At 52.6% G+C, this 69,729-nt stretch overlaps 1 protein-coding gene and 1 pseudogene across 1 annotated transcript; both read right to left on the reverse strand.

The window, feature by feature from the left end:
- Nucleotides 1-7,225: 7,225 nt before the first annotated feature.
- Nucleotides 7,226-30,671, reverse strand: KRT80 (keratin 80). The gene is made up of 9 exons (XM_003906411.5): nucleotides 29,775-30,671; nucleotides 23,551-23,759; nucleotides 19,069-19,129; nucleotides 18,679-18,774; nucleotides 11,775-11,939; nucleotides 11,217-11,342; nucleotides 10,398-10,618; nucleotides 9,859-9,914; nucleotides 7,226-9,722 (listed from the first exon to the last, which is right to left on the reverse strand). The coding sequence occupies exons 1-9, from the start codon at nucleotides 30,072-30,074 to the stop codon at nucleotides 9,598-9,600; spliced, it is 1,359 nt and encodes a 452-aa protein (XP_003906460.3). The 5' UTR covers nucleotides 30,075-30,671; the 3' UTR covers nucleotides 7,226-9,597.
- Nucleotides 30,672-38,988: 8,317 nt separating this feature from the next.
- Nucleotides 38,989-69,729, reverse strand: part of LOC110740797 — a 31,108-nt pseudogene continuing 367 nt past the window's right edge.

Genomic DNA, 69,729 nt, shown 5'->3' on the forward strand with positions numbered 1-69,729 from the left:
AATTCCATCTTTGAGTCATTCTCTCTTCTCCCACTTTATTGTAAGTGGACAAAAGAAGCCATGTGGCACCGTCGGCACTTTGCTGCCTTGCTGTTGCTCCTGCCGGATATCCTAGGCCATTACTCTAAAGTTCTGCCTTCCATAAAGTCCTTGGGCATGGACATAATTTTGCCAGGTTCTTTACAACTGCAGAGCAAGGAAGGCCGTTACTCTATTTTCCAATAGGATGGCCTTTACTCTATTTTGCAGTAAGATAGTCTGCTTTTCCCCCAAGACCTCATCAGACTGGCCTTTTCTGTCCAGATTTCTACCAACATTTTGATCTACATTTCCAGGTATTGATTATAACAACAGACCCACTTCTTGGTACCAGTTTCCTGTCTTGGTTTGTTTTGTGGTGTTATAACAGAATACTACAGACGGGGTAATTTATCAGCAATTAGAAGTTTATTTGTCTCACAGCCCTGGAGGCTGGGGAGTCCGAGATCAATGGCCTGTGTCTGGGAAGGCATCACATGGTGAGAGTGTGTGAGACAGCAAGAGAGGGTAAGAACTGCTTTTCTTTTCTTTTCTTTTTTGTGATGGAGTCTCACTCTGTCACCAGGTTGGAGTGCAGTGGCACAGTCTCAGCTCACTGCAACCTTTGCCTCCCTGTTTCAAGTGATTCTCCTGCCTCAGCCTCCCGAGTAGCTGGGACTACAGGTGCGCACCACCATGCTCAGTTGATTTTTGCATTTTTAGTAGAGATGGGGTTTCACCTTGTTGGTCAGGATGGTCTCGATCTCTTGACCTTGCGATCTACCCATCTCAGCCTCCCAAAGTGTTGGGATTACAGGCGTGAACCACCGTGCCCGGCCCAGACCTGCTTTTCTAATAAACCCACTCCCACATCACATCAATCCATGCATGAGGGCAGAGCCCTAATGACCAAATCACCTCTTAGAGGTCCCACCTCTCAACACTGTTGCACTGGGGGTTGTTGTGGGACACATTCAAACCACAGCAGTGGGTAGGGGTATTCTGGTTCTTTTTTGCTCTTGTTAGGACAGAAGTTGAGTGTTTGGGGGACATCTACCAAACTTACATATCTGAGTTGAGACATAGAGGGGTAGTTTCTCCCCTTGAAGAAAATTAAATGCCAGGTGCGGTGGCTCATGCCTGTAATCCAGCACTTTGGGAGGCTGAGGAGGACAGATCACTTGAGGTCAGGAGTTCGAGACCAGCCTGGCCAACATGGTGAAACCCCATCTCTACTAAAAATACAAATTAGCTAGGCCTGGTGGCACGTGCCTGTAATTCCAGCTACTCAGGAGGCTGACACAGGAGAATCGCCTGAACCCGGGAGGCAGAGGTTGTAGTGAGCCAAGATCGTGCCAATGCACTCCAGCCTTGGTGACAGAGCCAGATTTTGTCTCCAAAAAAGAAAGAAAATTCAAACTACAAGAAAGCTAGCACATAACGGAAGGGTGTTTATTGTTTGTGAATAGAGGGGTTCTGGTAGGGGACCTGTGGGTGTTACGCATTACCCACCTGGAGCACACGTGTAGCCCATCTTCTAAAAGCCCACACTGACTTTGGCCGCCTTGTCAGGACAAGTACCCTGTTCTTTAAGTCCCAGCTGCTCCTAATAGAAGGAAAACGTACTCCCTCCAATCTCTTCCTCTAGGCCCAAGAACTAGCCCCCTGGGGCCCTTGCCTGTGCTCCTGAGTTTGGGTAAGGCCACTTATTTTAGCTCTAGGGGAGGTATTGTATGTCATTGACTAACTTCTACAACACTGCAGCTTTCCTGCTTTGCCCTTGAAGCTTTCAATAGCTACTCTGTCATTTCCTCGCATTGAATCCCCTGTGTTTGAGATAGCTAGCTTGGCTTCTCTTTTCCTGACTGGACCCCAGCTGATTCACTAGAGCACACTGGACCCCAGCTGATTCACTAGCATTGACTGAAGAGAAAGTAGATTGTGCTGAGTGTGATGAAGAGCACAGCACAATAATAATAAGTAAAAATGAAGAGTATTGTGGAGGAAGGAGGGGGCTATCTGAGATGGGCATCAGGGAAGGTCTCTGTGAGGAGGAAACTTTTGAGCTGAGACTTGGAAGATGAGGAAGAGCCAGATCTAGGGGTTGGGGTGAGGATTCCAGGTGGGATCAAGGTCCCTGAGGCCTGTGGGCTGTGGCAGCCCGCTCTGTGGAAGGCACTGAGCCTGCGCCTGCTGGGGAAGGGAGGCCAGGGCAGAAGAGATGGCTCAGCCCTGGGGGATTCTGGGTTTAAATCTGAAATTTGAGCCTGAGCGTGTGGGGATCTGAGTTCTGGGTTTACCTCCTGCCCCAGCTGTCTTCTCTCCTCCCCTCCCTAGGGGAGAGCCTGCAGGGCTCACTCAGGCTCCAAAGGAGCACGGTCTAGTCATGGCCAGCAGAGGGCAGTGGTTGCTGTGGTGTGGGCTGGCAGGGCAGGAGCTGACCTTTCCCGAATGGAATGCTGCCTGAGCAGTCAGCTCCAGAAGGGAAGGGGGCATTGGGCCACTTTCCTCACCCTCACCAGTCCTCAGCTCCCCTGAGACAGGTCTTGGAGCCCTGGCCTCTCTTGTGGGGAACGGGGAAGGTGGGGATGGCCGACTGTGTGGACACTTGCCTGATCACTTCAAGTCAAGCCCCCTGGGCCAGGCTGATTCCAACCCGACTCGGGATAACAGGAAAAGGGGAAAGTCTCTCAAAGTTTATTTAGTGTGCTTATTATTTTGTTATTATTAAGCACTTACCATGTGCCAGGCACTGTGCTAAATTCTTTTTTTTTTTTTTTTGAGACAGAGTCTGGCTCTGTCAACCAGGCTGGAGTGCAATGGTGCAGTCTCGGCTCACTGCAACCTCCGCCTCCCGGGTTCAAGCGATTCTCCCCCCTCAGCCTCTCAAGTAGCTGGGACTACATGCGTACGCCACTATGCTCGGCTGATTTTTGTACTTTTAGTAGAGACGGGGTTTCACCATATTGGCCAGGCTGGTCTTGAACTCCTGACCTCAAGTGATCCGCCCGCCTTGGCCTCCTAAAGTGCTGGGATTACAGGTGTGAGCCACCGCACAGGCCGCTAAATTCTTTGATCATGTATCATCGCTTTAAAGCTTCACAACAAACCTAGGAAGCAGACAGATGCTGTTTACCTCCTGGAGGCTGTCCAAGACCACACAGCTGGAACCAGGGTTTGCTCTACAGACCATGGTCTCAGTGATGATCACTGCTACCTCCTGGGCAGGGACCACCTAAGGAATTGAGGTGGGTAGGGAGGCTGAACAGAATTTCATGGTATTGGTGTAGAAGGGATCTACGGGGTCACTCAGTCTAACATCTTTATTTACAGATGAAGGAAACTCCAGAGAGGGACATGCCTTGCCCCAGGTCCCACACAGCACAGGGATGACCAAAACTGGAGGGACTTGGGTACAACAGGGAGCCCTGGGCCAGATCCTGGCTGCCCCACATCAGTTCAGAGGCGCTTGAGGGCAAGGACCCCATTTCACCCTTTATTCCCTCCTTCTGCCCCACTGTGCCGACCACAGGGCGGAGCGCAGAGTAGGTGCTCGAAACATCCTCGCCATGGACCCACCTCTTATCCCTCCGCAGCTGCAGCCCCCGGCCACTTAGGCCTCTGCATGTAGCCAGCATTTAGTAAGTGCCAACTGCATGCTTAGTGCATTACCAGACATTGGGGGGCACGGCTGAGTAAGATGCAGTCCCTGCACCAGTTGACTTACACCTTGTGGGGGCTTCAGGGGTCACCCCACATTACAACGTGTGCTCCCAAGTTTTCCTCATTCTCAACTCAGGTCTCCCCTGCTCCTGTCTGGTAACTCACAGCCCCAGACTGAAGACTGAGCAAATCCCTTCCACTTCCCTCCCTTGGGTCGTTTCCATTCCCTTCTTCTTTGCTAGCCCCATCACCCCTCCTTCCCAGCAGCCTCCTCCCCTCCTCCAGGAAGCCCTCTTTGACTAACTTCCCCAGCTGTTCTGCAGGCCCCAGTTTTGAGGTCTGGAGCTCTGCCCAGGCGGCTCTGGTTGTGTCTGTCTCTTTGCTTCTGTGTGGGTCTCCCTCATCAGCTCTGGAGGACGAGGACAACTTTCCCTGCCCCCATCCCAGCCCCCAGCTATTTTCCCTCAGGCCTGAAGAGAGGAGGAGAAGGTGCCGGAGGGGCGTGTGCAGTCAGTCTGCCGCACACAGGGCCTGCCTTGGGCTCTGGTCCTGGGTCTTTCTCGGAGGTTTCTCTAGAGCCACCAGGGCACTGACTTGCCAGTCCTGGCACAAGGCCTCTGAGTTCTGATCTAGGCTGAGCCTGGGGAGTTGGGCTGGGCGCCACCTCTTGGGCGCCTGCTTGAACCCGCCTACATGTTGTGTTTCAGTCTCTGCCTCACCAACTCTTAGGTTAGATCATTTTTTCTGCCCCTATGGGAGGCAGTCTGCAGGTAAGAAACCGTTCCAGGCAACCACAGGGCTTCCTTTCGCCTGCCTGGTGACCAGAGTTACGGTGCTTGGCCACTCTGAGCCTCACTGATGGCAGGAGAAAGAGCCAGACCTGTGAGGGAATTGTTGCAGCCAGAGGAAGGCTGGCGCTGTTGGCCAGGGGTTCACTGAACAACAGAGGAGGGCAGGAGTGGGAAGGAGGAGAGAGGAGGTAGTTTTGTATGCGAAGGGGATCAGACTCTGTGCCTGTCGGAAATGGTTTAGGTTTTGCTAGCCTGAAAGGGGCAGGAGCGTTTCCTTGTTTGGGTAGGGAAGCCCTTGTTTTCTCCCGTCTATTCATTCATCCTGCACACTCTCACTCTGTTCCTTCAATGTCCAGGCATTGCACCAGCACCTGGGATCCAAAGGTCAAGAAGATGTGTCCTCACCTTCGTAGGACTTTTAGGCTGGAGGTCTTGGCTGGGGAGGGACATTGCTCATTCATCCCTTCATTCATTTTGCATTTATTGAACACCTACTACGTGGCAGGCACTGTGTAAAGCCTTGGGAAGGCAGTAGGACATGATCTTTGCCCTCAAGGAGTTTAGAGTCTTCTGGGGATAAAAGTCACAAAAGCAGGTGACTGAAGCTCTGCTTAAGTAGAGGAGTGGGGAGTCAAGGACACAGAGAGAAATGTTGGATGAATTTAATGTCCCCCTGTGTGTCCAGAGCAGGGCCAGTCACAGGCTAAGTATGTGTTCAGTAAATGTTTGTGAAATGCAGGACCCATGTGTGGGTCGTAAGTTTCTTAAAATTTATGAGTCAAAGAATCAAGTCGTTTTAACTCTACAATAAAAATTCTACAAATGAAAATGACTGGAAGCAGTCAAATGATACTTAGAGGAAAATATATGGTCTTCAAAGCATCTTATATTTAAAAAGACGATAGAAAATTAAAGTATTTAACTCAAGAAGCTGAAAAGCAATAAAAATAATAAACTCAAAATAGGAAGGAAATAACAAATATGTCATCTAATTCTTTTATTTCTTTCTTTTAAAAAAATTTTTTGAGATGGGGTCTCACTCTGTTGCCCAGGCTGGAGTGCAATGGGCGCAATCATAGCTCACTGCAGCCTCCAATCCCTGGGCTCAAGTGATCCTTTTGCCTCAGCCTCCCAGGTAGCTAGGACTACAGGCGCTTGCCACCTGGGATTGCTGGGATTTTAGGCATAGCCATCACCTCCTGGCCTCATGAAATTCTTGACTATGAAATTCATATTCATATTCAGAAATTCAAACTCCAATTCAGAAATTAATAAAATAGAAAACAAAGATAAAATGAGAGAGCTGGTCTCAGCTCTAGGCCTCTCTTGGACGGTTATGTGGCTTATCAGTCTCTTCTGAGTTTTGAGAGTGGAGCCTGCCCTTCAGGGTCTTCAGGGGAATGGATAAACTCAAGCCTCTGAACTTTAGCCCAGGGGCCTGGCTGTGCTGTGCACTGAGCCGGCATGAGGTCTATTTGCTTGCATTTGAGTCTCCTGATTAGTTGGTCACCTTTAATCTTTAATGTCTGCTGTAATAATCACACCATCACTAATAAGCCTTTACAATTGTTGAGCTATTATAGTTCAGAGTGCCGGAAGCAAGAGATGTGGCTTTCCTGAAAGGAATAAGCATAGCCACCTCATCAAATGCCCAAGCACCCTGTGAGTTAAGTAGGGAAGGGGTGTGCCCCATTTTACAGATGAGGAAAGCAATGCTCTATTTGCCTGAAGTCTCCTTGCTGGTGAGTGGGTGGGCCAGGACACAAATGCTTCCACGTCCCTTCCCGCTATTCCTTTCCTTTGAGACACCTGTTCCTCCTTTGGTCTGTCTCCTAACTGAGTTCCTTTGTGTTCACTTGAAGTCCCCCTTCCTCTAAGCAGCCTGTTCTGATTCCCTGATTCCCTCCACAAACCCTTCTCTTCCCTGACCTTTGATAGCACCCACTTCTGCATGTGGCGAGGAAGTCCAGGGTGGCTACCTTGGGTGGATATCTCATCTCTCAGCCTGACTGTGAACTTCTTGCGGTGGAGGGGTGGACCCTTGTCTTGGAGGAGTCTTAGCACAAGGCTGGGCTTGGAGGAGGTCCTCAATCCTTATGCGTTGACTTGGGATTTGATTTGGCAGGATTGGGCCCATACCCATCAGAATACAGTCTGGGTTGTGTCAATTCCCAGTAGGGCAGAAGTGCTTAAGAAGAAAACCTGCCACCACTGGGGAATCCCTGGCATGTGTGCTGGCTAAAGCAGCCTATGTGGTGCCTGGATATGTCAGGAGGCACTGGGAACATAGGATAACATTGGTGTAGTCTCGGGGCAGGACAGTGTATTAGTCAGCCTAGGGGCCTGGCTGTGCTTATAGTGTGTTCTTAAACACACTATAAAGAAATCCCTGGCTGAGCGTGGTGGCTCACGCCTGTAATCCCAGTACTTCAGGAGGCTGAGGCGGGCAGATCACTTGAGGTCAGGAGTTTGAGACCAGCCTGACCAACATGGTGAAACGCCATCTCTACTAAAAATACAAAAAATTAGCCAGGCATGGTGGTGGGTGCCTGTAATCCCAGCTACTCGGGAGGCTGAGGCAGGAGAATTGCTTGAACCCGGGAGGCGGAGGTTGTAGTGAGCTGAGATCCAGTCACTGCCCTCCAGCCTGGACGATAGAGCAAGATTCTGTCTCACACACACAGACACACACACACACACAAAAAAAAAAAAAAAGAAAGAAAGAAAGAAAGAAAGAAATCTCTGAGACTCAGTAATTTATAAAGAGAAGACATTTATTTTGGCTCACAGTTCTGCAAGCTGTACTGGCATGGCACCAACATTTGCTCAGCTTCTGGTGAGGGCCTCAGGAAGCTTACAGTAAAGGCAGAAGGTGAAGGGGCAGCAGGCATATCACATGGTGAGAAAGAGGGGAGAGGTCTCAGACTCTTTTAAACAACCACATCTACGTGAATTGAGTGAGAACTCACTCATCACCAAGCGGATGGTGCTGAGCCATTCGTGAAGGATCCTCTCTCATGATCCAAGTACTTCCCACCAGGCCCCACTTCCAACACTGGGAATTACATTTCAACATGAGACTTGGAGGGGACGAGCATCCAAACCATACCAGACGGTGAGACAGGAGACCTTTGTGTGTCCAAGCTGCACTGGTCTGAAGATATAACTAGGTCCCTGGACTTTTTCTCTCTTAATTGGAAAATTCCTAATGTTCCATGGTCAGCCTGATTGACCAGTGGCTGACCGGTCCTGAGAGGGGAGATAAAAAATAGACATACAGCTTTCTCCATAGACAAATCTCAACACTTTATTCATCCTGTGGCAGTGAGAAGGGGACATGGCCCCAAGATAGCCAATCAGGTGAGGGGGCTGGAGCGTGTGCCATCTATCCAGATAGTACATACAGACTGATCATGCAGAAACAGGAAGGGAAGCAATAAGTTAAAAGCCACATAAGTTATGAAAAAATAATATATACTTTATATATCTTGTATCCCCACTGAGGATTTGCTCCCTTGGAAACCAGTGAAGAGCCTGAGGAAAAGCACCAATCAGCACCCTCTTTTGGGACTTCGGGGATGAGAATATCTGAGTTCCCATGGCCAGAGAGTCAGTAACCCGCCAGTGCTCCCCACAGGCCTGGGGGCCCAGACCTCTGGCCAGCATGTCCTGGAAAATGAGATGAATGAATCTAATGCAGTTTAGAAGAGGAGGTGAGGCGAGGGGCAGGGAGGGGAGATGAGAGAGAAGGAGGGAAGGAAGCTGTGCAGTGGGAGGCTGGTGCCACTGGGATGCCTCTGCAAGCCTCAGCATTGAGAGCCAAGAGGGGGAGACAGGAGTATGCCTGCCAGCACCCCCGTCTTCTGGTGGAATGTGGAATTTCCCTCTCTGGTAGAGCCCTTGTAAGGCTGTCATTCGGGCCCCACAGCTGGACCTCAAGGGCTTGGAAGCTCCCAGACTTGCCTGGACTGTGCCTTCTTGCTGGCCGGCCAGAGGCAGGGGGAATGGGCATGGAGGGAGGAGGGGGACAGGGTGAGGAGAAAGGAGGAGCTCTAACTCCATAGGTGTGGGGAGTTCCTGGGCTCCTCCATGAATGCCGAGGAGGGGAGGGCAAGGCTATTTGGCCCAATGGAGAGAACAGAGGCCCTGAGAAGTGAGATTCTTGGGAAGTAGACCTGGGGCTTCATGGCAGGGGTGGGACCAGGGGTCTCCAGGGCTAGGTGCACCAAAACCAGGTGTTTGGGCTGGGAACAACCTGGGCTGGGGGTAGAGAGCTCAGATCCCAGGCTGGTAGGACGCCAGTATGGCAGAGAGGTGAAAGGAAGATCTAATGCTCCTGCCTAATCTCAAGCTGCCATCTGGCTTCCACTCCCAGGGAGCTGATTATGGCAAGAATAGCTTCCGGAGAAGGTGCTAGGAGCTGGTTGGGGGCAGCCTGTCCAGTTCTGACTGTGGCCTACTGGGAGGGACCCATAGGAGGAGGGAGGGGTGCAGGTGTTCGGGCTCATCTCTGGGGCCCAGGCTTAGGTCGCCAACACCCAGGGCCCCTCCTCCCTTCACTCTATAATACTGTCGGGTCTCTGGGGAGCCCAAGGAGCATGGGAAAGCCAAGAGGGTCTTCAGCAGCCAGGCTTCCCAGGAACTCCAGATACAGGACAGGGCCCACATCGTCCTCCTCGGCTCCCGCCCATAGGTGGATGGGCCGGTCCCAGTCTCAGTTCCAAGGCAGAGGCAAGGCAAGGCTTGAGATAGGAGTCAAGGTCAAGAGTCAGAAGGGCCTTGGCAGAGCCCAGTGCTGGAGGAGGGGCCTCAGAGGAACAAGGAGGTGGAGACAAAACTGACCCCTAATTCCAGCTCACCCATCAGGAAAACCTCTGGCCAGAAGGTTGGAAGGACGGGACTGTGAGATACTGATACAGAGCGGCGTGGCTCTGAGCAGCTGCTGATGCTCCTCTCCCACCCTGGCAGCCCACAAAACAGCAGTCAGTTTTGAACCCCCCCTCTCAGTTCAGTATCAGATTTTGCCTCTCCTCCCAACCTAGAGGCTCCAAGCTGCTTTCTTGAGTCTAGCTTAAGTCCCTTCTGCTGCAGTGGAGTGTCCTGGGGGTCCTGGGGTCCCGTCGCCTCACTCTGAGACCTCCGACTCCTGTGAGAAGTACTTCTCTGACATTTCGGTGATTTGGATCACGGGGCCTTTGCTGCCCTTCTTCTTTCGGGAGGGGGCCTTGGAGAGGCCCGACCTGGAGGCAGCTACAGGGAACATAAGGGGTAGGGGAGGGAAGGGGCTGGAGGTTTGGGAGCCACTTAAAATGATGCCTTTAGGATCATGATCCCCTACACCCTCACCCCCCCCCCCACCATGGGTTCTCAGGGCAAGAGGACTCACCGGTTTTGCACCTGGACTGCACAGCGCTGACCACAGTGGCTGAGGGCAAGTCCATCCTGGGGGTGAGGGGTGGGGGGTGGGAGAGGGATATGATGGGATGTGAAGGGAGCCTGTGGCTTAGACTGCCCTGGGGGCTGGCAAGTGGAGGGTAGTTCTTGGTGGTCACTCCCAGCCCTGGGGTTGTTCTGTTGTGTGGCCTTGGCTAGCCAGCTTGTCCTCTGTGGACCTCTGGCCCCTCTCCATGGCATAAATGGCTAATAGCACTGAGCACTGAGTTTTGACAGGCATTTGCCTGCATAATCACATGAATCATCCCTGCCACAGGTGAACCATGTTTATGATCAGCCCACTTTCCAGATGGGAAAACAGGATGAAATGAACTGGGCCAAGGTCCCAGTTTGTAAGTGACTGAGCCAGGACTTAAACCCAGGCCTGCCAGGCTCACTGTATCATGTTGGAAAGGAGAAGTGACTTTGTGTAGGCCTGGGCCTCCAGCCCTCCTTCCCCTCCAGCCCTTCCTCACCAGCCCTGGCTCTCACCTGCCCTCCTCGCCCTCCACCAGCTTCCTGTAGGTGGCGATCTCAATGTCCAGGGCCAGCTTGACATTCATCAGCTCCTGGTACTTGCGCAGCTGCCGCGCCATGTCCTGCTTGGCCTGCTGCAGGGCGGCCTCCAGCTGGGCCAGCTTGGTCTTGGCGTCCTGGAAGGCCAGCTCACCCTGCTCCTCAGCTGCCTTGATGTTCTCCTCCAGTTTCAGGCACTGCAGCCAGGAGGACAGAGGGAAAGGGCCTGTGAGCAGGGGAAGGAGGAGCAGGCCAGGGCCAGGAGTCATCTCTGTCCTTGGTGGGGTTGGGTGTGGGGAGGGAGGGCTGAGCAATGGCATTTCTGGGTGTGGTAACTGGTTGCCATGCAGCAAGAGGGAGTTTAGTTCAACCCGAAGAGGCACCTTCCCAAGGCCAGCGGAGAGCACCACAAGCCACTAAAGGAGCCTGTTCTGGCTGTCCTTATGGGGCAGCACCTGCCCTGAAGGTTTGTCCTGAGTGGAAGCTGGGACTTAGGCCTCTACTCCCTCCTCTCTGTGTAGTTGGTGGGGGGCTCCTAGGAGGGAGGCAGTGGGCTCTGGGTGTGCGTGATGTGGGGGGTTTCTAACATTCCAGCAGCAGCCTTGATCAGTTTATAGAGTATTTTTGTATGCGGAGCTCACACGATCCTCATAATTACTTTAGGAGGCTGTACTATTAACCCATTTGACAGATTAGGAAACTGAGGCACAGAGGCGCTAAGCGACTCACCCAGGGTCATTCAGCACACATGACTGTGTCTCCCTGCTCTCCTCCCCACGTCCCCGAGATACTCACATGGCTCTTGACAGAGAGGATCTGGGACCGCAGCTTCTGGATGCGTACATTGAGGTCTGCGATCTCGCTGCGGCTGCTCTGGAGGCTGCTCCCATACTCGGCCGAGCGGGCGACCTGCTCCTCCAGCTGGAGGCACGTGGAGGTCTCAGTGAGGGGCAGCTCAGTGCCATTCCCAGCACCTGTTACCTGCCTCTGCTTTTTCTTGCACCCCCCAATCCCATCTCCAACAACTCTGCAGCCCACCACGCCACGCCAGGCTCCCTCTGCTTCCCCTACCACCTCACTTTCTAGGTGGCCTCCTCCTGGCTGCCCTAGCTGAGCCCCATGCCCACATCTGGCCTGGCATTGCTGATAACAGCACCACCTCGAACTCCTGGAGGGCACAGACCAGCTTCTGTGGTCTCCCCCCGCCCACCCGCCCCTGTGCTTCTCCATTCCTCTCTCATAGACTCTCAGGACAGAGAGCTGCAGGCAACCTCAGCCATCACCAGTCCAGCCCTTCCTGCCACCCGGAGAGCTGTCCAGGCTGCTTCTCCTGCCCTGCATGGTCAGCCCCACCTGGCTCCGAGAGTATGCCTCGGCCTCCTCCAGGCTGCGAGCCGCGACGGCGTCATACTGGGCCTTCACCTCCTCCACGATGCCGCTCAGGTCGATGTGGCAGCGGCTGTCCATGCCAACGGTCACCGACACATCCTTCACCTGTGCTGCCAGATCCTTCAGCTCCTGGCCGGGCACAGGTGTGGGGGCTCAGGGCTGGTGGGGAGGGCACAAGGACCCTCAGTCCCACACAGTCCCTTTGTGCCCGGGGTGAGCAGGGAGTGGAGCTGCTCCCTTCCTGTCCCTCTGGAGAGATGATGGAAGACCGAATGCCTCCTTGCTATGTCTCCCCAGCCAAGACTCTCAGAAGGCAGCTCACTGCCCAGTGCTCACCCACCCACGGTCCTCTTCTCTGAGTGGAGGGCAGGCTGGGACTGTAGGTTCTAAAAGCTACCCCACAAGCTTCCCCACTGCCCGCCTTGCTGCCCTCTCCCCAGGAGGGATAGCCTCCTCCTGGCTGATGGGAAAGGGCCCGAGAAGTCAGGCTCTGGGGCTGTGAGTTGGGCCCCTCTGTTCACTGTTTCATTATTCCTGTGCTGTGGGGTGCAGCTCTGCCTCTCCCACTGGGCAAGGAGCTCCCTGTGAGCCTGGCAGAGCCGTGTTCATCTCTGAGTCCCTGTGTCTGGGAAAGGAGTGCCTCAGTTCATTTGGTAAATGTTGGGAGGGAAGCAAGTGAGTGACCAGGGTTGGGGAGGGCTGGAGGCTGACAAACCTGTACTCCCCTTTCCCGGCCCCACTGAAAGCCAACAGCCTGTGAGGGGCCTGGGCGCAGCCTCCGGTGCTGACTTCAGGGTCGCCCTGGAGACTCACTGCCCGCTCCCTCTCTAGCCAAGGGACATTGCCTGGACGACCACAATATTTTCACCATCTCCTCCCTATCCCTGGAGACTTCTGGAAATGGTAAAACCCACCATTCCCCGAGGAATTCCCTACAGGCTGGACTGTGTGCTGAGCGCTTTCCACACATCCTCACCAGGCTGGCACTGTTGCGGCCCCAGAGGAGGAAACTGAGGTACAAAGATGTTGTGGAGACAGCGGTGAGTGGCAGGGTGGGCCCCAGAGCAACTGCTGCTGTTGCTGCTGTGACGCTCCTTTAGCGTATGGAGACAAGGGGCTGACACCTTCTTCATTGTGTTTCTGGCCCCAGACCAGCTTTCTCTCCTGGCCACAGCCTTGCAGCTTTCTAGCCAGAATGCTCAGGGGTGTGTAGGGAGGCAGGTGGGACCAGGGATCTCTAGAGGCTGCAAAGGGCCCTGGGTTGCTTACCCTGGAGATGCTGAAAAGGGTAGGGCCTCCCTGTGGGAAGGAGGAGCAAGGGGAGTCAACCGAGCATTGTGCCGAGTGAGTTGATGGCGGGGAGGGGGCCAGGCAGGAGGTGGGTGTTGGGCGCAGACACGTCATGCTCCTTCTGGCATTTACAGTCCACCCCGACCCCTATTTCAATCATCAAATTTCAGTCAGCGTTCCCATTTTGCTCACCGCCTCATAATTTTTTAAACGTGTTTGTTTGAATCAAGATCCAAACAAGGCCTGTACACTGCAGTTGGTCCATATGTCTCTAGGTCTCTTGTAATCTCCATTTCTCTCTTTTTTGTTCTTTGCCATTGTTCTTATTGAACACACTGGCTGTCTGCCTTGCGGAGTCCCCACAGCTGGGTTTGATTGTTGTACCCTGTGCCAATGTTCAATGTGCTCTTCCAGCCCCAATATTTCCTGAAAACTGGCTGGTGCACCTAGATGCCTGCTGGGATCCAGGCTCAGCTTTAGCTCCTGACTGTGTTCTGATCCTGGTTCTTAACTCTGGGCTCCCTCCTGATCCTCTGTCCCTGTTTCTGCTCAGAGAGTTTGTGCTGAGGCCTTTGGTTTCTGTCTCAGGCAGAGGCTGGACTTCTGAACTGTAGACAACAGGGATGAGGGGCCAGCTAGGGCTGTGTGGGCAGCCGCAAAGGCCTATCTGGGAACTGACTCTGCCCACCAGCACCTCGTGGTGACAAGGATGGCGTGGAAGTGGCAGGCATTCGGAAGCCCCTCTGGGGGACAGCCTATCTCTGCCCTGGAGTTGGCAGGACCCTGAGCTCAGTGGCCAGCTGCCCTTGCGTGTCTCCTGCTGGGGGTTTTGGTTGATCTTCAGATGAAAATATAAATCTCTGGGAAAAGCAGGCTCAACCCGTGCCAGAATAAGATCAATTGTTACCATAGCCCCACCTCTCCTGCCCCAGTCACTAGCCGACATTTCCCATGTGGCACCAGCACCCTGGCTGGGGCTTGGCTGGGGACAGTTTCAGAGTTGCAGCTTTGAGGCTGTTTTGGTTGACACATTGTGGGCATCAGTGGGGGTGGGGGGCCCCAGATAGAGCCCTCCAGTGTGCGTCTACAGGAGGGCCTAACTTGGCATTCGTTATGGCCCCAGGAAAGGCCAGCGCACTGTGAGGACGCACTATAGTAGGACTTCCCAGTCAGGGTGAAAAGACTGGCCAGACATTTTCTGGAATGAGGCAGGCTAAGCAGGAGCTTGGTAAACAAAAGCAGGAAATGGAGCATTCAGGACATCCACAGACCTGTTCAGACATGCAGGCCCCTGCCGGGCTGCAGAGAGTATAACAATGCTGGCTGTGTGGTGTGGAGGTGCCCCATGGGATGGGCCCCCTGGAGAGCACGTGAGCCTCCAAATGGTTAAGAATTAAGCCAAAGTCCAGTTCAGGGCTTCCCTTAGGAGGCTGCTGTGCGTGTGAGCACCCTCACTGTGTTCCCCACGTCAGGGTAGATCGTGACTCTTATGGAGTAACAGTGTTGGAGAGTAAAATGTAGCGCTAATGGCTCTGGACACTGAATACCATCACTTTTTTTTTTTTTTGAGACGGAGTTTCACTCTTGTTGCCCAGGCTGCAGTGCAATGGTGCAATCTTGGCTCACTGCAACCTCCGCCTCCTGGGTTAAAGCAATTCTCCTGCCTTAGCCTCCCAAGTAGCTGGGATTATAGGCAGGCACCACCATGCCCAGCTAATTTTGTATTTTTAGTAGAGACGGGGTTTTACCATGTTGGTCAGGCTGGTCTTGAACTCCTGACCTCAGGTGATCCACCTGCCTCGGCCTCCCAAAGTGTTGGGATTACAGGCGTGAGCCACTGCGCCCAGCCAATCCCTTCTTATTAGTTGAGTAACCCTGGTCAAGTTTTTAAATGTGTCTAAGCCTTGGTTTTCTCATCTGTAAAATGGATCTAATTATAGAGCTGAAAACAGCTAATGTTTATTGAATGCGTACCATGTGTCAGTTACTGTTCTAAGTATTTTAGGATATGTTAACAAAAAAAATCCTCACAACAGCCCAGTGAGGTAGATGCTATTATTGTCCCCATTTTATAGATGGGGAAATTGAGGCATATAGAGATAAAATAGCCTGCTCCAGTTCCCACAGTTACTGAGCCAGGATTCAAATCCCAGCTGTTCAAAATCTGTGCTGTCTTAATTATTATCCCTACTTCATAGAGTCGTCGTGAGGGTTAACTGAGATTAAGACTGGAAAGTACTTAGCACAGTGTCTGGAATATATTAGGTGCTCACTAAACAGTAGTTAAGGATTCTCTATTATGGTAATTGGTAATAGTGATAAAGCTGGGACGAAGTGTCCAGAGGCAGAGCAGCCTAGTCTTGGGGCAGCCTCCATGCAGAAGTTTAGGCAGCACTGGCTTCTCTCTGCAGGGATGGGCCTCCCTCGAGGTGTGCCTGGCTGCAGGGGGTTGTCAGCAGATTCCACAGCTAATCTCCCTGGAGCCAGAGTGTAGGGGTGGGGTAGGTGGCATTCCAACTGGATGCAGCCAGGCCCAAACACACTTGGGAGCTGTACTGTGTCTCAGAAATTGCGGGGGACCCTTCCAGCCTGTGCCCCCGAGGAGAGAGGCAGAGGGTTTGCAGCAGATGCGGTCTGAGCAGATCATGGCCATGAGCCCCTGCTCAGTTGGCTGGGAAGGGCTTTTCAGAATGTATCCTGGCCGTGTGTGTGTGTGTGTGTGCACGTGTATGTGCGCACACACATGTGTTTTGGAGAGAGGAGAGGGCTGTTTCCTGGGACACAGGTGTGGGCCTATATTTCTGATCTGGTGTCTGCTCCAAAGCTGAAACTAGAGTACCAGGGCCTCCTGGGCCACTCGTATTCTTCCACCTGACGCAGACGTGGCTGGCACAGTCTTTGCTCAGAGCTGCTCTGTCCAATGAGGTAGATGTTGAAATAATTATATTTTGGATATATTGGGCTAAATAAAATATATTATTAAAATTATTTTTTCTGTTATTTTAAAATGTGGCAACTAGAAAACTTAAAATTACATATGCAGTTCACATTTCTATCAGACAACACTGAGTTAGACACCCTCCGGTGTGGGGAATATTTTTGGCAAAGAGTCAGCATTGCCCTCTTAGCCTGCAGCAGTGTATGGAGAGAAAGGCAAACCTCCAATTTCAACCCCATCTTTTTGCTCCCAAAAGTAATAATAACTGCTGTTGTGCCCTGGCCCCTACTGCCTTCACCGCAGGCCCTTCTCCGTGGCAGGCTCAGGATAGCACAACCACACCTGAAACCCGCTGTGTGCCACCCCGCCCCAGTGCCCACTGGAGGCTGCCTGTCACACTCACAATGAGGTCCGAGTCGTGAGCCAAGCCTGTGAGGCGCTCTCTGACCCGAGGCTCCCACCCTGCCCTGTGCTCTGACTGGAGGCTTCTTTCTTTTCCTTTAATCGCCAGGCTCCCTCCTGCCTTAGGGGCTTTGCATAGCAATTCTGTGCCATCTCCAGTCTGCACCGGGCTGGATCTCTGCCACTCTTGGGGAGGGTACCGCCTCTGAGAGGCCCTGCCCATGGGCTCTGAGGCTCTCCACTCCCTCCAGCTCCAGTGCAGCACCCGGTGTCTTTGCATCCCAGAATCTGTCACCCTGCAAAGCCATCTTGTCCAGATATTTGCTGACTTGCTTATGACTTCTCTCAGCTAAGTCATGCCCTCCTTGAGAGCAGGGAGCTTGCCCAGGCTGTGGCATCAGTGCCTGGCACTTAGTAGGCATGCAATAAACATTTGTTAAATGAATGAGTGGGCTGAGTCCTCCTCACAGCCCTATGAGGCTGGTGCTGTTACTCTCTCCATGCTACGGATAAGGACACTAAGGTACAGAGAGGAGAAATGACTTGCCTAAAGTCACAGAAATAGTAAAAAAAAAAAAAGGCCAAGTTGGGATTGGGGCCCAAGGACTGCAAAATCCAAAGGGAACCCACAGGCCTGGCTACTGGGGCGGGGGCCAAGAAGTCTTGTGGGGTACGACTGGGCAATGCTCAGGAATATCACTGGTTATGCCCAGCCTTCTTCCAATTATGTCTCTACAGCTGCAGGGCCTGCATCCTGGCTTACAGCTTGAGCTCTGAGCTTGCCGAGACATCAGTGAGCAGGTGGAGAAACGCTGGGCTCGGGTTTCAGAATCTGCACTCCACCTAGGCTCGGCAGAATCTGCACCCACCCACGGGCTCAGCCTCTCAGAGGCAGTACGAGTGGGTGGAGGCCCAAGGATGGCAGAGATCCAGCCCAGTGGAGATGCGAGATGGCCCTGCTGATGCCTGCCCGGGCTGCACAAGCCCACAGTGAGTCTGGGCAGAGGGGCCCCTAGCCCAGTTCCCACCCAGCTAGTGGGCATGGTGCCCTGGTCAGCCCCACAGCACTTGGCCTGGCTGTGGGGGGGATTTGCTAGGGCCAGGAAGCTTTTCAGGGCTGTGGGGAGAGCAGACTGCCTGGGACGGCTGCCTTCCTGCTGCTCCAAAGGGTTTGCTGTTCTCTCTGCTATGCTACATCTCGTGGCCACAAACAAGACTCAGTTCCACGGAGGCTCCAGCTGGAGGCTGGGACTGCTGGAAAGGCGTGTGACCCATGACAGGGCCACGAGGCCCGGTCTTCCTTTCCACAGGATGCAGCCATGAAGCTGTGGTCAGCAGATCACAGGGCCATTTTAGCAGAATCTGTAAGTTGTGGTGGTGACTTTGATCTCGGCCTTGACCTTAGCTGCACTGCCATAGCCTGGCACCAGCAGTGTGCAGCACTTAGGTGGCCAAGCCCTGTTATCCCCAACAGTGGTGCTGCCTGCTCCTAGCTGAACTGAAGACCTCTGTGGAAGGAACTTTAGCCCAGGAGTGTCACCCCTGAACCTCCCCATCCCTGAAAGAAGCGGTGTGGAGAGGAGGACTCCTATCCTGAAGGGTGCCTGCGAGTCAGCAGTTGGCATGGAGGAGCGGTGTCCCGAAGCCAGCGGCCGTGCCCATCTGATGGCTGTGCTGACACATACTACGCTGTTCTGGGCCCTTGTACACTAGGCCCCACTGAGGACTTAGGAAACAAATGCAAATGTTTCCATTGTCTCCATTTACTAGGTCATTAGCCAAAAATGGGGAAGAGGGAAAGGCAGGCCTATCAGAACTAGCACTGTGAGTGCTGTGGTTTAGGCTGCAGGAATTAGAGAGAGAGATCAGTTCAATCAGAATGCTTGTTCCAGGCCCCTGGGTTCCATGCTCCTGAGGCCAGCCTCCTGACCCTTGTCTGAGGCACCTGGTCCCCCACATGCCCTCAGTACTCTAGCACACAAAGATACAGTTCTTCTGTATTCATCTCATGGAACCGGCCCATGTTCCATGAGATGAATGGCCAGGGGTCAGGCAGGGTTATTGACATAATCACAGGAAGGGGTTTAGGAAATTATTATGCTGGGGCTGGAAATCGTAAGTGACTGTTGGAGTCTCCATGTCTCCATGCCCCACCGAATGGCTGTGCTTCCCCTGAGTCCTTTACCCATGGACCAGCCAGCTCTGGGCTTGGCGGGACACTGGCCCCATCTCACTCACCTGCTCATAGATGGTTTTCATCAGCTCCACGAAGCTCTGCAGGCTTTTTAACTTGGTTTCCAGTTCAGTCCGACGAAGACACTCTGCATCCAGGTCCTGGGGTTGGGAGCAGTGGTGAGTGGTGGGAGAGGGAATGGAGGGTCCCCGGGCAGGAGTGGGCTGGGGGGACTGCCTCATGGGTGAGAGTGGGGGTGATTCCAGAGGAGATCTGGCTCAGAGCCTCGAAAAAAGAGCTGGATGGGGATGGGGGTATCTCCCTGTCTGTCTGTTGGTCCTGGGACTTAAGCCTCTGAGGGCTTTGATTGGGCATAAAGGAGAATAGGATATCTGGAGGGAAAGAAGGCCCAGGGCCCATGGGAAGGAGCCCCTGGGGCAGGCTGGGCAGGCTACCTTCTTCAGCTGGACAAAGGTGAACTCCATGTCTGTGCGCTTGGAGATCTCATCCTCATACCTGGGAGGGAGAGAGGTGTTGCTCAGCTGGATGTGGTAGGGGCTTGGGCCTGGTGAACACCCCTTGGTTGGGGCTCGGGGCCTCTGCTATCCCACCTGGGGTCTCTTTGCCAGTTAGAAAAAAGCAGCCCATCTTTCTCCCTCTCGCGTCTTCTATGACAAGTCCTCTCTCTGTCTCTCCCCCCACAACCTCCTGGCATTGGTTTCCAGTTCCTCACTCCCTCCTGATGACCCCGTCCTCTCCCAGCGGCTTCTGCCCTTTCCTGGCTCTGCTCCACACCCAACCCCCTCCAGGAGGCCTCCCTGATTGTGAAGCCCCTCACCCTGGCACTTTGTCCCCTCATCTTTACCTGACCTCCTTCCCTGACAATCTCAGGTTCAATCAAGTCTGCTGGGAGCATCCTGCTCACCCCTCACCTCTCCCACCTCCATGCCTTCCCTGCAGCCCCAGCCACCTCCCCTCTGCTTTGTGAGCTGGTAGGACACTAACCCATTGTGTTCCCTCCAAAGGGAGGATGGGAAGAGTGTGAACTTTGCTGTCAGCTGGACCCCCAGTGTGTTTTTGGGCAAGTTGCATCACCCCTCCTCCCTTGGCTTCCTGCCTCTAAGGGGTATGCGTGTGCCCACGTGTACAGGGGGCTGACAAAACCCACTCCTGACACAGTGACAGCCAGCTACAGGCTACAGGCCATACTCAACAAAGCACAATAATGCTCTTCTCAGTTTGGACTTCTCCTTACTCACTCCCACCTTGTGTTTGGAACAAGGACATCACTGGATGGGGAGGATGGGACCCCCAGATCCCTGGCCCAACCCTCTTCCTCCAGTCAAGACATTTGTCTTAGTCCCCGGGGTGGATGTCTGCTGGCTCCAGACTTCTTGCTGGCCCCAGTGGTCGTGGGGATTCAGCAGCTTCTGTTTTTTTCCCTCCTATTCGGGGAATGCCTGAATCACAGGCAGCTCTAATTACAGCTGCCTGCCTACCTCAGGCCCTGGCCTCCCAGCAGGGCCACGTCACTCATCACCCATTGAGCTGGCTGTATCTGGCGCCCCTCATGCCTTCTTTCCCACCAGCCCACCCGAGGAGCTGAGGGGTGTGGACCCAACGGCAGGACACATGGGTTTCTGGTCTCAGTGTGCCAGGAGCCCACACCCTCCCTGGCCACTGCCTTGGCTGCTAAGAGTCTGTTTGGGGCTCTGATGGTATAGGTCCTGGGGGTGGGGCAGAGGAGCAGGCTGGGGAGAATGTTTTGCTGTCTAGGCATTCCCAGAGAGAACTAAATGGGACTTGAGTGGGGAATGACAAGTGCTGAGTGCTTCACCTGCACTATCTCCTGTGGCCCTCAAAGCACCCAGTTAGGGAAGTCTCATTAGTTTCATTTTACAGATGAGGAAATGGAGGCTCAAGAGAGGGCTGGGGGCTCCTGGAGTGTGCTGATGAAGCAAGGGGACTAGAGCCAGGCTACTTGGGCTGAAATCCTGGCTTCCTTGCTAACCAGCTGTGTCCTGGGGTGCGTTCCTGTGTGCCTCAGCCATGATCACGTGATGCTGTGACTATTAAGTGGGGCAATTCACAGAGTGCTTGCAGCGGGGGCAGCACCTGCTGGGGCTCAGCCCCTCTGCTTCGGCCTCAGGAAGCCTCGTGGCAGAGCACAGGCGGCTGTCTGCCACTCACCCTGCCTGGGGGAACATAAGCAGGGTAAGTTGAGGGAGACAAGTGGCCTGGCAGCTGCCCTGGGAAACCTCCCCTGGCAGAGAAGGACACCAGGAGTAAGGGGACTGGAGGGGCCGTCCTCACAGTATCCTGGCTAGGCCAGGTCTGCCTTGATCCTGGACCTCTAGGTGTGCTTTGTGGGTGGGGTGGGAGCAAGCCCTGAGCCCCAAGGGAGAGGACAGTGGGGAACATTGGGCTGAGGCTGGATGATGGGTTCCAGTCTGGAGCCAGTCCCCTTAAGGCCAACACTGTTTCATCTCCAGGCTTTGTGCCAATTAGAAAAAAGCCCCCTTCCTCACGGGCTGTTTGACCTTGTACCAGCCTGCATGGTCTGATGCTTGGCTGGATCTCAACCCCTATCCACCGCCTGAATCATGTACTCTTGTGCAGCGCACAGTTTGCACAGCTGTATGTGGCATCTCTGAGTCACTTGCTGTGTGGCCTTGGGCAAGTTGCTTCCGATTGCTGGGCCTCTGCTTTGTCCTTAGGAAACAGGAGGGGTAGACTGCTGATCCTTGGGGTTTCTGCTACTTCAAAGCCTTCAGAAGTCTCCATCCCCATAGAGGCTTAGGTCCGCTATTCCACTCCCAATCCTCTGCCAGTCTGTCAGCCACCAATTCCCAAACCCGTTCTCAGGACTTTTTTTAGCTTGTCACACCTGCACCGCCCCTGCCCCCAACTTGTCTATTTCTGGGAGTGAGGCTGATCTCATCGGCTCCGTAGAGACAGGGCACAGCCCTTCCCTACTGGGGCTTGGCCTGGCATCTCCTGGCTCCTGGGGGCCCTAGGCTCTGCACAGCCAGGCTTTAGCTGCCCTGGCTGTGGCCTGAAGACCGAGAAGCCCTCCAGCTAGGCTGTTTGCCCAGTCTCTCCTTCCCAACTCGGGTGGATTCCCTACCCAGAGACAGGAAGAGAGGCTCAGCCTAAGCAGTACAGTCAGGTAGCAGGCAGATAGAAATCAGGCGGCAGCCAAATGAGGGGGCTGAGCCAGATTAAAACAACAGGTAGTGTGTGTATAGGACTTCCAGTTACAAAGTGCTTCCATGGACGTGATCTGGTGGAGCTCGTGGGAGCAGCCTTACCCAGTGGCTGGCTGGGGTTAGGGATGGGACTTAGCATGCAAGGCTGTGTAACTGAGGACAAGCCCTGCCCTCTCTGGGTCTGTTTCCTTCCCTGTAAAAGGAGGATCCAGGACTTCCTCTAGCTCTGGCATTCTCTGATCCTTTGAGGGCCGAAGATCTACTAGGGATCAGGGAAGTGGGTCACAGATTCTAGTGAACTGCCCTGACTGCCCGGTCATGGCCAGGTGCTGGGAAGCTGGGCCTCTTGGGGCGGGTGGTCAGCTGCCCTGTGTGTTTCCCTAGGCCTGGGAGGGCAGGGCTGGGGAGAGGCGTTGGGTAAACTCAGCCTCTGGAGTCCAGACAGCTCAGGTCTCTGGACTCCCGGACGGGACAGGTGCTCTCCACCCTCCAGCCTGCCTGGTCAGCTGCTCTGGAGGTTGCAGGTCTCACCTCAGATTGGCAGGGTTTGGGGCTGGGCGGCAGCACTGCAGGAGAGGAGGCCAGGGGTTCAGCCTGCCCTGTCCTCGCCTCACCCTGGCTGGAGGTCTCCTTGCAAGTAGACCAGACCCAGGAGGTGGGCGCAGGGGCACAGCCGCTCTCCTCTGCCTCAGGCTCGTTGTTGCTGAAGCCCTGCCCACTACCTGACCAGAGAGGGTCACCTCTCTTCTAAGCAGCCCAAGTGACCAGCCTTCCCCTTTAGACTGGCCCATTCAGTTCAGCAAACCTGTGTCAAAGACCTGCTGTGTGCTGAGAACTTCAGCGTTCTAAGGATAGAAAAGCTGCCATTTATAACTGCCAGTCACCGTGCCACACTCTCAACTTCCTCCTTAGGTTAGATACCTACCTTAGGTTGGCATCGACCATAATCATTCCCGCTTCACACAGGAAGAAACTGAGGTTCAGCTATTAAGCCACTTACTGGAGGTCACAAAGCTAGTGACGGGTGAGGGTGAAGATTAAACCTCATCCTGGTCTAATGCCCAAGTGGGGGCCCATAAATGCTCGAATATACTGCCCAGCAGCTGTCTGTCTGTCTGTCTGTCTGCCCCACTCAGTTGTAAAGGCACCTTGCATGCTGGGGCTGTTTTCCTTTTCTGTCTGATTCCAAGTCTACCTTGATGTCCGGCGTGCATTGCTTCTCTACTCAAATAAAACCCACTCTTTCCATGCCCTGCCTGCTTCCCCGTGGCTTTCCTCTCCTTTCCAACCCAATCCAGATCAAAATCTAAAGCTACATCTAAAGCAGAAACCCATCTGTTCTAGTTAGTGACGTAATTTCCCATTGCCAGAGCAATGTGTTCGCAAGAGCAAGTGTGTCCACAGGTGCAAGGGGGCGGCTGCTCGAGGCAGGGGTGTGGGTTATGATGATGCCCAAGGGCCAGCAGGCGCAGGGGTTCGCTGGGAGCCAGCACAAGATTCACTTTGTTGTAAGGGTCGCTATTAGGGAGGGGGCGGCTGTAGGTTCACAGCCATATCCTCAGTATTTAGAATACTGCCTGGCACATACCAGTCCCTCAATAAACGTCTCAGGTAAAGAAATGTTCCAGAACATCTTCCCTCTTTCTCTGGCTTAAGTGCCTCCCGTCTTAGGACAGCTTGTTCCCAGCCCTCAGGCCTTGCTCATGGCTCCCATGGGGCTCTGTGTACCTGATTCGAAACTCCTCGACCTTCTCCAGCACCTGCAGCAGGTTGGCCTCCAGCTGCCCCCGCTCCTGGCTCACTTTGCGCAGCTCCTCCTGCAGCCGGCCCTGGTATTCCTCATAGAGATGCCCAAGGTCGAAGATGGCTGAGTCCTGGCCCTGCAGGAAGCTCCAGCGTGTCTCCAGCAGCTGGTTGCGCTGTTCCAGGGCTTGCACCTGGGAGAGCAGGAGGGCGGTGAATGGGTCAGGTGTGGACCAGTCGGGGGCTGAGGCCCCGGGCTGACCAGCAAGAGCCCGCGGGGGACTCCCTGGGAAGTGGCAGCTCATCTGTGCACACCACCCAGGGCCCTCACTCAGCAGAATGCACCTCCAATGACTGATTGTTAAAACTGAAGATGGTAAGATAAGGACAGGATCAGAGCAAGGTGGAGCCAATTAGCAAAGGTTTCCAGGCGAGGGCAGGGCAGGGCTGGCAGAGGAAGGGGGGATGAGGGTGTGAGAGTGCCAAGCATGCGACAGGCTCTCCGTGCCTGCCTGGGGCTGGGGCGGGGGGATCCCAGGGAACATGGGGTGTCAGAGGCCCATCTGCCCCCTTCCCGCCACGACAAGCGTGGTCTCATCTTGTCTTGGAAACTCAGCAGGGTAGGGCCTGGTTAGTACTGTGGTTAAGCGCTCATCCTCTCAACGACGCAGCCTCTCTGAACCTCAGTTTCCCCAGCTAGAAGTTAGGAGTGATAACACCTGCCTGAGCGGTCCTCTCCTTCCCTCCACCCTGTCCAGCCCAGCTCAGCCTGGGGCTCTCCCTGCCTCTTCCCCACCCTGCCTGTCCTCTCTACTCTCCTTCCCATCACCAGGCCTCTGCTCTCCCCATTTGTTCTTCCAGCTCCCTCCTGCAGGAAGTCCTCTGTGACTCATGTTGAAAGACTCCCCTCTTCCCTCCAGCACCGAGGCCCTCAGTTTAGCTGCTCCTCCTTTGTCCTGACCCACCACTCTCGCCATGAGACTGCGGGGACACCTGGGGATGTGCTTTGGGATGGGACCAACAGCGAGTGCTCATGTGGCCCCTGCTGTGTGCCAGGCTTTGCTCTACACTCTTGACCCATGAAATCCTGCAGCACCCCCATGGGTGGGTACTATTATAAGCTGCATTTTACAGATGAGGAAACCAGAGGTGATGGAACTCGCCCAAGGTCACAAAATTAGCGAGTGGCAGAGCCAGGCCTGGAATCCAGGCACTTTGGGTTTAGAACCTTTTAACCACTGTGACACATGCCTCCTGTATGTTGCTGGAGTCACTGTGGGCCCTGGGATCCCGGCTGCCCTTTGTGGGCTGGCTTCTGCCTCCAGTTAAGGACAGTTTTGCCTCGCGGTGAAACCCTGGAAGGGCTCTGAGCCCTGCTGCACCTCTCAAACTCTGCCTCCCATATGCCTCTTGCTGGCAGGGTCCTGCGCGGTCCTCCCTTCCTTCAACCCAGTCCAGCCCAGCTCAGCCTGGGGCTCCCCCTGCCTCCCTCCTCCCCACCCTTGCCTGTCCTCTCTACTCTCCTTCCCATCACCAGGCCCTCCCCTCCTCCCCATTTGTTCTTCCAGCTCCCTCCTGCAGGAAGCCCTCCATGACTCATATCTTGAAAGGCCCCCAGTTTACCTGTTTCCCATTTGTCCTGACCCACCACTTTCCCCATCACACTGGGAGCCATCTGCTCCCCCTTGGGGCCTCTACTCCCTTGGTGCCAGGGATAGGCCATGAGGGTAGGCCATGAGGTTGGAGGCCTGGCTGGGGCCTGGCTCCCGTCAGTGTGGGTTGTTTGTCATGAGGATGTTGTGATAACCAGCCCAGTGATGCTCCCTGTGGTCACAGGTGAGTAGCTGGGCCTTCTCCTGCCACTGGCGGTGCTGCTGGCCCAGGCTCCCAGAATCGTAGCCTGAAAAAGCTGCCAGCAGCCTTTTGGATCAGCAGCTGGGCTGGGTCCTTCATTTACAGAGGAGGCAATGGAGGCCAGGGGTGTCAAGTGACTTCTCCAGGGTCTCAAAGCAACTTGGTGGTCCAGCTTCCCAGACAGCCCCATCTGACAGCCACTGCCTACTCTGCACCTTCGTGGGCTCCCGAAGGGTCAGGTGGGGCCAGCCCCTCTCTCTCTGCTCTGCTTCTTCAGGGTGTCCTTGTTTTCCCCGAAGTGCTCTGACGATCCTTCGACATTCACAGCAGGTAAGGCCAGCGGGAATACTGGATGATGGCGTTTGACGGTGTTTGTGGGCTGCCATTCCCCTGCGTACCTGTACTGGTAGATTCTACTCGAAGCCAACCTTAATCCTGCTCTCTGCTGTACTCACAGCCAAACAGGTTCAGTAGGGATGGAGGTCAAGAGGGTTTCTGCCCTGCCTTGTGTGTGTGAGAGGGAGCGTTGGGGGGGCAGGTATCTGTTCACCCCACCTTGCCTCCGTTTTGACAAGCAGGAGCTCCATGTTTACACTGAGGGTGGAGTGAGAGGAGAGATGTGAGGCTCCTTCCTCCACCCATGAGCAGCAGATAAATCTTCACACCAGGAAGTTCTTCCTACTGTCTAACCTCAATTCCCTATACTTCAGCACTAGCTCGCTGGAACATGGTGTGTGTTTGGCCAGCCAGTCCAGCTAGAAGGCATTTGTGTCTTAGGGGATTAGGGAAAGCCCCCTGTTTTCTGCTGCCCTTGGGGGAGTCTCTGGTTGTCTCTGTGGGCGGGGATGGAAACTCATCCCCCACCTGGGACCTTCCTTGTAGAAAGGCTCCTCTCTCTCAGAACAAACACCTAGGGAGGGCTGATAATCCTGGCGCCCTGAGAGGTGCCAGGTTAATTGCTCCAACCCAGGAAGACTGTCGAGTCTTCACCTCTGATTCCTCCTCTCTGCTCTGCCTGGCCCTCTGCCCTTAGATCATACTGTAGCAGCTGTAGCAGGGACCTCTCCATTTTACAGATGAAGAAACTGAAGCCCAGTTGAAAAGTAGGGCCAGGTTGGGGCTGAGGTTAGGGGAGAGACCTGTTTTGTAGGGGAAACCGAGCAGTCTAAACTGGAGCTCCTGGAGGGAGACAGGCTGGACATCTTAGAGGCTGCAGGTCCCCAGCTTATAGGGGAGTGCCTCTGGGCCACACAGGTAGTGTTCCTCAGCGGGGGCCATTGAATCCCCGGCCTTCAGCCAGATGTTGGCTTTGGCCAGGGAGCCTCACAGCCTCATCAGGAGTGGCTGGTTTGTGCTTTTCTGCATACAGGCAGGGGGATGGCTGACTTCAGTTCTTCCAGAGGTCACACAGGCCTCGGTGAAGACATTGTCTCCATCCCTCTGTCTCCAGGCATTTTACCACTGCTCATGGGTTCCCTCTCTACAGCCTCCCCAGGATGACCTCAGGCAGTCCTGCCTCTTGCCTCCCTCTCCATCCCCTCTGTTGTCCATGTGTGTGTGAAGGCAAGAAGCCCAGCCAGCAGCCTCTGCTGGAGGTCGGCTTTGCTCCCTCCCTGCCTCCCCTGGCCTCTTCTGCAGCTGCTGCTTCTCCTCATCCCCCTTCATCTCATGACTGTGACCTTACCAGTCATTCCGCTGGGATGAGCTCAGGGCCACTGGCAGAGCAGAGCAGAGCAGAGCAGAGGAATCTGGGGCACAGAGAGGGTAAATGACTTGCCCAGGAAAACGCAGCCAGCAAGTTGAAGAAACCACACTGCTCCAGGGCCTCTGCCACCTCCTGAAAGTCTCTGCTCCTCCTCATTGCTCCCTGGTTCCTCTCAGTTCCTCAGAGGGCCCCCATCCCTCTCCTCTCTTTGCCCAGAGCCCCTGCCCACTGATCATGGCATCTCACCCCAGTCCTTCCTCTAAGTCCATACATTGCTCAACAGCCCTGCGTTGTACCCCCTGCCCACTGAGTCCCTTCACTCCTCTATCCCGCAGGGGGCCTCTCCCCACCTCCTCTCCATGCTCCTGCCTGGAAGGGGCTAACTGGGTTCTAGCTGCTCCCTGGGCCAGACCCATTTATTTAATTTTTTATTTAACAGTTATAATGCACTTAACATGTACCAGGTATGTTCTAACTGCTTTTCAAAAATTCTCCCATTTGATTCTGATGAGCCCATTAACCTAATGTGTGCTGAGGCACAGAGAGATTAAATAATCTGCCCGAGATAACACAACTGGTCAGTGGTGGACGGGGATTTAAACCCCGCAATGCTGCTCCAGATTTCACATCTTAACCGCTGCCTGCTTCCATCTGGGCCCTCACAGCCTCCACAAGGAGGCAAGGAGGGTGGGGCTAATAGATCTTCTTCATAGAGTTGAAGGGTCAGCTGGGACCCCTTGGGGCAGAGCTCCTGCAACCAGGGCCCCCACAGGGTTGGTACCCACAGCTCCCTGTGTCCCACCCTGAAGGGCACCCCATCTCAAGGTCAAGGCTAAGGGTTGGGAGGCTCCAATTCTGCTAAAGAACTTCAAGGGCATTGCCCTGGTCTCTAGGCACAGGACCCCAACCCCGAGGGCCTCCTCCCTGGGCTTACATCCCCCCATCCCCATGGCAGTGGCACAGGGTGATATCAGTGCTGGTGTTTGAGGGAGAAAAATCACCCATCTGAGCCAAATTACATAGCTCAGTGAAGCATTCCTTCTAAAGGATTAAACTGGGTTTGGTGAGGAGCTGGCTCTGCAGGGACCTGCCTCCCCAGGGCAGCTGGGCTGCTCTTAGAGGGAGAACCAGCCCAGCAATGCAGGGCTCTGTGCAGCTAGGGCTGGGGGAAGGGATGTTCTGCCTCAGTGGACAGTGGTCCTTCCCCTCTGGGTACCCAGGGGTACCCCAGGTGTGGATGATGAAACTCTGGTCTAGGCACATGAATGGAAGAGGGAAAGAAAAGATTCCCACCACAGAGACCACTGACTTCGTGTCTCAACAGACCTGAGTTCAAATCCAGACTACCATTTGTTGGTTGTGTGACCTTGGACAAGGCACTTAGCCTTGCTGGTCCTCAGTTTCCTCATCTGCACGGTTGGAAAAATAACAACCACTGCAGGGTAGCCGTGTGGCTTGAATGTCATTGCATTTGCAAAGCTCCTCCAGAGGGCGAGGCACAAGTAGATGCTCAGTGCATGTTACTTTCTTCCCTCTGCCCCTCCCTGTGAGCTCCCACTTCATGGGAGAGACCAGCAATGTGCAGAGGAACACAGAATCAGAGGCCAAGAGCAGACAAGGACAGAGCCAGGGGCTGAAGGCTGGACCTCTGGTTTACTGGGAGGGTCAGAAATGTACAGTTTTCCTTATATGTGAAATGGACATAAAATTGTCTTCTCCCATAAGGTTGTTGACAGAAATACAGATAAATGTGAAAAGCATCAGCACAGTGCCTGGCACATTGTAAGCAATTAACCGATAGCAGCTGGCACTGTCATGATTATTCTTGAGGGTGCAGGAGGGTGCAGAGTCAGGAGGAGTTTCTTGGAGAAGATGAGTAAAGAACAGATTTGGGAAGTGGATAGGACTTCCTTGGGAGCTCCCTTGCCCTGGGAGCAGAGATGGACACGAGTACCCCAGACCTGTTGCAGGCCATGGACAGTGGAGTCTGGGAAGGGTGGTTGTGATGCTGAGGCCACACTCCCTGCAGTCAGGCGGGGTGCAGGGTGCAGGAAGGCCCAGCTGGCTACCCTGTTCTGACTTGAGGCATTGTCCCCTGCATTCCTATCTCCTGACACCAGAGCTGCACCCTCACTTGCGGCAGTCTGGGCAGCAGCCCCACACACCCCATCCATCCTGCTGGCTTTTCTGACTGGGGCAGCTGAGAGAGATGCTGCGGGACCAGAGGCTTGAGGGATAAACAGGAGCATGGAGCCTGGGAGGCCATCTCCCCTGTCCACCTGCCTCAGAGTAGGACCGCAGAGCACGTCTCCATCAGCCATTCCTGCAAGAGGGCACCCCTGGCCACACTAGGTGGTCCTTCCCAGTCTCTGTCTGGGTGGTGGGTGACCCCAGGTCATGCAGCATATTATCAAGACATCCCTCAAAGGCCATCCTGGGGTCCCTTTCTCCCCACATGCCAGGATGGATCAGGGACTTCCCTCCCCCAGCCTCTGCTCAGAGCTAGGCTGCCGGGTTAGCAGTGCCATCTCCCCATTGGCTGGGTGCAGGGGTGGGGCGCAGTGATCGATGCTCAGGGAAACACAGAGCTTGGCTACCTGCCCGGGCCTGGCAGCCCTTCATATTTGGGACCCCCCCGACTTGTGCTCACCTTGCCAATCAGGGAGGCAAATTTATCATTGAGGGCCTTCATCTCCTCCTTCTCCTGGTTCTTCTGCTGCTGAACAGCGGGGTCCAACTTGAGGTCCAGGGGCACCAGCAGGCTGGGGTTCACAGTCACCTTGGAGATGGTGCCAGCCGACAAGCAGCCTGTGAGGCTGCGCGAGCTGAAGCCCAGCCCGGGGTCCCCGCAGGTGTCCCATCCGGAGGTTCCAGGCCGGGGGCTGCCCACCGGGGTCACCTCACAGCTGCTGAGGCTGCTGAAGCCAACCACGCAGGAGCGGCAGGCCATGGCGCCCCCGGCCGGAAGCAGGAGGGACCGGGGGCTGAGTGAGTGAGCCTGGGAGTGCAGCGGGTGGCGGGCTCTGGTTGCTCTGGTCACAGCTGGGGCAGGCTGGGGACTGAGGAGCAGACACCTGTCGCACAGTGCTCATTAGCTGCAGGAGGGCGGGACGCCTCCCAGCCTGACCAACCTGTTGGATGATGTGGTGCTCCCGCCCCTCCCCCAGCAGCATGTAGGTCTCCCTCCCCACAGGGATCTGCACTGCTTAGGGGGCTGGTCCATAGCCCCCTGCCCCCAAGAAAGCAGGCCTAGCTCTGGGGAGGGGGCAAAGGCTGGGCTGGCCGGGTGGGTTGGGGGTGAGGAGTTGGCAAAAGGAAGGCCATTCAAGGAGGAAGGAGAGAAGAGAGATCGCCTCACCGCAGACCTCACTGCATACCTGAAGGCTGACGTATCTGGGCTCACATACTTCTGGAAAAGATGAGGCAAGCATAGGCCTTGAGCTCCTGAGTGTAGGGCAGCTATCCTGGGCACGGTGCCAGTCTGGCACTGGAAAACAGCACTTATGATTTATTTTCTAGCTGCCAAAGAGTCTCCCTGGCTTATCTTCCCCTTTCCCTCTACCCCCTCTCCCTTCCTTCCTTCCTTCACGTTAACTGGCATTGACTGAGGACCTATTGTGTACACCCCACTGTCTCAGAGGCTGGGAGGACATAGATGGTCAAGGCCAAGGAGCTCTCAGCATTGGAAACGTGAGACCTGGTTCAAGACTCAGCTGGGCTGCTTACCACTCATGTGATCTCAGGCACGTTACTTGACTTTTGTCTTCGTTTGAAAACACCCACCTCACGAGAGATAGCATGTACAAAGCACATGGTAGAGGACAGGGGACAAAGTTGGCCTCAATCAATGGTGCTACCTTCCAGGCACTGAGTCTAGCAGGGCGATGGATATGGCCGAATGCAGCTCTGCTCTGGGGCAATGAGAATCCCTGCCTTCCTCACACTCTCCTCCCTCTTCTTCTTTCTCTTCTCTGCCTCCTTTGACCTCTTTTACACCATCTGTGAAGTAGAAACAGAAAAGACACCATTTTGCCCCCACAGAGCCTCTGACAGGGCAGCAGAGGCCCACACAGACCAAGGCAAACCCTACCTTCCCACAGTTCCTGAGACCCCACTCTTCCACCCCAGGGGTTTACCAGCTCTCCCAGTCCCGTGTCTTCTTTCCTGGCCTGGTGGTCCTGATGTTCTGGCCCTGGTGGCTGGCTCTGCATGTCTTTCCTGGACCTGGCTCACCCCTGCTCTCGGTGGCAGGGGCCAGAGCAGAGAGAGGAGTGTGTCTGGGAGAGTTGCAGATGGTCAGAGATAGAAGGGGTAGCAGCCCCCTCTGGGCCCAGAGGAAGACAGCCCCTGAGAGGGACAACCATTTGCCAGTCACATCACCACCCTGGGCCTCCGCCTCCCAGGGCAGACATCTGTCTCACACACTGGGCACTTCTGGCTCACAAGGGCACAGGACCCTGTCCAGAGGCCACGGGTCCATCCTGAGCCTGATCCCAGGATCCGGTGCTGGGTAGGGTAGCGAGGCACTGGTAGGTGACTGATGTGTGCGGCCCTCCCCACTCAACACCCATGTGTGGGGCCACCTTGGCCTCCCACCATCCTCACTCTGGTCTGGTATCTGAATGGCGTGTGGTTGAGCACAGCACCTTGCCCCCCACCCTGTCACCCCTGTGTGCTCTGTGGGGAAGGGAGCGGGCAGCAGTGGCATCTGGGCTCTGCCAAGGCCAGAATAACAGCTGATCCGTCAGGTATGTCCCAGATGTTTTGCAGAAATTAGCTCCTCAATCCTCCTGACAACTGTCACTTGAGGTGGACGCTTTAATTCTCATCACCCTAACTGACAGAGAAGGAGGCTCAGGGGGCTTGAGTGTCTAGTCTAAGGCCACAGGATTATGATAAATGGGAACCTGGACAGTTGGGGCGAGGAGCTCTTTAATCTGAGCCTGTAAGTTTTAAGACCCCTAGGAAGGGTAGTGGGTTAGAGAAGGAAGCTGCCTTCTTACTGTCTGGGGCGCAGTTTAGGGCAGCCCTGCCACCTAATTCTCTTGGAGCTGAATGCCTTTTTCTCGCAAGTGCCTGTGCACTTGAAATCTATTTCTTGCTTCCTTCCTCTGGCCTCAGTCAGCTCCTGAGAGTTGACAGGTCTTGGTTAATTGCCAAGTCCCTGGCTCCTCGGCTGGCTTTGCAGGGCTTGCCTTTGGGGCCCCACGCCAGGGGGCTTTCCTTGCAGATGTCTTAACCTCCTTGGAGAGGACTGGAAGGCATGCTAGCCTGGGGCTCTGGGCTGGGGGAGGTAGGTGGGGCTTGCCTGTTGCTTCCTTTCTGGTCCGACAGTCTTCCTTGGGTGCAGTCTGTAGAGACGTCTTTGACTGTCACTGCTCTGGCTGCCAAACAGGAACAGCCACAAAAAATCCCCAAATAAACAAAACTCCATAAACAGCCCAGCCCTACCTGCTCCCTCTCCCCTCCTCACCCCTTGTCTCCTTTCCTCCCCCAGCTCACCTTCCATCCTCCCGACAACCACCACTTGAGGTGGATGCTTTAATTCTCATCACTCCAATTGACAGAGGAGGAAGTTCAGACGGCTTGAGTGCCTAGTCTAAGGTCACCCGATTATGATGGATGGGAACCTGGACAGTTGGAGTGAGGCGCTCTACTCCCTCTGCTCTGGAACTAGCATCCCTGGGGGTCCTGGTCCAGGCTGCTGTCTCTGAGCAGGGCTCTCTGTACCAGCCAGTGCCATCCTTCACCCTCACCAAGGGCCTGACATCACCCTCTCCTGGCCTTGGTACAGAGCCTGAATCACCTGGGGACTTGGACCCCCCACCCAGGGAAGCAGGAGGCCTGGCAGGGGTTGGAAGGTGGGAGATGGAAGTAGGGGAAGGTTTCAGTCTCTCTGAGGATGTTTAGGTACCCAAGCAGTCTCTAGCTGCCTCCTGGATATACAAATAAACAAACCTGCTTGTGGCTTCAGGTGAGGATGGGACAACCCCAGCTAGAAATGACACCTGGGTGTCCCGTACCCTCTGGGATTCCGGAACCCTGCCCTTCTAGTCCTTACATGGTCCAGGGACAGGAATCTGCATCTCCCTTTCCTGCCTCTTGAGTCTATCCCCTTTACCCCACTCCCCTGTCACTGGTGACAGGACACAATCCTGATGATCCAGGAGGCAGAGAAGGAGCAGAGGAGGGGAAGGGCTGGCTAGAGGCGAGGAATGGGGAAGAGGCTTAGGCTGGGCTGCCAGAGCCTCCTGGAACTGGTCTTGAAGTGAGGGGGAGTTTTCTTGTTTTTTCTCTCTCCTCCTCCCATTTCCTTCTCCACGTCAGTCCCACCCAACCTGTGGTCTGTCTCCCTCGCATTCTCATCCGCCTCCTCTGTGTTTTCGATTGTCGTGCTCTCTCTCACTTGTCTTACTGTCTTCCTGTCCCTCTTGGAGTCACCTGCCCACTCAGAGTCCCGGCCTGGAGCTCCTCCTTTCGGCCCTGGGTGGGGGCAGAGGGAACAGGGTTTGTGCCCCTGCAGCCCAGCTGGATGTCCTTATGAGAATGGCATCCCTGTGTCATAGTTTCAGCGCCTCCTCTTTGCCCTGCTCCCCATTTGGCCTGAGGCCTCCTGGCTGTGGAGCAGCAGGTCTCTGGAGACGCTGGATAGCAAGATAAAGTTGTTGGGTGAATGTTCCAGTGGGCACATCCTAGCCTGGGTCAGGCTCTGGGGCAGGATGTGACTCTTGGGGAGACAGACAGGGACTCTCTGGGCAGGGGAGCCAGCAAAGGGTTTGGAATCTACAGGGGAAAATCTTCGTATTACTGAAGGACACGATGGGAAGGAGGGCCACTCCTCCAAGAAGTCTTCCCAGATGAGCCTGCTCAAGTTCCTGTCAATCTTCCATCTTCTCTCCTAAATGCATGTCCCCACCTACGGTCGCGATCTGGGTCGGTGCCATCTCCCTTATGAGGTTAGCAACTCCTGGTCTTTTTTCTCTGGATCTTCCCTTTGGGCAGGGCTGGTCCAGGGGCCAAGTCCTGGGAGTGGGAGGACCTAGGCTGGGGACTGAGAGTCTTTGGCAGACTGTGGCTATGTGATTAGAAGTTCTTTTTTTTCTTTTTTTTTTGAGATGGAGTCTCGCCCTGTCACCCAGGCTAGAGTGCAGTGGCATGATCTCGGCTCACTGCAACCTCTGCCTCCTGGGTTCAAGTAATTCTCCTGTCTCAGCCTTCCGAGTAGCTGGGACTACAGGCGCATGCCACCATGCCCAACTAAATTTTTTTTTTTTCAGTAAAGATGGAGTTTCAAAGGCCAGATGGTCTTGATCTCTTGACCTCATGATCCATCTGCCTTGGCCTCCCAAAGTGCTGGGATTACAGGCGTGAGCCACTGTACCTGGCCCCCCTTTTTTTGTAACAGGATTTTACTCTGTCACCCAGGCTTGAGTGCAGTGGTGTGATCTCGGCTCACTGCAAGCTTCGCCTCCCGGGTTCAAGCAATTCTTCCGCCTCAGCCTCCCGAGTAGCTGGGATTACTGGTGCACCCCACCGTGCCTGGCTAACTTTTGTATTTTTTGGTAGAGACAGGGTTTCACCATGTTGACCAGGCTGGTCTTGAACTTCTGACCTCAAGCAATCTGCCTGCCTCGGCCTCCCAAAGTGCCAGGATTATAGGCACGAGCCACTGTGCCCCACCTGTGGTCAGAATTTCTGAGGGTCCCAGAGTTGGGGATTGGGGACGTAAGTGTAGGTGTGGGAAGGGTCAAGAAAGGAGAACTAATAGCAAAGACAGAGAAATTAAGCCTCCTCCACATGCCAGGCAGGCTATGGAGACATGGAAGAGGCACTGACCCAGATGAGGGTGTCTACAATGCCTTCCCAGACGGGGACAGTGAGCTCAGGCCTGAAGGAAGAGCAAGAGCTGTCCAGGCAGGGGAGGGGAAGGGTATTTCAGGCTGGGCCAGCATTATGAGCTGCGGGTGTGAGCAATTGTTTGTGTGGGGTTTTGACAAAGAATGACAACGAATGAATAAATGACCACTCCAGCTGGTGTTGCTGGAGTGTCGGAGGTACTGTAGAGCTCAGAGGAGCAGTGACACCCTTGGGGTCCCACAGAGGCTTTGATCAAGGCATGCCCTTACTGTGTAGAGTATCCTTCAGGGGCTCTTCGTGGCTTTGGGGATGGAAGATTCCTTGAAATGTCAAACCCAATCCTTCTTCCTTGCTGGGTCTCACCTCCACTGTGCCTTTTTCTCCCATAGCCCTGCCCATTCTCCCACCCCCCGACCCCACCACACTGGCCACCTTTCCCTGCACCTGCTGAGTGGTGTCAGGTGATTGAGTTGAACAGCACAGATACAGAACAATTCCATCATCACATCCGGTCCTGTTGGACAGTGCTGACCTGCAAAGCAGGCATCTGAGATGGGCCCGGAGGCTGCAGATTCCTGGGGGCTGTGAAAGGGTTCAAGACTGTCCAGTGGGCAGCCTGGGATGTGGCAGGAACACTGGACCTGGACTTAGGAGACCTGGTTTCTGGTCTGGGGCTCTGCCACTCACCAGCTATGTGGTTTGGGGCCAAATGCTTGGCCTCTCTGGGCCTCAATGGCCTGTACAATTAGGTTGTACTACATATTCTTTTTTTTTTTTTTTCCAGTTCAGTTCAACAAATGTTCCTCAAACTACAGTGAACCCTCTTACTCTGCTGGGTACTTGGCTGCCAGTGCGATCCACAGTCCCAGGCCAAGCAGCATGCTGGGAGGTTGGGCAGGGATGGGTGTTCTGTAATGAGGCCAGGCCTCTGGGGCCAGGGAGAGGTAGGCACAGGCTAATTACACTTTCCTGTCTTCGCAGCACTCAGCCCAATTTGTAATTATTTATTGTTGGTGTTTACGTGTTTGTGTCTGCCTCCCCTGCGCAGCTCTGTGAGCACAGGGACTGTGTGGTGGCTTTGTTTCTTCAGTGTCAAAATGCCTGGCATGGTGCCTGGCAGACATCATAGGTGTTTGATAACTATTTCTTTTTGGAATGAGTAAAAGGCCACCCTTCCTCCCAGCGCCCATGTTACACTGGATTTCGACACAGGGGACAGCCGCAAGAGCTTTGGGATGCTGTAGAGTGACAGAGCCCAGGCGGGATGTGGAAGGAGGTCAGGGTGTCCCCCCATCTCTGGAAGCCAGCTTTGGGGCCCCTGCCCCACCCTTGCTAGGCTGTGCTGGGCTCACTGGGATGAGTTGCAACACTGGGTCCTCTGCCTGGAGGGGTCAGGTAGACCAGTGCCATTTGACTCCTAGGCCTGGCTTCCTGCTCCTTCAGCTTCTGGCCCAGCGTCTGGTCATGGCCAAATGCCTTGGAGGGATGAAAATATTAGGGTCCCTCTTGCAAAGCAAGGAAGCAGAAGGAAGCCTCCCCAAGCCTCCCCAAGCCTAGAATTTTGTCAGACATGCACGTGGGGCCGAGCGGGACCAAGCCATAGGCTCCCCAGGTCCCTCTCCTTGGAGGTGGGACACAGGGATGGAGGATGTTGGGGTTGGTAGGTTTCCTCTGGTCCAGGTGTAGGGTAGGCCCAGCCTTCCTGGGGAGCCCTAGACCCTGCCCCGCTGTGTGGGTGCTTGGTTCATGCCAGTGGCATTTTGGCAAGGCTGCCAGGCCTGCTTCTGGGTGGAGAGGAGCAGGAAGGAGGATTGCACAAAGGGAAACTGGCAGGAGAGCCTCACTTCTTCTGGCTGCTCAACTCCTTGCAGGGAGGGCCAAGGGGCAGCACAGGCTGTCTTGGTTCCCCGGGAGACACCACGTCCTTGCATCTGTGTCATCTCCCAGGAGGAGAGGCCAGGTCCCGGAAACAGGGGTCCTGTGCCTGGCTGTGAGCCACGAGGGAGGTTCCTACAACCCTCATTTCTTAGACCTCAGACAACACTCAGCTGCTCCGCTCCCTCCCTCTGTCTCTGGGCTTCGCACTGGCCCTCAGCCACTTCTGCCTGCTTCCTCCCTGCAGGAAGACCCCTCACTTGTCCTTTGAGCAAGACAGTTCTCAAAAGCAACCTCCACCACGGCAGGGCCTGTGTTGTTCACTGTTGTATTGCCACCGGCACATGGCAAGTATGCGGTAAACAGTTGTTCAATTAAGACACAGCACGCCCTCTATTATTAGCACTTTCTCTATGGCTGTCTTGGGCAAGGGTCTCTTCCCTCCCTCCCCCATTAGACAGGGCTGAAGACCCTGTTTCTCCTCCTCCTAGTCTCCTATGCCTGGAATCCTGGTCACTGCAGAAACTGGCCAATCTTACTTACCTCTGCTATTTGGGCATTTCTGAGTCTCTACTGGGTGCCCGTCCCTGTGCTGAGCAGTGGTGCAAATATGAAGATAAGCGAGGCAGGGTTGTGACGGGTGTTCACCCCACAATTCCGGATCCCCCCTGCCCCTGGGACCAGCACTTCCTGAGCTCTGGAGTCTCTTTCCATCCATCCCCGCCTCTGGGCCAGCTGCCGGCTGGTTGCAGCCTCCTCACCCTTCCACTCCTGACACTGTATACGGCTATTTAGGAGGTTTCTTCCTCCCTGGGGCTGCTTTCAGAAAAGAACAAAGAGGGACGGCAAGGCTGGGGAGTGGCAGGGCATCGGGAGATACTTATTTGTAAACCCAACTAGCTCCCCTGAGCTTCAGCTGCTGCCTTTATCTGGCCCGATAATAGACCGAAACCACAGTCTGCTCCCTGCTGAGCGATCTGTGGGCCTGCCAGGGTGGCAGCGGCCCAGGGTGGCGCTAAGCACTGCTCCAGCTGACACAGGGCGGGGAGCCACCAGCCTGCAGGCTGCCTGCCATGCAAGGATGTTCTGTCCATCCAGGGGTCCTCAATGCCTGTCTAGGAGGCTCAGGACATATCTGGAGAAGGGCAGCTTCATCTACTGTGGTGTGTGGTATTTCCAGCACTGAGCACAGTGCCTGGCATATAGTAGGAGCTCCGTGACTGAATGTTAAGCGTTCAGCACCTATTTATCAGAGACCAACGAAGTGCAGGAAGCTGTGTTTCCCCCTCCCCATCCTTCTGTATGCTTCCTTCAGCACCTGTTGGGGATTCCTTGATGCAGTGACAGGCAGGGAGTCTCCAAGGCAGTTGGTCTGTGAAAGGCCAGTCGGGGGCCAGCCCTGCCCACCGTGTCTCAGGGAAGAAGCATCAGTGCCTAGGATAACAGCAAGTGCTTGCTCATGTGGCCAATGCCATCTCCTCAGCACCAGCAGGCAGGCATGGGGCTGTTGCACTCCCATTTTGCAGAGGAATGGGGTTTGCGCCCAGATTTCCCGCCTCATCCTTCAGCAGCTAGAGTGCCGCTGCCACCCCGGCAGGCTCACAGATAGCTTAACCGGGAGCAGAATATGGTTTCGGTCTATTATCAGGCCAGATAAAGGCAGCAGCTGAAGCTCAGGGGAACTAGTTGGACTTCCAAATAAGCATCTCCAGATGCCCTGCCACTCCCTGGCCTTGCTGTCCCTCTGTTGGGTGGGATAAAAGCTGGGGTTGGGCTGGGCTGGGGACGGGCAGCCAATGGAGATGAGGTGAGGAGGAGCAGAGGGAGGGGTTGGGCTGGGTCAGTGGGCAGCCAATGGAGATGAGGTGAGGAGCAGAGGGAGGGGGCGGGCTGGGTCAGTGGATAGCCAATGAAGATGAGGTGAGGAGCAGAGGGAGGGGGCGGGCTGGGTCAGTGGGCATAGATGGGCTCAGGATCAGCCTCCTGGCCTGGGCCGCTGGATGGAGCAGGGCGGCTGGTGGGAATCCAATGACCCCAGCTCCCCTCTGAGCAGCCACTGGCTACCTCTTGAGAGGGCAAACAGTGCTGGGCGGGATCGGGGGCTAATGACTGTTTTCCAGCAGGCGATTCCTCTATGCGGGGTTTATCTGCTGGGTCATCATTCTGTAGGCTGCACTTACCAGGGTAATAGCAGGCTGGTCTGGGGCCTCTGCCTGCCCATTGGCCTTGAGGCCCTGCAAAAAGATGGCAGTAGATGAGGGAGGGGAGGGCAGGAATAAACAGGAGCAGCACCTCCTGTGTTTTCTGAAGGGCGGCTCCACAACTTGGCGGGGGAAAGCCTGGGAGGACAGGAGAGAAGATTCAATCCAGGGCCAGGGGCTAGGTTTCAGTTGCTCTCCTCCCCCTCCTCCTCCAACTCCAGCCTCCAGCTTCCTGTGCCTCTCCCACAGGGAGGCGGGCAGAGAAACATGCCTACAGCAGCCAATTTCAGGAGACTGAGTGCTGGGTCCCTGCAGCTGTGTGTCCTCAGCTCAGGGTGGCTACCCCACCACAGGCTCATTGCCGCCCGGATCCAGGGAACCCCCGTGTGTTCCTCCCAGTCCTTACGCCGAGTGTCGGCCCCTGCCCAAGTCCACACGGACCCCCTCACTGGCCTCAGGGTCCCTCCTCACCCTCTCCTGGCGCACACTGCTTCAAAGCCATCCTCAGGAAGCCCAAGCTGGAGAGGGCAGTGCCGCTGATTGAGGTGGCCCGGATGAGAGGCGCAGTGCTTTGAGGACTCATGTGGCTTTCCAAATCCCATGGCCACCCATGTGGAGGAGTTATTTTCAGTTTACAGTTGAAGATGCTGAGACTCTGAGAGCTTAAATGACTTGTCCCAGTGTGGGCAAAATAACAGCCTCCCAAAGATGTCCACATCCTAATCCCCGGAACCCGTGAACATGTTCCCTTACATGGCAGAAGGGACTTTGCAGATGGGATTAAGGATCCCGTGGTGGAGAGACTATCCTGATTATCTGTGTGGGCCCAGTGTCGTCATGAGGGTCCTTTAAACTGGACGAGGGAGGCAGGAGACTGAGGCGGTGTGAGGGAGATGGAAGTGAGCCCAGGAACGTGGGCAGCCATGGGAAGCTGGAAAGGGCAGGAAAATGGGTTCCCCTGTGGAGTCTCCAGGGGGAATGCAGCCCCACCGCACCTTGATTTCAGCCAGTGAGACTGTTTTGAACTTCTGGCCTCCAGAGCTGCAGTAGTAAGTAAGATTTATCTATCTATTTATTCATTTATTTAGAGACAGGGTCTCGCTCTGTTGCCCAGGCTGGAGTGCAGTGGTGAGATCTTGGCTCACTGTAGCCTCTGCCTTCTGGGTTCAAGTGATTCTCATGCCTCAGCCTCCTGAGTAGCTGGGACTACGGGCACGTGCCACCACACCTGGCTAAGTTTTGTATTTTTAGTAGAGATGGAGTTTCACCATGTTGCCCAGGCTGGTCTTGAACTCCTGACCTCAAGTGATCCTCCCACCTCAGCCTCCCAAAGTGCTAGGATTAGAGGCATGAGCTACCATGCCCAGCCAGTAAGATTTATTTAAATAAAGAAATACAGTTGTGTTGCGTGGAGCCCCTAAATTCATGGAAATCTGTTACAGCAGCCACAGGAAGCTAATGCTACCAGCTGGTAAGTGGTGGAGCTAGACGTTGAACCCAGAGCGGAGGGCTGGGTTCCAGGCTACTCTCTTGGCCTGGCGTGGCTGTGCCCGCCACTTTCTCTGCCTCTCTTCCCACTGCCTGCCTGCGTTTTCTGAAGGGCAGCTCCACAGCTTGGCGGGGGAAAGCCTGGTGAGGACAGGTGAGAATTCAACCCAGGGCCAGGGGCTGAGTTTCAGTTGCTCTTCTCCCCCTCCTCCTCCAACTCCAGCCTCCTGCTTCCTGTCCCTCTCCCACAGGGAAGCGGGCAGAGAACACGCCTACAGCAGCCCATTTCTTGGGGGTTCATGTTGGGAGCAGGTTTGTGCTGGCCGTCAGGGCTGGGAGTGTGGAGAGCCCTGCGGCGGCACAGCCGACACAGCCTCTGCCGAGGTCCATGCAGCCTGGCTGCCTCCTCACTTCACTGGGTTTTTCCTTCCTGGCTGCTGCATCATTTGAAGCAGGGAGTGGGTGGGATGAGAGGGTGTCTTTGGGTCTCTCCTCGGGGGCCACCGAGGCTCTGTGTGTCTATCTCAGGGTAGGGGGTGTCTGGGTGCCTGGCGTGGGGAGGATCCGAGGGCCCTGCCCCTGGGGTGTGTGTGTGGGGGGGTGTCCCAGACACTGTGGCCCTCTCTGGGCCATGTGTCCCTCAGCCCCTGCGTGTGAGTGTGGAAATGTGAGCATGCGAGTGTGCCTGTGTGCCTGTGTGAATTTGTTGTACTGTAAGTGTTTGAACCTGTGTCTCTGTGCCCTGTGCTCACTCATTCCTCTGTGTGAACATGTGAGTGTGCAAATGTGGCTGTCTGCTCATGCTCCTGTATGTGACTGTGTGAACACGTGGGAGCACATGCCTCCTCACATCCTGCATGTGAATGCGTGTGGACACACTCATGCCCCCACGTGTGGATGTGTGTGTCTCTAGATGTCCTTGTGGGAGTGAGTGCTTCAGCATGTCTGCTTCCTCCTTGTGTGTGAACATGTGTGTGTGTGTGAGTGTGTGGCTGGGGAAGCACCACCCCCAGCCAGCCAGCATTGCCTCACCCCTGTGACACAGCCGCTAATGACTGTTTGCCATTGTCTGAGCGGTGGTGGCATCACCCGCACTAATGACAGTCTCCCCTGCCTAATGACCTGGCTCCTGCCCCATCATTGAGGAGCCTCAGGAGCACTGGCCCTGTGACCGGAGAGATGTTGACCAACTCAACACATTTCCCATTGGGGTGTTGCGGGGGGTGGGGAAGTCATAAATCCCGCCCCTCCCCAACAGCCCTGGGGTGCCGGCGTGGGCTGGAATTTCAGCTGGCTGATGGCATCCTGGGCGGGAAGCCCGAGGTCTTGCCCTGCCCTCTGTCTCCGGCAAAGCTGGGTGGCTGCTGCCCCTCCCCACAGGTGACCCTGAACGCTGGCAGCCAGATCCACATCAGGTCCCAAAGACAGGGTTTTGCATTTCCACCATGAAACCCGCAGGACCTCTCACCTCTGCGAATGGAAATGTCCCTTCTGAGCAGGGCTCTTTGTGCCCAGGAGGCTCTGGTCTGCAGCTGACCTTGGGGAGTGAGGGCATCTGGAGCAGCCAGGGAACCACAGGGTCCAGAGCAGGCTACCTGCATGGAGGCCACCACGGAGCCTGATTCAGCCACACCATCAATATTTCTTTTATGATCAACATTAAACTAAAATAGCCTCTGGATTCAGGAGGAGAGTTGGGCAGGAGGGGCTGCCCCCTTTCTGTGAGCCCACAGCCATAGCTGTTCATTCATATTCTCTTCTAGCTTTCAATCTGCTCCCTCCCATTGATGTTCCCCACTTACAGGCAGGCCTCCTAGCTGAAGTTCACCTGGATCTGCAGGGAAGCCTAGGCCTCTGCCTGGGGCAGGAGGGGCTTCTTAAAGGTGTTCTGGGTTGAGAGATGCAGGTCTGCAATTGGCCGTGAGACCTTGAGCCGGGGGCTGGGGAAGCTGTGGCGTCCTGCTCTGCCAAGTGCCGATGCAGCGGTACCGGCTGCCTAGGGCTGCTCTGGGGACTAGATAAGCGCTGTGCATTATATAAACCATTCAGAACATTGCCGGCACACAGCAAGCACACAGTACATCTTTTTAAAGCCCCTGAGCCTGCATTGCCCCCTCTCCAAAATGGAACAGATAACTGCTGGTGCTCATGGCTGTCGTGAGGATTAGTGAGAATCCAGGGGAAGCACCTGCTGCAGAGTGGGGCAGCTCCGGCATCTTTCTCATGGAGTCCTCGGCTTGGCCGCTTCTCTCCTTACCCATGAGGGGCTGAGCAGGGGGAAAAGGAAGGAGTGGTTGCACCGGCTGTTTTCATTGCTACCTCAGTGTCCCTGTCCCGGTGGGGCATTTCCTCACTTGCCAGCCAGGGACTGTGGCTTGCTTACGTTACTTATAGCGGGATTTCTCAGACTCATCTGCAACTCACTAGAGGGTCGTGAGGATAGAAAACCATCCCAGTGCAATACAGAGTATCGTTTTGTAAATGTATGTGTCTGTTGGTTGCTGTTAAATATATTTCTTACTGTGCATTGAGATTAAGAAGCTGGAGACACCTGCTCCACTGTCTCTGGGCAGGGCAGAAGCAGGGGCCTGGGGACTCCCTGGTTTTGCCTTGCTCCTCCTCTGCTCCATCATGAGATTCACACTAAGTGCCCATGTGCACTGTCCTGGCATGGCTAGGCCCCAAAATGGAAGAACCCAGATCCAGCTGGAGACACATCCCTTCCTGCCACCAACAACCCACACAAGTGCCCCCTCCTGCCATGTGCCTGGGAAGGCCCACACTTGACATCCAAGGTGCTATGCCACCCAGGAGTGGCCTGCAGGCTGGAGGGTGCTGCAGGACAGGCAAGGGTACAAGGGAAGGCCTCCCAGGCATGCCTCTCATCTGGACCTAGGCCTGGATGAGTTTCAGGGCTGAAGCAAGTGTCCCTGAACCCTGCTTCTTTCCTCATGATGCTGGACACTTAGTCAATCAGCCCAGGGGTAGGGTGAAGGCATCAAAAAAGCCTTCCCACAAAAGCAGACCAGTTGGGGGTGGGGGCCCTGCAACCCAGGCATGGTCTTTCTTTCCTTCCCCCAACACAACAGCCACATCCTCAGTGTGGGCCTAAGTGAAGGCCAGTGGTGCGCAGGGGCAAGGGGTGTAGGGGCATCCCAATAGCAATGGCTGCCATTTACTGAGGGAGGCCTCTGTGCCAGGCACAGCACAGATCAACTTCAATCTTTATGACTCTCCTCAAGTGTTCATATCTATAAAATGGTTCTCATTTTATAGATAGCAAAGCTGAGGTCCAGACCAGTTATGTCCACACAATTAGTAAGTGCTAGGGCGGAGAATCAATCCCAGGTTGGTCTCTCTCTGCATCTTTCTGTGGCTTCTGAGGGAGAGACTCGTGTGTGTTACTGGGGACACAGCACTGGCACACAGGTAGGTTCTAGAGGCCAGGAGAAGGGAACTTGGTCTTGGAAGGGTTTGCAGTACACCAGCTGGAGAGGTTTCCTTTGAGGAGAAGCTGACCTCTTACAGGTACTCGCAGAGATTCCTTTCCCAGTATAACCTTAGCTGGGGCCTCCCTGGCAGTCAAGGCAAGAACTTGCTCATGGGGAGAGCTGCCCCTTGTTGAGAATTTTATCAGTGAGATTGCTTGATTATCAAAAGGACAAAAATTGCAGCAGGGGAGATGTGACTTAGATCCCAAAGTCTTCTTTGGCACTCTTTAAGGGCAGGGACTAATCCTCCAGCAAAATAGGCTTAATGAACACTGGAGACTCTCGCAACTAGTGATGATCATGGCATGTGTAGCTCTGTGAGAATATCTGCAAAGTAACACGTAAACAAGGGCAAATGAGCACAGGGTAACTTGGGATCGAAGTGCTGAGGGTACGCGAAGTAAGTGGTGTAGTAAGTGGTAAAAGTTGGGTGGGGTTGACCAGGTAAGGCTTCCAAGAGCAGGGAATGTGTGATGGTCTGGGAGGGACAAGGCTTTCTTTGAGGCTGGGGCAGGCAGGGGGAGCAGCTGGCATCTGGCATCCCAGCGGCATCATTCCAGAACCAGCCAGTCCTTGGGAGCCCTACCCCAGAGATGGCTCAGTGACCTGGTACTCTGGGAATTTGCCCTGCCTCCTGGGTGGGGATTGTCCAGCCACATGCCTGTCCAGCTCAGTTGGTGCCACTGGAAAATGACATGGAAATGTGATATGGCCTTGAGCCAGGTCCTCCTCTCCAGGGTTTTGGCCCAGTTTTGGCCTGTGGCCCATCCAAGTGTCTTCTCTGTGAGATGCTGGGGAGAGAAAAGAGGGGAGTGTGACTTCTACCAAGGTGGGGCTGAGGGAGATTCTGGAAAGTGGAGTGGGGAATGCTACCAAGGCCAGCTGTCCCCCTCCTCAGGATCCAGAGGCCAGTCAGGAGGGTGTGTGCCCTGTGGTCAGCCTGCCTCCAGACTTGGCTGCATCCGGGGCGGGAGCCCCGACCTGAGGCTGTGGAGAGAAACCTCAGATTCATAGAGGTCTTGGGCTGGAGGGGATTTCAGTCTCCCCAGTTTCCTTACAGAGAGGGAGGTGGGGGCCAGGGGTTAGGAGGGGAGGACAGAGCATGTATATGTGTGTGTTTGTGTGTATGTGTGTGTGTGTGTATGGTGGATGGACCCATGTTATGAGGTTTTTGATTTTTGAGGAATTCCCTGAGGGTGGGGAAGGCTGGTGTCTCCCAGGCCAAGGTCTGAGGTGGGAGCAGCAGGGGCACGTGGACTCTAAGGCTGGGGTAGTGACTGCGGAGGGAGAGACAGGCAGAGCCCAGGTGGCTCCCTGTAGGAAGGGTAGGCCAGGAAGCAGGGCCGGGAAGCTGGAAGGGGTGGAACTTACTTGGGGAGATCCTTGGTGGGGACAAGGAGGCACATGTGTCTGGCTGCGCTGGGGCTGAAAGTCTGAGAGCAGACAGTGAGATTGGGAGCAGAGAGAGCACCCTGAGGGCAGAGCTCTGGGCCATGTGGAGGCCTCTTCCTATAATCAGGAGGCAAAGGGAGCCCCTGGTGGTCCAGCAGGACCAGACGTCTCCTTCCCCTGGGACTGCCAGCCAGGCCTGCCATGCTGTGTTCCAGAAGCTGCAGTCTGTCCAGCCAGGCTCAGGGGAGGGTCTTTGGACCCCCAGTGGTGGATTTTGGGGTGAGTGGAGGGGATAATTTGGGGAGAGACATATCCAGGAATTGGCTGGGGAAGGAGAGGTTGAGGGTTAAGACACAGGAGAACTTGGGATTGGGGTTAACTCAAGGTCTGTCTGATCTCTACGGACACCCTGAAACAGAGAGCGAGAGAGAGAGAGAGGCATCTCTTTGGGGATTACAGGCCCTTTACAGCTGGCATTTAGTTGCATGCCTGTGGCAGCCTCAGGAGTGACAGCATTTGGCTACCAGTCTCCTGCCCAGCGAACTTCCTGTGCTTTAAAGCAAGGGTGTCCTGTTCAGGGTCAGCAGAAAGAGATGCAGGGGAGGGAATGGCCCCTGGCGAGGAGGAGAGCCTCCCCTCCCCTCACCCATTGTCTTTTGGTGTGAGGGGGCAGCACAGGGAGGCTACTGGGGAGCATGGAAGGGCCTGGAAGGAGGGACAGAGACTGTGAGTCACTAGCTAAAGGTCACACGTGGAGGCCGGAGGAAACTCGTGTCTGAGCCCCATGGGGACAGCTCTGTTGTCGGCTCTCCACAGCCTTCCCGTCTTCTTGTCTTGGGCTTCTTGCCCAGGCCCTGCTGTCAGTACCTGCTCCCTGAGCCAGTGCCTGGCACACACAGCCATGAGATCATGGGGCGGGGTAAATTGGCAGGACCCCGATCTCCCCTGGAGCGGCGGCAGGTGCATGTTGGAGCTCTGGGCCTGGCGCCTCTGTAATCTCCCTCCTGGCCCCTTGCAGGGACGTGGCTCCTCCAATCAGCCAGTTCTGCCTTTTCCGCCTCAGTCCCCGGACTCCAATTAAGGTGGAACATTGGCCCAATCCGTGGCATGAAGGCTTGAGATTAGACTTCAAAAAGGACTTCCTACTCAACCTGTGGGATGGTGGGATAAGGGGAGAGGGAGTTAAAATTAGGGACAAATAATAATAATAAGTGTATTATTCACCATCGAGGGCTTACTCTGTGCCCTGCTCTGTGCTAAGTGCTTTGCAGGCTGTTCTCGTGTAATCTTCACCGTAACCTTGTAGAACACAGAAACTCAGCCCGAGCTTTTGCAGCCAGTCAGCAGAGCAGCTGGTGCTTGCCCTGAGCTTCTGGCTGTGGGATAAATCTGGAGGGCACAGTGAGGCTGGCCACTGGAGGATCACGTGGGCTCCCGAGTGCCCATCATCCATCATTTGGCATTCCGTTGTGAATAAGACAGGGGTCTGGAGGTCAAACAGGTAGGAAAGGTAAGAGCTGAGTTCATGTTCCAGAAGGCGAAAGTCAGGACACAGAAGTGGGTGGGCCTGTTTCTGTTTGGCATCTCTTGAGTCAGAAAAGAAGCAAGCACATCAGAACTGCAGCAAGAGGGAGCGAGGTGAGACAGCGAGACGTTCTCACTTCCAGGGCTGCATGTCATCGGCACGTGAGGGGTGTGTTTGCTGGAGAGGGAGAGCTGCTTACCGGGCTCAACTGGGAAGTGGGAGGATGGACGGCCCACGGTGGGGTCTCTGTTCAGGCTTGTGTGTGAGCACCTGTGTGTGCATGCCTGTGTGTGCCCAGATATGTGTGTCCACAGTCTCTAGTGAGGCGTCTTCTGCCTCCACGGGTTCTGAGCTCTCCAGCAGCGTCTGTTGCTGTGAGCACAGGCCCCTGAGACAGGACTGCTTCCTTTGCTGATGGTCTGGAAGGTACTTTATGTTTGGGTGCAGTGCTGTCTTGATTGGGGACCATTCTTTTTCCTCAAATGTCCTCCAGTTTGGCAGACCATGTATTCCAATCTGAAAACCTCCACCCTTACTTTCAGGAAGTTTTCTTTGCCCCTTCTCTAAGGACCTCCATTCCCTTTGCCTTTCCTTGAGGACAAACGCCTTTCCTTGAGTATATGACTCTTTCGCCTCTGCTGCGTTCTAGCTTCCACAGGATTGGATCCACTGTAGCGAGTCCACACATGCTTAGTAGCACGGATGCAGGAGGAGAACGGGCACGTGAGTGACTGCGTGTGGATGGGGATAGCCCTTGGGTGCTCCCTGTCAGGTGCCATGTTAGCTGCTGGCCCTGTCTGCCCTTGGTGTCCAAGCCTGTACCACATGTCAGGGGTCTGGGGTCAGATTCTGTGTTTCAAGGTCCAATGGCAACACAAAAATTCCTGGGATGTCAGGGCCAGGTGGGACCCCAGAGGCCACCTAGGTGCATCTATCCTTCACTGATAGACAAGGCACCCCCCAGAGAGGGAAGGGCCTTCCTTGCCCAAGATCACACAGGAAGTTGAAGGGACACAGCTGGGTCTCCTGACTCCCAGTCACAGCTCTGTTCACCATGCCACATTCTCTCCCTAATTTTGACAACCCCCTCTCCCTTCCTCTCTCCCTCTCTTTGCTGTCATCTTTGTACTTTTCTCTTGCCCTCCCCTTTCAAGAACACACATTCAGAGCCTGCCCATTTCTCAAGGCCTAGCCTGGCCCTCCTTCACTCTGGAGCCTGCCTGATTCCTCTCCCCTAACTTCTTCTGCACCATTAGCGACATGTCCTGCTAATTCTCATTCTGTAATTGTCTGTAACACAAATTAATGCTTGATTACTTGATGCTCTAATGACCTGAGCCCTAACCAGGCTCAATTGCTTTCTAGCTGCGTGACCTTGGGCTAGTTACTTAACATTCTTAGTTCTCTGTTTTGTCATCTGTAAAGTGGGGCTGGATTTGAGCCTGAGTAAACAGCAGAAGCCAAGACTCAGAGGGGTAAACTTCAAAAACGGCAGTGTTAAAATCTCAGGTGTGATGGTGGTGTGCTGGGAGCAATGGTGTGAAGGCAGGCAGGGGTCACCCGGGGGAGTCTCAGCTGTGGGGGGCTTATGTTATTGGTAATGGGGCTCCCATGAGGCTCTTTGTAAGGGAATTAACAAACCCCCATCTAGAGCTTGAAGTGGGGTAGAAAGGGCACTGGCTTTGGAGCTGGCAGATCTGGATTGAAATTCGAGCTCTACCACTGACTAGCTGTGTGATGCTGCACACATTGCTAGATCTCTCTGAGCCTCCTTTTTCAAACTATAAATTAAGGATTATACTCACCCTATGGAATTATGGTAAGGATTAAACAAGAAAAGGTCTATTAATTGCTTAGCTTGGAGTCTTGCACTTAGTAAGTACTTAATAAGGAGTAGTCGTGATTACTGGTGCTGTCGTCATCACCCAGCAGCACGTGTCTGCCTCCTGGCCTGCCTCTGTCCTGGGTCTCTCTGGGTCCTGGGTGTCAGGCTCATTCCTCATTTCCCAACCTGGAGGCTTCCCAAGGGCAGGGCTCACATGCATCATCTTCTTGCTCTGGCTGTTTCAGGAAGTGATGGGAGTGGGAAAGACTGTTGAACTGGTGATGTCACACTTTGGGGCTTCTGGGTGGTTCTGCAGAGGCCCTAGGGACCTGTAGGCAAGTGGAGAGGGGATGGGGAAGGTCTCAGGTCCTATTGGTCACCCATCAGTTGTGTAATGTCTGAAGTGATTAAGGAGCTTGGGGAGGTTGGCATTGACAAGATGTTAAGCCAATTCTCCCAGGGATAGTCCCTGGGGCCTCAGGCATTGCGGTGGGCCTACCGCTGCTGGGGAACCCCATGGTGGGGGCAGGCCCATCCCCCAGAGAGAGAGCACAGAGGTGAAAGCTGAGGGGAACTTGACTGACAGCTTCCCCCAGCCCCGACTGAGTGTCTCCTCGGTTCATGCGGATGGAGCGGGGAACCAGACTACACTATCAATGAAATAATTAGAGCCTAATATTAGCCAGTATTTCTTAAACACCTACTAGGTGTTCAGGGGTGTGCTGGGTGCAAAGGATAATCATTTGGCAAGGTTGGCAGGGCCCCTGCCTGCAGAGAGGTTACAGTTTAGAGGGGATTCAGACAAGCACGCAGAGGATATGCACCAGGAAGGGAGGAAGCCTGGGGGCTACAGGAGCTCTGAGGGGTGCACTTGGTCTCTCTAGAATGGCCATGTGAAGTTTTGTGGGGGTGAGACATAGCTGGCCCTGCAGGGTGAGCCAGGGACATGCAAGCGGTTGTGTGTTTGGAGAGCAGACCAGGGTGTTAAGAGGTCGGGTGGAGGTGGCGGTGGGGGGTGACGGTGGCTGGAGATGAAGCCAGAAAAGTCCGCGGGGCTCTTGAATGCTGACATGAGGAGTGAGCTTTCTGTCCCAGGGGAAGCTGGGAGCTGTTGAAGAGTTTTAAGCAGGGAGGGATGTGGTCAGATGCAGGGGCTGCAATGCTATGGGAATGGGGAGGATTGCGGGGGGTCTGCCTTTGGGTTTCATGGAGCAGGGGAGTGATGGCGGGGGCATGCTCCTGCGGAGGGAGAAGGGGATGGGGTGTGTGGGTCTGCAGCAGGCAGTCTGAGGTGGGCCTGCCCAGGTAAGACTCCATCAGGTCAGGATTTGGAGCCCAGGGCAGGGCTGAGGGAGGGGGAAGGGTGAGGTGGAGGGCTGGACTGGAAGACCAGACAGGAGAACTGTGGCTTCAGCTCCGCCAGCACTTCCTTTAGGCCTCCCAGGGTGATCTGCTCCACTGGCCCTCAGAAAGACTTGCTGCCTCGCGGAGCCTCAGTGTTCTCATCTGAAGAATAGAGCTTGCAAGGGCTTTCTCCTACATACTAATTTATCTGATTAGTGAACAGTCACAGTGTCTCCATCTGGGCCCTGAGTTATGGGACACAGGAACTGGGAGAGGTAAGCCCATGACCCACCAGGCCCCCTGAAGAGCCATGCCACAGCCTGAGGTGGGCTCTCGGTGTTGACCAGCTCTTGGAGTACTTCAGGAGGAGGTGGAGGGACTGGGGAGTTCTAGGAGAGTGTGCATGATAAAGAGCTGCAAACAAGATCCCAGGTCCCAGGCCGCCTCTCTTCCTCTGTGACATGGGGTGCTCTCAGACCCTTGCAGCTCAGTGGGTTTTTGAGCCACCCCTGCGTACTGGGACCAGAACCCTTAGGGCTGGGAGGACAGGGAATACAGGGTTGTAGCTTAGGCATAATGGGGTGAGGACCCCAGGACTCACCCAGCTCTGAAGGTCACCAGATCTTTGCATTTTACTGTTCATCTTCTGCCTCTGCAGGGCCCTGAATGGGAAGAAATAGGTTCCATGTGCAGCAGGCCAGGAGAGATTTAGGCAACAAGAACTTCCAGTTCTGTCTTAGGGTTCCCAGCTTTCTCCATGTCCTGAGGGAGCCGCTGAGCCTGTGGGAGATGAGGGGTGCCCATTCCCCAGTCTCAGCCTCCCCCACCTGCTCTCCTGGGATACGTTTGTCTGCCACTTGCATCCCGTTGGAAGCTGTCCCCATGTGGGTGTCAGGCAGGTGGCAGGTGCTGGAGCAGAATGCACCACCACATTGCCTCCCCCTCTGGGGATCACTGTGAGTTGGGGTAAGAGTAGGGTGTTCCAGCCAGCCCCAGGAGAGGGGAAAGCAGCCCCCGTCTGCCCTGGTGGATCTCTGCTCCTGGAAAAGGTGCTCTAGCAGGCTCATCTATGTGAGTCACTGCCTTCCATGTGGGGTAAGTTGAGCCCGGCCTTTTGGATGTCAAAATCCAGGGATGCTAAGATCCTGGGTCTGGAGAAGGGAAGGGGCACAGTGCAGCAGAGCCTTGGCCTGTCTTTCCTGACGGGGGATGGAGCTGGCAGGACAGGGAGGTGGCTGGCGGTGCAGGGCGTGCCCATCCCTCTACGTCCTTCCTCACACCCCTGAACTGCTCTGTTCGCGTCTGGCCCCTCTTCTCTCCTCACTTTTTCTTCTCTTCTTCTTTTCTCTCTCACTCCCCTCCTGTCCTCAACCTTTTGGTCTCCCTCCCCACAGTCCTTCCCTCTGTCTCCTTTATTTCTTCCTTAACCCCCTGCCCTACCATTTCCCATCTCCTCCTCCACCCTCCGGTTCTATTCCATCCACTTACCCCACCACAGACCCACCTCCGTGAGTTCAAGCTGCCCATTCTTCCTTCTTGCAGCCCCTGCCCAACTGAGGAGCAGAGTTCATCCCATACCCTGCAGGGAGTCCAGTGCCACCACGATGCCCCCTCTCCCCTCCTTGAGGCTGGCTGGGTCCAGCCTGAGCTGTGCTGCCTGTTGGCTCAGGCCAGTGGGATTGTGCCTCAGGCAGGCTCCTGCCCTTCCAAACCCGGGGCTTGGCGGCAGACCCGACAGTGGCTCCCAGAGGTGAGGCTGGGGATTGCAGCATCCTGCCAGCTGCAGTTCCCTCCCTGCTGTACTCTCACTCGTGATGTCCTGAATGTCCCACTTGTATGTCTACTGGTGGGCATGAGCATGTGAACGCTGTGTAGACACCTGGGCATAGTCTGTTGTTCATGCATGCACGTGTGTGTCTGGGGGTGTGCATGATTTGAGTGTGTACCTCCTGCCTTGAGTGCGCACCACCCCTGGGAACCGCGGTGTATGTGTGAGTGCTGAGTGCACATGGGTGTGCAGGTGTGTGATGGAATTCAGGCTCCTGCAGACTTTGCATATTTGTGAGTGTGTACATTTGGGAGCATGTGCGACAGCACAAAGTCATGTGTTTTCCTGCATACTTGGAGAAACTTAAGTGCCCTGCCAAGTGTGTCCTTGTCTGTGCCTGGGGACACCAGTGAGCATGGGAATAGCATGAAGCCACGTGGACATGTGTGAGGTGGGAGGGGGCTGTGGGCACTTGCACAAGGCTGCTTGTAGCATGCACCTGTGTGCCCCAGAGAGACTATCTGCCTGTGTGAGTTATGTGCACACATGTGTATTCACTGCACGTGTGAGGGATAGGAGACCACCCTCGTCCCCAGAAGGTCTGTGGTGCCATAAAGGCATGTGTGAGCAGTGAGCAGGGCCTGAGGGAAGCAGTCTGTGTCTACACGAGGAGATGCATCCTCCCAGGCCCAGGGTGTGGCTGTGCTGAAAGGGGACATATTTAGTAATTTATGAGCTTTTGAGGAAAAGCCTCGGCCCCCATTCCGGCCCCAGACACAGTGACTTCCTGCCCCCCGCTGCCACCTCACTCAGGCCTGACATCAGCCAGGCACCTGAAACCACAGGAATGAGAGGTGATCTCATTGCCACTGCCACCTCACCTGCTCACCCACTGTAGGGCTGATGCCAGGGGAGAGCAAGGATGCCTCCCGAAGCATCTGCTGGGTGAAGGAGTGAGCTGCCAGGACCATGCTGCAGTCCAGGCCAGAGACCCTCTGCAGCCACGGAGGCCACACTAGCCCCACCCCTTGGCTCAGAGAGGGTTGCAGGGAGTAGGGATACCTGTTTCTGCCTCGGTGGACTTGGGGTCCAAGTGCCCCCTTTCCCAGCCAAGCCTGGCTCCTTCAGGAGAGCTGGTGGGCCTCCTGAAGTCTGCCCTCTGGGACCGACTGGCCACGAAGCAGAAGGGAGAAAGCCCTTGATAAATGTGGGTTGGAGGAATGAATGAAGAAACGGTGAGGCTGGGTGAGGTAGCTCACATCTGTAATCTTAGAGCTTTAGGAAGCTGAGGCAGGAAGATTGCTTGAGTTCAGGAGTTGGAGACCAGCCTTGGAAACATAGTGAGACCCTGTTTCTACATTTTTTTTTGAGACAGAGTCTCACTCTGTCGTTGAGGCTGGAGTGCAGTGGCACGATCTCGGCCCACTGCAACCTCTGCCTCCTGGGTTCAAGCGATTCTCATGCCTCAGCCTCCTAAGTAGCTGGAATTATGGGATTGTGCCACAACACTCAGCTGATTTTTTGTATTTTTTAGTAGGAATGGGGTTTCACCATGTTGGCCAGGCTGGTCTACAACTCCTGATCTCAAGTGATCTGCCTGCCTTAGCCTCCCAAAGTGTTGGGATTATAGGTGTAAGCCACCACGCCTTGCCCAATCTTTTTTTAAATTTTTTTATTTTTTTATTTAAAAAAGAAACTGCGGTTCCCAGGGGTGGTGCTGGCTGGCCCCAGGGAGTGCACTGAGGGGGAGTGGATGGCTGTGCTCAGTGCTATGAGATTGGCCTTTGAATTCACTTCTGCCTGACCCTCACTTTTCTCCTTTCTAGGAAAGATCAGAAATCCCCTACAAGTTAATTATACCAAAGAAGTTCAGAGGTGCGCCTGGTGCCTGGCACATGGTAGGTGCTCAGGAAATGACAGGTGTCTCCTCCCTGAGAGCTGACAGCTTCCCTGAACCCCTTCTAGAGCAACCCCTGGACCAGCCATGAGTCAGCTATGGCTGGGCAGCAGAGATCCTCGAGTTCCTGTTCTGGAAGCATGAGTCAGGCCCAGGTGGGAGAGGAGGGAGGTCATACTGGGGTCAGATGCCGGACCCAGACAGGATCAGACAGGCGTCTGGCTGCCATCTTATCATGATGCTAGCAACTGGATCTCAGAAGATAAGGCCCTGGGGCTGAATGAAGCATTCCAGCTCTGTGGGCCGAAATGTTGTTGACGTGGGCTGTACGATGCGTAGATGCTTTTCAGATAGCACAGCCTGAAAAGGGCCAGCAAGCCCCCAAAGGCATTGCCTTCACAGCTGCTTTTGCTGCTACTTCTGGGGACAGAACCTCCGTCAACTGGGGACCCCATCACCTCCATGAGAGCTCCTGAATCTAGCTTGCCAGCCCAGAGCCCATCTCGGATTTCCTGAGAGCCTCTGTTCTTTATCTAGATATTAGCAGTCACCAGTGAGGACCCAGATGCGCTTTCCACCAGGCTTTGGAGAACATCTGAGGAGTGGAAATTCCTATTTTAACCCTCTTTCCTACACCTCTGACTCTTGAGCAGGGGTCCATCATCCGCTGTTGCTGTAAACTGTGACCGTTCAGTACAATGGACAGTGCTCATGAGTGGGGTGGGGTGGGGACAAGCTTCTCTGCGCTGCGCAAAAGTCAATGTTTCAGCCATACTAGGCATATGCCCGGTGCCCGGCTCCTTATCTCTAGGAGCCATTGTCTCTCTTGTTTCTTATGGCAGATAACGATGGCTTATCCATCTCTCAGGAGCAAAGCACGCCACTTTAAACAGTCAAACACATTAACGACCTTATTTAGGAATTAGGTGCCTCAGAGAGAGCCTTTGCAGGCTGAAACATGGAGGGAAGTGGTGTGGTGATGGGACTTATCCCTTTGCTTCCCAGATATGCAGAAAAAGGCAGTGTGGGAACACACACACACACACACACACACCCCTGGACAGAGAAACAAAGCATTCATTGAGCACCTGCTGTGGACCGACCCTTATTAGGCACTGGGAGGGAGTGGACAGAAAAGCGAGTTTGCACAGTGCTTGCCTTTAGCAGCTCACAGTTGCATGGAGAAGATATGCATCAGCAAATGCTTACTGCTTTTCCATTTTTGAAATCTGTAGGATTATCCCAGGGAAAACATCAAACCTGTTAAAATATGCAAAAAGTGAAGCAGCAGCTTTGCTGTGGGGGAAAAACAAACCTCAGAAACCCTTAGTGACAGGCCACTGAACCCTGGTTCCTAAGGCAGTCCTCTCCTGGTTCCACTGGCAACTGCACCGGCCGGGCCCCTGCCACCCCTGCTGGGGAAACAGTGAAGGGGAAATGGCATAGAGGGCCAAGGACAACAGGTCTGGTGACTTAGATAAAACAAATACTATATATGTGTGTGTATGTGTGTGTGTGTGTGTATATATATATATATATATAATGTGACAATACCAGAGCAAAGGCACTCCTCTCTTCCTCTCCCCTCCTCCCTTCCCCAGTCTCCTCCTTCTCTGAGCCTTCAGGGCCTGATGGGAAGGTCTTGGTCCCAGTGGAGGGTAGGAAAAGTCCGGGTTTGCTTCACTTCCTATCCCAAGCCCCAGAGGCCACAGGCGACCGACCTCCTCCTGGACTGCTTAGTGCTGAGGTTCCTCACTGGAGCCTTGGCCCAGAGCCAGCATCCAGCCCTCCCTGGCCAGCCTCAGGCCTGAACCCCTGCACAGGGAGGTGTTTGTCTGCCCACGCCTGGTAGGCTGCCCCGAGACAGTCAGGATGAACAGGTTTGGCCACCTGAACTGGCTGCAACCTTTGCCTTTAGTGAGATAAAGAAAGACTCAGAGCTTTCGGCCGCAGCCAGAATGAAGTTTTGGGACTTTTTCTTCCCCTTTGAAATAATTTTTAACTTATGAAAAAGTTGCAAGAATAGTACAAAGAACTTTTTTTTTTTTTTTCTGTATCATTTGAGAGTAAGTTGCTGGCCTGATGACCCCTCACTCCTGAATAGTTTAATGTGTATTTCCTCAAACAAGGACATTCTCACTCTCACATAACCACAACACAGCCATTAACACCAGGGATTTCATCTCAATACGTTACTGCCATCAAGTCCTCAGACCCCATTTGTTTTTCCCAGTTGTCCCGGTGATGTCCTTTAGAGCAAAAGGTTCCAGTTCAGAGTCAGGCATGGTTGCGTGCGACTGTCATGTCTGGTTAGCGTTCTCGAATCTGAAATAGTTCCTGCGTCTTGATTTCCATGACCTTGGCACTTGAGTTTTGTAGAACGTCCCTCCATTGGGGTTTGCGTGATGTTTCTTCATGAATAGATTCTGATTCTGCATTTCTGGCAGGAAAATCACAGAAGCCATGCTGTGTTCTGCCTACAGCATCCGGTCAGGCCCTGCACCATCTTAATTTGTTCCATTACCGGTGATGTTAACTTTGATCGCTTGATTAAGATGGTGTCTGCCAGGCTTCTCCAAGGTAACTTACGTTTTTCCTCTTTGTAATTAAAAAGCACTTTATGGAGAGATCCTTTGAGACTATGTAAGTATCTTGATCTTCATCAAACTTCCTCCCACTAGTGTTAGCATCATTGATGTTTCTTGGCCTAATTATTACTGTGATAATTGCCAAGTCCACTATTACTTCTGCATTTATCAGTTGGCATCTTCTATACAGAAAAAGAAAAAGCTCTTTTTCTTCTCTACATTTATTTATTCATATTTTTATTTATATTAGTATAGACTCAGGGATTCCTATTTTACTCATGATTTATTTTGGTTTTATTTTATTAATTTTAATTTATTTTTGTTAATTTATTTTTGAGATAGGGTCTTGCTCTGTCACCCAGGCTGGGGTACAGCAATGTGATCATAACTCACTGTAACCTCGAACTCTTGGGTCCAAGCAATCCTCCTGTCTCAGCCTCCCAAGTACCTGGGACTTCAGGTGTGCACCACCATGCCGGGCTCATTTTTTTTTTTTTTTAAAGACAGGGTCTTGTTATGTTGCCCAGGCTGGTCTTGAACTCTTGGCCTCAAGTGATCTTCCTGCCTTGGTATCCCAAAGTGCTGGGACGACAGCACCTGGCCTCATTATTTATTCTGGTGCTAAAAATCTCCCTGCTTGGCCAAGGGGTCACTCCTTCAGCAGGCTTCTGTGTCCTTTTGCGATACCCCCTCCATTCTTTAGGCACTTCCTTGCTTTCTAAAACAAGGTGTTCCTGGCTTATCTTGTGCTTTCCCTGTCCCACACGTGGTATTGGCCATTTTTCCAAGGAGCAGTCGTTTCTCTTGGTGGAGAACGGGATATAGAAACCGAGATCCCGGCACTAGCTCTCCTCATTGCTTTCGAGAGTTGGTCAGTTTGTCAGTGATTCTTGGACTGGAGTCAGGGGAAGGATGTTTCCTTTAAGCTTTAATATTTGAAACCAGCAACTCTAAGGCTTGTTTGGGTGGTGGGCAACATGGAAATAATGAGACCTTTAATGAAAAAATGTAATCTATTGATTGAATAAACAATATTCTATAGGAAATAAGATCATCAGTGGAGTTAGCAAATATATGTACATATCTGTATATGTGTTTATGTAAATATACATCTACACAATTTAAATCTGTATATATTTTATCTATCTATCTATCTATCTATCTATCTATCTATCTATCTATCTATCCATCCATCCATCTGTCCATCTGCCTGTCTGTCTTGAAGGCCTTGAGCCACACTGAAATCTCCAATACCAAACCCATGATCACATGGTTCATGCAGTTCCTCCCTTACCATATTTATAAATCCTTTCTCCTTTAGTGAGAAGCGTGTCTTCCATCATACCTGTGTGTAAAATCAGTCTCTCCGTGTAGGCACCACTGCCGGCACAAGTGCCTTCGTCTGTACTGGGACAAAAAACCTCCCCGCTGCTGCCCTGGCACAATGCCTGCCTTCCCAGCCCCATCTAACAGCTCTGGGACTAAATTATTCAGGCAGGCCAGCAGCTCTTTGACTTTTCCTGATCTTTGGAATGTTTTGCTCATAACTTTTTTTAAAAAATGATACATTTTGCCATTTTTTTTTTTTGAGACAAGGTTTCACTTCTATCACCCAGGCTGGAGTGCAGTGGCATGATCTTGGCTCACTGTAACCTCTGCCTCCCAAGCTCAAACGATTGTCCTGTCTTAGCCTCCTAGTAGCTGGGACCACAAGCTCGTGCCACCATGCCCAGTTAATTTTTTTTTTTTTTTTCCTGTGGAGACTGGGTTTTTCTATGTTCCTCCAAGCCGGTCTCAAATTCCTGAGCTCAAGTGATCCGCCCGCCTCAGCCTCCCAAAGAGCTGGGATTACAGGCATAAGCCACTGTGCCCGGCCTGTTTTGCTGTTATTAAAGTATCAAGTTTCATGGAATAATATCTGCAAAGGAAAACCATTTCTCTATGCACAACACTTCTGACAGCAAATGTGTGGGTTTTCTACACAATTCTCCAGTTCTCTGCAGACACCAACTGGGTGTCCTACAATTTAATTTAGTTTGAACACTAACTACCCAGGGTAGGGGAGAGCCTGCAGGTTAAAGTGTCAGTCCCACAAAATTGCCCCCATTTCAGATGTCAATTGCAAGTACTGGGTGCCCACACCTCTGTCTAGTTTGGCTACAAATCCAGGATTCCCACAACCTCCTCCTTAGGTTCAATAATTTACTCTTAATGGCTCACAGAACTCAGAAACACTTTCTTTAGATTTACTGGTTTATCACAGAGGAGATTATAGAAGATAGACATGAATAGCCAGATGAAGAGGAAATAGGACAAGGTCTGGAAGTGTCCTGAGTGCAGGAGCTTCTGTCCCCATGGAGCTGTGATGCACCACTGTCCTGGCAAGTGGATGCATTCTTCAACCTGGAAGCTCTCTTACCTCGTAGTTTAGGGATTTTTATGGATGCTTCATCACATAAGCATTAGCGATTATTACTCAATCCTTAGCCCCACTCTCCTCCCCAGAGCATGGGGGAGGGGGCTGAAAGTTCCAAGCTTCTAATCAGACATTGACCTTTCTTATGACCAGCCCCTATCGTGATGCTATCTAGGAGCCCACTGGCAGTCAGTTCATTAGAACAAAAACCGCACTCCTATTGTCCAGGAAATTAGGAGCTCTGTGTCAGGAACAGGGATTGAAGACTAAATATTAGAACAAAAGGTGCTGCTAGCACCCCTGTCACTCAGGATATTACAAGGGTTTAGGAGCTCTGTGTCAGGTGCTGGGGGCAGAGACCCAATATATATATACTGAATTATGACATAATTTGGAAAACAGAGAAAGGGAGTCAATCATAATTCCAGCCCTCAGTATAACCATTGTTTAGTATTTAAATGCATTTCCTTTTAGTTTTTTCCTCCAATGCACCTGTTTTTCTTTTAAGCATAATTGTAAGTGTAATATTGCTACCTCTTTCCATTCTGCATGTTTACTTAAGACAATAAAAACATTTATTACTTACGAAATACCTGGCATGTACCAAGATCTGTATAAATTGTTTTCTCTTTCTCATTAAATCCTTAACATAATCCTGGGAAGTAGGCATTTTCCTGACACTACAGATAAAGAAACCAAGGCTCCGGGAGTCTCAGTTGCACTTTGGATAAGCAATAGAGCTAGGATTGGAACCTGGATATCTTTGACTCTGAAATCTCTGCTCTACCCATTGTGGTATCCAGCCTCCCCAAAGCATAAGTACTTTTTTGATAGTACAACACTATTCCCATAACTCTGATTTTACATGCAGACATATTATGCTAATGAGAGATGGTTTCACAACTTAACCACGCCTCTGTTGTAGAACACATGAGCTACTTTCTGTCACTCTATAAATAATACCATGATTAACATCTTCATGGATACGGCTTTTAACCAAACTGTGTTTCTAAAGGGTTGCCCTAATTTGAATGCCAGACTTAAACCGTAATAGCATATTATTATTTTAAAAAATAGTTGATGCTTTTTTAGGCAACAGTATCTTGGTTTAATCGGCACATGGTTGAATACAGGCTTGGCTTTATTCAAGAAACATTTAAAGGGTACCTGCTGTATGCCAGGAATGATGGTAGGAATGGAAGATACTGAGGTGTTTGTATTATACGACTCACTCAGAAAGCCAAAACCAGGGCGTTTCAATTACTTTAACCCATGACTCACTCAGCTGATGGTTTCAGGGGCTGTGCTGGAGAAGCCTTGGTGATATGGGTGCAAATGCCAAAAAAATGGGTAGGTCTCATCAGCTCAGGGAAAATGTGATGCAGAGTAGGTGGCATTGCCAGCTGATGAGTGTGACAGTTACTGAGTTACTGTCTCTTTGCTCCAAACCCACACTCAGACTCTCAGCTTTGGGGTGCTGGAGCCGACTCTGTGGCTCACCTATGCCTTGTCAACTGGCTCCTGCCTGGGATGTGCAGATAGGGGGCGCCAGAGGGAGACTCAAGGCGTTGCTTTCTGTGGGCGTCCCGTCTCTTTGCTGTTCTTGTGAGCAGTGTGTCTTCACCCTGCCATCCAGTTGGCAGTTTTCCCTACACTTGGAGAATCAGCCTCATTGTGCCCTCCCACTCGGAGATGCCAGCACCAGCCAGCCTGGTACGGGTACTGTACTACCCCTTTCTCAGAGCTCTGGGTCCCAGGCCCACAGGGCCCTGCTTTTAGCACCTGCCAAGCAGGGCTTCCTCCTTAAAAGTCTGAGTTTCAGGGGCTCCTCCTCTAAGTTTCCAAGTTTTCGTAACCTCTAACTTCTTCCCTCTGTCACCTCAGCCCTAGCTATGGTAGCTACTTCTGCTAGTTCTGTGATATTTTATAGCTAGTTACTTTTTCACTTACCCAGTCAACAACTCTAAACCTAGTTAATAATTCTATTTATGTATTTATTTTTTGAGACAGGGTCTCACTCTGTCACGAAGGCTGGAGTGCAGTGGCATGATCTTGGTTCACTGCAACCTCCGGGCTCAAGCCATCCCTCTGACTCTGTCTTCTGAGTAGCTGGAATTATAGATGTATACCACCACACCTGACTAGTTTTTTAAATTTTTGTAAAGACGGAGTTTTGCAGTGTTGCCTGGGCTGGTCTCAAACTCCTGGGCTCAAGTGATCCACTTGCTTCTGCCTCCCAAAGTGCTGGGATTAGAGATGTGAGCCACCGTGCCAGCCTTAGTTAATAATTCTTTACTCTGTTCAAATAACTAGTGTGGGTATTGTCTCCTTATTGAACCTGACTGATAAAGGACAGGCCTTGAGCCCCCGAGTTGCTGAGGCCCTTGTGGTAACCACATGAGTTATTTTGTTTTATTTAACAGTGTACCCAGAGACATGAGGAAATTGTAAAGTTGATTTTAAATCAACTTTAAATCAATAAGGTTGATTTTTAAAAAGCTTTGAGGTTTGGTTGAAGTCTGTTTAATAAGCCATTCAGACTTGGGATCCCCTACCCCACTCAGAATAGCCAAATTCTGTCCCTCCTCACCTCAGCAGAGGTTTATTCTCTGGAGATGGCTAGATAGAGGGTCTTTGTAACAAGGTACAGCGCATCCTATTTAGGGCATAGACACCTACTAAAAAGATAAGAGAGTAAGTGAGGATTTACAACTGAATGGTGAGACCCCTCTGTCCTCTTTTCTCATTTTGTTTCCAGAATGCTGGAAGCCAAGCTTGCACATTCCAGGCAGCGATTTGGAAGATTCTTTTCTATGGGTGACCAACTGGAAAGGAAAAACCCCGAAACATTGGCACTGTGACTTCTCCATGTGAAGAGTTTAACTAGTTCGTCGAAGTGGACATGCCTCATTCATGCTTATGGAGTGACCAACTAGCCTTTAGTGACACCCCCTGAAATGTGAATCATCTGTGGGTCACTAGTCATTGGAGAAGAGCCTCTCACAAAAATTGGAACTCAGATCACAAACAACAACAACAACAATCCAAAAAATAAAAAAATAAAAAATTAGGAGCAGAGACTAAATGGAAAGATGGAAATAGTAAAAGAAAAATATTATTTTAAAAATTAATATGTATTAAAATTTTATTTAAATAAAGTAAAAATAAATAAAAATAATTGATATTAATTAATACCAATATTCTCCCTTTTATTAATATCTTCAGAGAGAAAAAGAAGATATTTCATCCTGGAAACAAGAGCAGAATGCAATAAAAAAGGTGTAGTCAGAAAACAAGATGAGCCCTAGGAAGTTAAAACAATGATAGCAGAAATGAAAAATTTAGTAAAAAGCTTTGAAGAGAATATGAAAGAAATCTAGAGAGTAGAGAAAAAGGACAAAGCACTAGGAAACAGGAGAGCAAAGATTAGAAAATCAGAGACCCAGTTCAGGCGTTAGTTCCAGCACTGAATAAGGAGAGTTCCAGAAAGAGAAAACAGAAAGAATGTAAAGGAAGAAAACTCAAAGAAATAGCCTGAGCAAATTTCCAGAACCGAAAGATAGGAGCTTGTTAATGCAATAGTCCACTAAATCTCCAAAAGGTCAAGTCATTTCACTGGGACAGGGAAGATACAACAAACATATGGTTCGGGGGAGAAGATTTCACATAAGAAATCTAGAATCAGATGGTTTCAGACTTTTCAGCAGCGATACTGGTGGCTAGAAGGCAATGGACACCCTTAAACTACTGAGAGCAAACATTTTACAACTCAGAATTCCACAGCTGCCAAAATTATGAATTAGTCTTGAGAATAAAAAAGTTCAGACGTGTACTTTCTCAACACATTTTCCTCACAAACCTCAGAAAGCTACCAAAACTAGAAAGTAAACTAAGGAAGAGATAGAATGTAGGAGATAGAAAGTCCCCAGCAAGAGACAAATCCTAGCCTCATGATGGTGATGGGAGGCACCAAGGTGAGAGCAGTGCATCAGGTCTAGAGAGCACCCAGTCCAGGTGGGAACGGGGAGAGACTTTGGGAAAAACAACTCCAGATGATGAAATTGATAGAATCGTTGACATGTTCTATCAATTTATCAATGAGGGAGATTCTGGAATGATTCATTAACTCTGGGAAAAGCGAAAGTAGGGAAGCATATTGATTGAATGGTCCCAAAACTAAATGAAGTATACTATACCCCTTTGCTCTGAATATCAATTAATGAAATAATTCTATCAGGATGAGGGGAGATGGGAAATATGGTGGCCCTGGGATGGTTGTTAAAGAGAGGTAAATTCTTACTTTTCAGAGAGAGAAGTCAATAGTTAATGCTCAAACCTGAAAAGTTGAGAAGTAGCAGTATAAATATGTTATTTAGAGATGTGGATATAAAATTTAAAATAGAAGGCTAAAACTTGAATGTGGTTGCCATTGGGGAGCAGACATTGTATATAAGTAAGAGCTGTTATTTTTCATAATAAGTCTAATGGTTTGCTTCTTTTTTTTTTTTTTTTTTGAGATGGAGTCTTGCTCTGTCGCCCAGGCTGGAGTGCAGTGGCCGGATCTCAGCTCACTGCAAGCTCTGCCTCCTGGGTTTACGCCATTCTCCTGCCTCAGCCTCCCGAGTAGCTGGGACTACAGGCGCCCGCCACCTCGCCCGGCTAGTTTTTTGTATTTTTTAGTAGAGACGGGGTTTCACCGTGTTAGCCAGGATGGTCTCGATCTCCTGACCTCGTGATCCGCCCGTCTCGGCCTCCCAAAGTGCTGGGATTACAGGCTTGAGCCACCGCGCCCGGCCTAATGGTTTGCTTCTTTAAATCACACAAGTATAAATTTTTTTTTGTTTTGTTTTTGAAACAAGGTCTCACTCTGTTATCCAGGCTGAAGTGCAAAGGTACAATCATGGCTCACTGGAGCCTGTCTCCTGGGTTCAAGCGATCCTCCCACCTCAGTCTTCTGAGTAGCTAGGACTACAGGTGCATGCCACTTTGCTTTAAAAAAAATTTTTTTTTTTTTTGTAGAGACAGGGTCTCACTATGTTGCTCAGGCTGGTCTTGAACGCCTGGACTCAAGTGATCTTTCTGCCTTGGCCTCCTAAAGTGTTAGGATTATAGGTGTGAGCCACCATGCCCGGCCAGCATGTATAACTTTGATAAAAATGTATATATCCGTATCAATATTTATCTATCTCTGGAGCATATTGGAAAGTGGTGGCTGAAGTGGAGAAGGGTGACTTTTTTTTTTTTTTTCTTCCCTCATTGTGCTGCTGGGATAATCAGTCAATAGAATAAAAAGCTAATCAGTTAAATGATGGTGGATGGGGAAGTTTGGTCTTTTGCTAGAGCCCAAAGCAGCTCCATCAGAAGCTTTGAGTTCCTAGAACCCTGGACCCAAAGGCCTTGGGGGAAGCTTGTTTGTCTAGCAGAGCCAAGATCCTCTGAGTTACTTGAGCTGGGTGGATCCACTCTCTCAGGACAAGAGAAGGATCCAGCCCTGGCCATAAAATCTACTGACACTGGCTGCCCTCTATAGAGGGGAACTCACTCTGTTTACCTGAGCTGGGAGAAGAGCGCCCTCATCCGTTAATACCTGTAACAGCCAGAAAACTTGGGGGCTCTCCTCTCTCTTCAGAGTGCTGCCAGCTTGAAGGAGGGAACCAACAATCAAACAGGTGCCTACTACTGAGGACAACGGAACAAAGAAAATATAACTTTTTTTGTTTGTTTTTGTTTTCTGAGATGGAGTTTCACTGTTTTCGCCCAGGCTAGAGTGCAATGGTGCAATCTTGGCTCACCTTAACCTCTGCCTCCTGTGTTTAAGTGGTTCTCATGCCTCAGCCTCCCGAGTAGCTGGGAGTACAGGCATGTGCCACCATGCCCAGCTCATTTTTTGTATTTTTAGTAGAGACAGGGTTTCACCACGTTGGCCAGCCTGGTCTCGAACTCCTGATCTCAGGTGATCTGCCCGCCTCGGCCTCCCAAAGTGCTGGGATTACAGGCGTGAGCCACTGTGCCTGGTCAAGAAAATAGAACTTTAAAACAATCTACAGCACCAAATATAACCTCCATAGGCATCCAGCAGCATATTACTAAGAAATGATATGGAAATAAGAATAAGGTTTTGGCAATTAAAAAGAAATCTTACATTTAAAATTCAACAGCGGAAGTAAAAAGTAGAATAAATACTGCAGGGCCATGGGGGAGGTCATCTAGAAGGTCGAATGGAGGAACTATGTTGCAACACAAAACAAAAGCATAAAGAAATGGAAATAATAAGTGAGAAGAGCGGTGATGCTAAGGCTAGGAGATCTTGTATCTGAATAATATTTGTTCCAGAAGAAGAGAAAGGAACAAATGGAGTAGGGCCAATAAAGAAAGAAACAAGGCAAGAAAACTTCTCTGACCTAAAGAAGACTTGAATATTGACCTCAAAAGCATTCTTTGAGTGCCTAGAAATAGTAATAAAAACAAGACACATACCTAATCATATGCTGGTGAAATTTCTGAACTTCAAAGGAACTTCAAAAGAAAATAATCCTTAAAAATTCCAGATGTAAAAACAACCAAGAACAAAATCAGTTACCTGAAGAGGAAAGAGAATCAGAAGGCCACTGAAGGCATCTTCTGCAATTTGGGAAGATCAAGGACCATGGAACAATACTTACAATTTCTGGGGAAAGTTCTCAGATCTAAGAATCTTGGCCAAAATATTATTTAAGTGTGAGGAGCGAAGACAGACATTTTCGGATATACAAAGATTATCCCCATGAACCATTTCTGAGGAAACTATCCAAGAAGGTAGTCTAGGCAATTGAAACTTAAATTTGAAAATCAAGTGAGCAAAACAATTTAAAACTCACAATAGGGGAAGACAAATAGCACAAGAAACAGTGGAGACCAATACATCTAGTGGAATGTGTAGTAAATAAATGAATGACGATAAAGTGATTTAAACTATTATAAATTAGAAAGAGTTTTTGAAAGAGAAGACAAGGAAGAAAAACCCTTAGAATAGTTTGAAACTAAAATGACAGGTTATTTCCACCAAATCCAGGATTTGAGATAGAGGGGCTTGTGGGGATGAGGATGGGGAAATAAAAGGTGCTATAGGTGTGATCTAAATTGACGGGATTACGTTACTCTATGCTTTTGGTATGATGATAGTGAAATGCGGGTTCAAGTATAACTTGAAAGATGAAAGTAACTATTAGTAATAGGTCTCACACTGTCATCCATGCTGGAGTGCAGTGACACAATCTCGGTTCGCTGCAACTTCTGCCTTCTAGGCTCAAGAGATCCCCTCTCCTCAGCCTCCCATGTAACTGTAACTGGGACTACAGGCACGCACCACCATGCCCAGCTACTCTCCTCCTCCCCCTCCCCCTTCTTCTCCTTCTTCTCCTTCTCCTTCTCCTTCTTCTTCTTGGATCTATTTTGAAGACACAGGGTTTTGCCATGTTGCCCGGGCTGGTCTTGAACTCCTGAGCTCAAGCAATTGCCTGCCTTGGCCTCCCGAAGTGCTGGGATTACAGGCATGAGCCATCACACCGGGCCGGTGTTCTTTAAGTTTTGAATTCTTCTTAATGACAAGGCTGCGTTGATTAATTGCCCTTATAATTATAATCAATGAAGTAAGAAACATTGTAAAATAAATGGTGTTCAAAGATACCCTGTGGTTCCATAAGCAATGTCTTTGGTGAAACTCCTTTCTTTCATTTCTTACATTCTTTCCCTGTATGCTTTCCCCACTACCCAGAAACAATGACTAATGACTGTTACTAGGGAAAAGGGCTAGAGAATGGCATGTAGGTGACTTTGTGAGGGCCCAGAATAAGAACTGAATAACATATGATGCCAATAAAGATGGATATCTGAGTACTTATAAGCTCTTATTTGTTAGGGAAGGGAGCTGTTCTGGCATGCACTATAGGGGATTTGTAATCCTCATTTTTAGAAAACTGGACTCTGTGATGGGATTTAGAAGACACCAGGTTGAAAGCCACCAATGGAGCAGCATGGTGAGGTCTCCGGCCTAGAAATTAAGGTGCCTCAGTTTAGTTGTGTCTCTGCCGTTTTTGTGAACCATGTGTCTTTGCGGAACTCATTTAAGCCCTCTGAGACTAATTTTCCCACTCCAGGAAAACTGTTGCTGCACGTAGTCAGCACTCTTAAAATCTCTCGAAATGTCTGTTGAATAAATAATGAATAAACAAGGCCGGGCGCGGTGGCTCAAGCCTGTAATCCCAGCACTTTGGGAGGCTGAGACGGGCGAATCACAAGGTCAGGAGATCGAGACCATCCTGGCTAACCCGGTGAAACCCCGTCTCTACTAAAAAGTACAAAAAACTAGCCCGGCGAGGTGGCGGGCGCCTGTAGTCCCAGCTACTCGGGAGGCTAGGCTAAGGTAGGAGAATGGCGTGAACCTGGGAGGCGGAGCTTGCAGTGAGCTGAGATCCGGCCACTGCACTCCAGTCTGGGCGACAGAGCGAGACTCCGTCTAAGGAAAAAAAAAAAAAAAAAAAAAAAAGAATAAACAAATGAGTAAAATGACTTGTCTAAGGTTGCCCTCAGTGTGAGCTGTGCCTGAGCTCACAGGTGTCCGGATGCAGCCTGATGCTCCATCCAGCTTAGCACACCTCCCCAGCTCACTCACCGGTCTCAGCACTCTGCACATCTCACAGAGACTCTGCTCCTGGTTCTCCACAGAGCACAGCACCAGGGTGCAGACCATCACGTCCACAGAGCCATCGGCCACCTGGTTCATGTTCTCCCCGGCAGCTACCACAAAGCACTCAAACTGCAGGTGTTGGTTCTCTGCAATGCTCTTGATCAAAAACTTCTCAAAGTTGGGGTTGGGGTCAATACAGGTCACCCTGCACCCAGGTAGGTAGGACTTGAAGTTGGCTCCAGTGCCACAGCCCACCCCCAGCAGGGAGAGCTTCCCGGAGGGGTCTGCAAACTCCTGCAGGTTGCTGAAGAGCTCCCGCTTCTTGCTTGCCCTCTGTTCTTTGTACATCACAATGAACCTTACCAAGAAGTAGGGGAACCATTTCTGCATATCCAGTTCTACAAGCCCATAAAGTTCAGCTGGTACATGGGAAATGCTAGGATGTCAATGGCCAGCAACCAGGAGGCCCAGGAGACACTGCTGACCAAAGGCAGGGAGAAGTGCCCAGTGGCAAAGTGGATGCTGCTGAGCTGGGGACTGCATTGGTGGTCACACCCAATCTCGAGGATGTGACTTTCTCCACTAATGCTCTGCAGGCTAGAGCTCGAGGAGAGGAGTCCAAGGTTTAGTCTGAATAGGGCTGGAGATTTATCCAGGTGGGGACTGAAGAGTCAGGGGTCAGAGCATGAGGGTAATGGTCAGGGAGCCCAAGCTGGAAAGAAAGGTGAAAGAAGGGTGGTAGTGGGGAGAAAACGGAACAGCCAACTTCAGGACTGGGGTACTGGGGTGCTGGTGTACCTGAGGAATCCATCAATGACAGTGAGAGTTGTTATCAATGGTCTTGCAGTTTAGGATCTTGAGTGTGACCTCAGGTGTAGGCAAGAGAAAAAGCATGCAGTGAAAGAATTGAGGAGCTCAAGGAACTCAAAGGGTAAGATGCTGGGTGGGTCATTTGCACTGAGAATGAGGGAGCTCAGGGTGTAGAGGAAGCAGGACCCGGGTACCAGAGTCCACAGTGAGCATGAAGGGATTCAGGTCAGGAGGTGGCTGTGGGGCCAGCAGGGGTCAGCCTCAGGGGAGAGGGGCAGGAGTGGTGGAGCTGGATGGCAGGAGCCCACAGGATTTTTAGAATCACAGTGATCTGTGCAATCAATATATAAAGGTTAAAAACTCAATCAGTGTATAAAGGATTTTCTTTTCAACCAATAGCATTCCAGTGAATGGTCAATTCACTGGATTAAATGAATTAGTCAATTCATTTAATCGCTTCTCTATTGACAGACATTTAGGATGTTTCTATTTTTTCACACATATACCACATTCCAATCTGAATTTCAAGATAATGAAAAAATTAGTTTTTTTTTCTTTATGAGTCAGAGGACGTGTTTTTAGGGGGTAGACAATGAGTAATAGTTCCCTAAATGCAGCAAGGAGCCAAACAGAATGCCTCCTCTCTGGGAAAGGAGTAGCAGGGGCCGCAGGGACAGAGGTGTCTAGGGCAGGTTTAGCAGAGCCAGGAAATGTGGATGACCTGGGGCTGCTTTGAGATCATAGCTCGGTTCTAGAGCGTGAGGTGGGACAGCTAGGAGGGTGGTGGGAAGACAGAGTGTGTGTGTGTGTGTGTGTGTGTGTGTGTGTGTGTGAGAGAGAGAGACAGAGTGCTATGGAGACAGGAGCCTGCATCTGGGGCAGGCAGATGACCAACGAGGAAAGACTGTGGGATTAACTCACCTCACGATTCTGCCCAGGATTTCCTAAGGTGGTCTTGGTGAGGCCAACAAAGGCCGGGTGGGGTGGAGACAGAAGCTGGATGGATGGCTGAGCTGTGAACTCTTGTGGGCAGGAATCTTATCTGTAGCCTCTTGGGTTGGCAGCACTTTGGGAAGCCCTTCAGGAGATGTTTGCATGCTCCACCTGGCACCGAGTGGGCTCCTAGTGCTGGCCTGTGAATGGAGAGGCAGGAGGAGACTGGCCAGGGCTGGAATGGCATGGAATTCTTCAGGGAGGGGAGGAGAGGCCAAGGGGTGAATGTCAGGCAGGCCCTGGAATGGGGAAATGTTGCTCAAAGTGGTCACCCACCCTCAACCCCAGATATGAACCTGAAAAGTCCAGAGACCTTTTCTCCTTCCCGTTGTCCTCCCCAGCCTTCTCTAGGTATGGAATCTGGGAATTTCATCTTGGGTGAAAAATCCATGACCCAGGGAAGCGCAGTGACATGTCCAGGGCCTCAAGGCAGCAACGAAGATTCCCTGACAAAGATTTCCCAGCCAGGC

The sequence above is a fragment of the Papio anubis genome, chromosome 9 (genome assembly GCF_008728515.1).
Source record: "Papio anubis isolate 15944 chromosome 9, Panubis1.0, whole genome shotgun sequence".
NCBI lineage: Eukaryota > Metazoa > Chordata > Mammalia > Primates > Cercopithecidae > Papio > Papio anubis.

Bases quoted from the DNA above. Each gene is read 5' to 3' on its own strand.
- KRT80 (XM_003906411.5), bottom strand. From the start codon at position 30,074: ATGGCCTGCCGCTCCTGCGTGGTTGGCTTCAGCAGCCTCAGCAGCTGT. The intron at 19,130-23,550 runs GTACACAGAGCC...TCTCCCTCCCAG, and splicing joins GTCGAGGAGTTTCGAATCAG to GTATGAGGATGAGATCTCCA. The intron at 9,723-9,858 runs GTGAGTCCTCTT...TGTTCCCTGTAG, and splicing joins GCAGTCCAGGTGCAAAACCG to CTGCCTCCAGGTCGGGCCTC.